The 72089-nt window shown below is 29.5% G+C and overlaps 1 protein-coding gene across 1 annotated transcript; it reads right to left on the reverse strand.

Moving 5' to 3' along the window:
• Positions 1 to 12733: 12733 nt before the first annotated feature.
• LOC117170036 lies at positions 12734 to 53666 on the reverse strand. The gene is made up of 3 exons (XM_033356554.1): positions 53466 to 53666; positions 18168 to 18231; positions 12734 to 13477 (listed from the first exon to the last, which is right to left on the reverse strand). Exons 1-3 carry the CDS (start codon positions 53664 to 53666, stop codon positions 12903 to 12905), a joined length of 840 nt encoding a protein of 279 aa, XP_033212445.1. The 3' UTR covers positions 12734 to 12902.
• Positions 53667 to 72089: the final 18423 nt, after the last annotated feature.

Raw genomic sequence — 72089 nt, forward strand, 5'->3', positions numbered from 1 at the left:
TTAAATATATACTAGGTAGAAAGTTAAACCACTTGATTACAGTAAATTTCCGGAAGTGATTGTAGAATCTATTGGAACGTGGAAGAATTCTTTCACAGGCGAAGAAATTTAATCCATCTTAAATTGTTTGAAACAAACGATTATTTAAACAATAAAAATGTAGTTTACTACGGGACATTTTTTCAGCGTGAAGTATACTCCGTAAGAAGGAATTTCGTAACTCAAGTATTGAATTTCGATAAATAGTTCGTGAGTAATCCATTTTTGAAAAAAATGATCAAGAACTTTGATTGTTAATAACTTTTAAAAAAATGTGTGCAAAAATATTTCAGGGGAGTAATTTTGATATGAAGCCGAATCGAAAACTTTATAAATTGATTGAAAATGGAACTATCGATTTAAAAGTTGCACACTTGAGATATTTTGACCCTCATGTGTTTTTAAACAAGTTTAAAATCACCCGAGCAGAAATTTTGGTGGAGCGCCAGTCGAGCCCCGATCGGGAAAAATGTAGGCCTGATAGGATAATCTGTCTAGCGCTAGACCGTAAATAACACGCCCTACCCAAAAGGGCCCAGATCTGGCCATCCAAAATGGGGCCCGATCTGACTTAGGTATGGCCACTTTAATGTTTAATGTGAAAATTTAGAGGTATTACACACACACCCACAGAAATGAATTCTAATTGAAAATATTTTTTTAATCTCACTGATATTCTTTTGGAATGATTTTTGCTTGACTAATGCACGTGTAGTGAGATTTAAAAAGTTAGGTTATGTTCGAGAAAATATAAAAACCAAGTTAATCTGTAATGTTACTAATTAATAAATTCATACATTTAGTATAAGGTAATCTCTATTATCACAATATCAGCAACAAAATATAAAATTCGAAAAGAATTCTAAAAACTTGACATAATCTTGTCTAACCTAACCCGACCCGACGTGGTTATAACTCGAGTCACACCATGTGCCCCCTTACGGCCAAATGTGGGAAATCCGATCGGGCCCAGATCGGAACTCGGGAATTACTTGGGCAATTTATGCACGGGCATTGAACATTAATTGTTCCAAAGATTTTTTACAAATAAATGTAACTTTTGACTAGGTATTTAAATACGAAAAATATGTTTTTATGTTTCTAATTGGTTATTATGATTTAGTTATTAATTGATTGTATACAAAAGAAAAATATTTTATATTTTAGAGAAGGGATTTTTTCATGTAGAAAATATAACGATTTTTTAATAACTACAATTGTTTTTTGTTTGTTTCAAATTGGACCGTAAGGACGAAATAAGGTAATAAGTAAACTTTTCTTTAAATTTTGAAATGTTTATTATTTATTATTATTTTCTTGCCTAATGTTAATGTTAAATATTTTTAATGTAAGCATTAATATAAATAGAATATTTTTCTAATTAGTAATCGGAACCGATAGACATTTTTTTACGTGTTACAACATATTAAATTTTTTCGGGTTTTTTGGTAAAGTACAACCACCTTTTTTATTCCCAATTTTTTTAACTTTTGTGTAATGTTTTTGTTTCCAGGTGCTGTAGAATATTTTACAATTTTCTAAATAACATTAAATGCACTATTTTATAAACATTTAGAATTTCTGACAAAGATGAAATGAAGAATTTCTTTTCTTAGAAACAAACAGAACAATTTTTTTGCGATAGTTCTATTTATGGTGTTTGAAATTCAATAATACACGAACCATATTTTGAAATTCATTTTATAATTTTTTAAATATTCATACTTTTGACATAGTACTGTTCTGAATAACACATATATTTCACATAATTTTAAAGCATTACCATGAAAAAATGTTAAAAAATATTTGTTTAGAAATTTTGATTCATCAATTATTATAAAAAATTTGGCAGTTTTACCTGAAAAACTGGAATTTTTTTAACAGCTAAGACGACCTAGAGCTTACAATATTAACCCGATGTTTATGAAATTTTGAACAAAAATCCATTAGCTAAATATCCCGAAAAATTATTAATGAAAAAAACGCTTTATAGTTATATTTCCTATTTAAATATCAATTCTTCTAGTCATTAATTAATTAAAATATTCTGTTGCTATTATTATATAGTTATTATTTACGAGTTATTAAAATTATTCGAAAAATAATGAACATTACTCCTAATTTTGTAAAACAGATTACCAAGGTTAAAGATGAAATTATATGTTGATCAAAAATGAATTATTATTAAAAATCTGTAGCTTTAAATTTATACCAAATATTACTTTTAATGCTTGAGTGCTTGATCTCTAATTTAAATCAATATCTATTTTTTTAAATTTAAATTTGAAATTATTATTACATTTAATTATAATGTTACAATAGTAACATAATATTTAATTTCAATAATATCAACAAATATTGATATCTTTTCTTGATATGAAACTATAAACTATATATAGCTATAACTATAAAATATTTAATTAATATATATAAATTATAATTATTTGTTTTGCTTCCCACATGTAAGAATATAAAAGAAATGTCTTGCTGCGCCAAATTCAAATAATAACGTTTGAGTAAACAGAATTTGATTTTGTAACATTAGACAATTCCCAAACTTTTGAAATATCGCAATTTCGGAATTAGGAGCGAGAACAATTTCATGATTTCAGCAGTATAAGTATCAATTTTAAATGTTGGCAAATGCTGAGTTTGCAATTTTTAAATTTGAGAATGAATGTGAGTTATTTTTTCAACTCTAAAGAAAGTTGTCTCATCTATTTGTTTTTGTATAAAACAATTTTAGAAGAATGAATTTGAAACTTCCCATTTAGTATTTATTAACAAAAAATGTATTTTAGTCAGCTGTGGTTTACAGTATGTAAATTCAAATTGAAAAATTTCTAATTCAGGATGAAACTACTCAATTTTGATCCCTGTAACTTTTATTTTGGTTGAAAAATTTTAAATTTTAATAGCCACATTCAAAATGCTGTTTCCGGTTGCTCTTCTCTTAATTTTCCTCAATGTGGAAAAAGTGAAGGAATGAATGAATTAAACAGGTCGACAAAAATGTAATCTTTTTTGTAACCAAAGACCGAACGAAAAGACCTAGAGGAATTTTAGTGTCCAAAAACCGAATCCGTTGTCCAAATTTTTGTCCAGTGTAACATGTTCAGCAATTCCTTTGTATAAAAACTGCTAATACCATCGTTTAGTACTCCCTTTATCCTTTCATTTCCATTTTCGATCATCCCAGACCGATTATTTTTTCTGGGATATCAACAATAACTATTTCAGTAAGCGAAAAAATCGAATAAATTATTCATTTGCGATATCTCGGGGAAAAAAGTCGGTTCTGGATGATTGAAAATGGAAAGGAAAGGTAAAGAAGAGTGCTAAACGATAGCGTTATCAGTTTTTATAAAAAATTCTGATTATGTTAGATTGTCTCAAAGATGACTAACAATATTTATTGTTGCACTTTCAGGTTAAGCTATCTCAAAAACCGGACGCATAGGACAAATTTTTATGATGGGTTTGGTTTTAGGATAACAAAATCTTTAGGGCTTACATGGTCCAGTCTTTGGGTACGATTTTCTTCGGCCTGTGTAATGAATAAATAAACAAATGACTGATTATGGTTAATAAAAATTATGCTGTATTGCTAAAAGCTGAGGCAGTTACAGATAAGAAAGTTAATACAGATTAGTGATATGCCTATCATTATATATCCTAAAAAATATTTCCGTAAGAGATTGAAAGTCATCTTAATTTTATTTGCTTCTGAAAAATTCTGACAAATGAATATTGACAAAAGATTGAAGGCTTAAGAATCATAAGCTATTCATTTTTATCATTGTTTTTTAATTGCAAATTAACTTGTAATAGTCTGGTCCAAAATATTATATGTTAGTTTTACGATAAATAAAAAATTAATTAGCATTGAGAAAGTTTCTTTTTATCACACCAATTCGCATCCAAATTAATTATAATCGGATAACAATAATTAGAGTGTAAAGTGGAAAAGTAGAAATTAATTACTTAGTTGAAATAGCGCAATCAAGTTTAATCAAATAATTCATGAATAGACTTTCTTATTTGCCTGCCCATCCATAACATCGAATTTCGCAATGGCTCTGCTTTAGATTGATATGAAAAAATTTGGTAGCATCGATTTTGCTGGCTCTTCTTTCATTAGGGATATTGGAATCAAACTTTTTTTGCTGTTACTTGATATTAAATTCAAGTGATTTGTAAGGTAAAATCCGGGAATAGAGCGTTTATAACAATAATTAAAATATTCTACTTTCATCAACTTTTCTGAATTCAGTAATTTTTTATAAATGGAAAATTTTTATGTTTCTCGACATAAAATGCAGCTATTTTTTAAGAAATGATGTCCAAGTGACAAAGTTAAGTCGAAAGGTTTTGAAATACTTTAAATCATTTCAAATATTTAAGTAGTTTCAAAAGTATCGCAAGTAATTTTAGAAGATTTTATAACATTTTATAGAACTTAAAAAATTTTAATGAATTTCATAAGAAGCTGCAGATTTGAAATGACTTCAATTATTGCAAATTATTTTATTTATCAATAAAATTATGGATAACTGCTCATTAAAGAAACAAAGTAGAATAAATCCACATTTTTCCGAGCCGAGGAAAATTTGATTACTTTAGTAATGAAGAATTTGTTTAAAGCTGTAAATTATAAATATTCTGATACTTTATTTCAGTGTGAATTATACTCTTGTTATTATCTCATGAATGATATATGACTCGAGAATATACGACGTTAACATAATTATGAAATTATTGAATAATTGACGAGAAGGAGGGGAAAAAATCATGTGATTCATTTAGAGCCTGAAATTGTAATACAGCATTTGTAAATTGAAAATTGTGCACAAGGAATTCACTTAAATAATGGAATGGGAAAAATTCAAGGGATTCACAGAATTCAGCGAATTTATCGAATTCAATGCATTCAAAGAATTTCTGGAATTAACGAATTTTATGGATTTTATTGCAATAACAGAATTCACCGAATACGTTGAATTTATCGAATTTAAAGAATTCTCATAATTTATGGAATTCGTAGATTTGACGGAATTTACGTAATTCACCAAATTCGTAGAATTTATGAAATTGAATGAATTTATGAGATTCATGGGATTGATAAAATTCATGGAATTTAATGAAATCATGGGATTCACTGAATTTCCAGAATTCACGAAATTCATTGAATTTATGCAATACACGGGATTTACGAAACTCACATTTCACGGAATTCTTGGGTGATTCATGTAACGGACTGAATTCATGGAATTCGCGTAATTCCCGAAATTAACGGAATTAATTAAATTTACAGAATTCACCGAATTGATGAAATTCTCGGAATCCGCAGGTTTGATGAAATTCAAGGAGTTCATTGAAGTTCAGAAACTCACGGAATTGACAGTAATCACGGAATTTACTGAATTCATGGAATTCATGGAATTTGCGGAATGCACTCAAGTTATGCAATACACGGAATTTAAGAAACTCACGTGTCATGAAATTCCCAGGGGGATTCATTTAATTTAATCGAATTCATGGAATCCACGGAACTCACGGAATTTCCGAAATTAATGGATTTCATCGAATTCACAGAATTTGCTGAATTGTGGAATTATTGGAATCCGCAGATGTGATGAAATTCGAGGATTTCATTGAATTCCAGAAATTCACGGAATTTACTGTGATCACGGAATTTACTGAATTCACGGAATTCGTGGAATTAAAGGAATTCACGAAATTTATAGAATTCGCGGAATTAATGAAACTAACGGAATTCATGGAATTCATAGAATTCATGGAATTATGGATTTTGGAATGAAGTTGTAGAATTAGAGATCTGAGCTAATTGAGTTACTTTGAGACCGGTAACAATAATAAAAATATTACCGAGAATGTAACCGCAAAATAAATTCTCTGAGAATTTATGCGAATTTATCATTTATTTTAATTAATAGAAAATTGCATTTTTTCGTTGACTTGCAACGATTTTTAGACGTTGAAAACATACTTTAGGTATATAATAATCAGCCGATCCAACATTTTATTAACAATGCATATTATAGGTTACGTCAGCGCTGAAACTGCTAAACCTGTAACAATTTTTAGTGGATATACGCAAAATATATAATCCTAAAATGTGTATTAAAAATCGTATCTTCTTAAAATGTTTACATAATGTGCATCACCTTTTAAGCATCTGATTAAAAGAAAAACATTTTGTTAAAATTTAGATATTAAATCAATTATTGAGTGTAAAGCTACGATTAAAATTACATTTTCCTAATAAATTTAAGGAAGAAATATCCTATGCCTTATAGGTATAAAGCTGAATATTTAAAAAAGAAGTAGCAATTATTATTTATTAATTTTATTCTATAATGCGCATGCGCATGCGTCGCACTCGACATCTAATTGGTTGCTATTCGCGCGCAGCTTACAATGATAAAAAATATTACTTTTTTCGTTTAATATAAATAATAGAATTTCAACTTATAAAAATGTTCATAAGATCAAAATTAATGAATTCTAATAAATTCTTGTAAAAATTTTTTTGTCTATATCGCTTCTTAGCAAATTAAAGAAATATTAAAAAGATTCTAATAAATGATACCTTATTTTTTTCAAGAAAAGATAATCTACAACTAACTTTTGAATTTATAAAGGATTGAAGAAATTTATAGAAAATTGAATTTGTTTACCAAAAAATGTTAATAAGTCGTAAATTATAGATCATTTTTCGATAATTTTTGTTCTTCAAGAGCAAACTAAAATTTGTTTGGAAACATTTGAAAATCGGAAGTTTCAGGAAATCGTTTTACCAAAAAATTTAGCTTTTATTTATTAGGATGATTTTTTTTAATTTGCTGAGAAGTTTTATAGACAACCGAATTTTTCGCAAGAAGAAAACTAGCCCCAACGGGATTTCCCAAATGTGCCCGATTTGGCCTGGTCTGGCCCCGCCCGGGGCCAGATCAAAATTCCTGCACGGAAAGGCTCATGTAAAATTTTCCTTAGCTCTGTTTCGTTTTTTTCTTTGTTAAAAGACACATTTCTTTGTTCTTTAGACATATTAATGCTAAACAAATTGTTTAAAAGCACCAGCCTTAGGCATAGATAACGCATGAGATAAGAATTTTAGAATAAATTATATGCTGTTAAATATTACCTGAGTAATAATTAGTTAGTGCTGATTAAATTCTTTATTAGTGCAGCAATCTATTCTGTTTCAGTTACATAAAATGAGAATCTTTTCTATTCTGGCCCTATCATTGTCAGTTATACTTAATTCTATTGGTAAATACAAAAATATAATAATATATCTATATTTTCACAAACATCAGTAAGTTTTCAGCAAATAAATTTTTTTCGCTCTAACGGTTTATCATAATATACTTAAAATTTTTATGAAATTTAAAATCCTTTAAATTCTTAAAATATTTCGAAATACTCAGAAATATTTGTGAGCTGTTTCTGAAGGTTTTTGTATTCTTTTGAAATCAATGGAATGTTTGAAATCTTGGCGACATTTTTTGAAATCTACAAAATTTTGAAATCGTTTTAAGTGATTGAAATGTTTAAAAATCTAATCTAAACCTTTTGATATCTCTAAAATCTTTGACATCTTCGTTAAATTGCTGTGAAATCTTTGAAGTATGGTGTGCACGCCTTTTAAAAATCTTTGAGATTCGTGAAATTTGACAAAATAATTGAATTTTGAACCAAAAAAGACTAATCAAAATATAAAAGTGGACTTTTCAATTGAAAATGATAAATTTTCAAGCATAAAATATGAGTGTTCCAGAAAAAGATAAATTTTCAATCGAAAAGTAGGATCTTCAGGCTAAATAGAAAATTGTTTAACAAAACAATTTTATTTTTAGTAATAGGTGCCTTTTTAAGAAACTCGTTGAATTTTTTTGAAAATAATTAAATTTTTCACCAAATAGAAGAATTTAAGACCCAAATACATACATTCTAAATTAAAAATATAGTACGAGAATTTTTTAATTGAAAGATCAGTTCTTCATGATAAGTACCGAACTTTCTGTCCCACATAGAAGAATTTTCGATAAAATATTTGAATGGTCAACAAAAAAAGATTATTTCTAAACCAAAATATAAGGAGAGAGAGGAAGATATTTTTGACTAAATGGATGAAGTTAAAAAAATATTAAATTTTCGAATAAAAGGAGCCTTTTCATTATATTTACTGATAATTAGCTTGATTGTTGTGGATGAAAAAGTAACACAACCAGTAAAAGACACAAGATTCATGAGGAGTTCTTAATGGAATACTAGTCATTATCTTCTAGTCTTCCAAAAAAACTCATGTCAGGGCTGTTAAAGAAAGAAAATAAAAACAAAAACTAACTAATCCAGAAGCGAGATTGATAATTTACATAAAAGCGGAACTGCTAATAGATATTAAGAATAAGATAAACGATCGCGGCTAAAGTGTGTGGTATTGCGGTTGTCGGAAGAATGTTTGGTGATGCATGGTTTAAACAAACTTCAAGGAGCCACCAAAAATATAAAAAAGAACATGAAGGAAGGTTGCAAATCACAGGAGTACACGTTGCTGCTCATCACATTTTCCCAAACCCCTTTCCCCAAAAACTGTTAGAAAGTATTTGGTTAGCTCCTAATTCCTATCTGAAACTTTTGCCAGAGTCGTGAATTTGTGTTTGAACTTACAGAACGTCGAATATTTCAAATTTTATTAATAGCGTAATTTCGAAATTCGGACAAGTTTTCCGCAATTTTTATACTGCCTTGCCTCATGCTATTTGGAAAACTGTACCCTATTTTCTTTGTTGCAGAATTAGGTTTTGGGTCAGCTCCCTGTAGACCACATATTGATCTCAATCGTTCTCCTGAAAAGTCTCCTTCTCCTAAAAGGATCAGGCCCAGGCCTACTTCTGTCAGCGATTCTTCTTCTACTAGGTTGATAGTTCCACCTACCAGACTTCCTTCTTCTCACAACAGACTTGGTTATGGACTTGAAGTCCGGGAATCTCTTCGTCTTATCTCCCGCGAGAATCCGCGTCGAACATTCGAATTTCGAAAATACACTTTTCCACGGAACACAACAATTAAAGTTAAACTAGGACATAATATTAATACCTATGTGCCTATGCCTGTTCAAGAACAAATTGTTATATCAACCTCTGATGGCGACGTCTTTGCAATAATGGAGAGTACTTATGTTCTTGAGGGAATGTATATGTATTATAATAGAAATTTTAGACGGGCTAAAATAAATATGGAAACTGGCACGGTGACCGTCTTGACCAGAGAAGAAATCGATGATACTCCAGTAGGTCTCGGACGCCCACTCTTACGATATTTCCGAATTATCCGAATAAAAAACAATCCTTAGAAATATAACTCGAACTTGTGTTCCTATAAGAGTTAAATATTCAAATTAGCAAATTATTTCAATCAAAATATCTTGAATGATTCTTCATTATTTTATTTCCAAAACGTGACCTTGAAAGTGAAAGACACCAGTGTATGTAATCACTGAAGTTTTTTGAGTTTTGCAGAGGGCGGTTTAATATATTTTCAAGTAATTAATATTCGATAATTAATTTACGGTTGATTTTATAATAATTGAGAAAAACTGTAGACTAATCATGTAATTCGTAAGACTCCTTTCGGATCAGAAGCAATGCCGACACAAATTTTGGTAATGTGGATGTGCAAGTAAATTAGGGATTCTATAAACGAATTGATTAAATAAACCTAATTAACCTAACACAAATGACGAATTAATATCGAACACTTTTCATTTCCGAAATTTTGCTAATTTATATATTTTTGGCTAAAAAAACCTTGTGTTTTGTTTCAGCAGGCTTGATATGTATCGGCACCGCTCCTGATGGAGTATTAATTCTAAAAGGAAAATTCTTATTAGCGACTATAATTAAAATTGAAATTTTAGGCGTTTTCGTATTACAAAATGAAGACGTGTGATCACAAAAGCGAAAGGAGAATTTTTATAGGTTCTCCATTTTAATTTTATTTGCTTTTCCTGCAGACTATTCTAGATCTTAAACATAAATTTGTTTAACCTTACTAATTTTAATCCGTTTTCAAATTACAAATGTTCAGGATTATTTTTAGCTTACATCTGTTTTTATTATGTAAATTAAAAAGTGTGCATTATTTATATTTGCAACAATAAAAAACTCATTGCATGCGTTCTCGTATTCATTCTCGTATTTTTTCGGTTAAAAAATCCAATCAAATTTAAACTTTTGAAAATGTTAATTGCAAATTATTAATTCATTAAGTTGTGAATTGTGAATTAATTTGATAAACAAATTGACATTCATTAAGAAAGGGTATGGACAAACCTTTTGAGTTCCCGCATTTAACACGGTTTGAAAGAAAAATAATTTTCTCTAATTTCTTAAAAATCGCTTGATTTTCATTCCATTATTTTACCTTTTTAAATTTATTACAAAATAATAACGTGATTATCATGCAGACTATTTGCTAAGTTGATTTTCTTATAAACATTAACTTAATAATGTCATAATTTTTTTCTTTCAACCACCCCCGTGCATGAAGTCTAGCAATGGTGATCTTAGAAAAAAAATTCACAAACACAAACAAAAAATCGACTTTTTCTGCACTCTTTGCACTAACATAAAACTTTAAATAAAAAATTCAGTAATCAGGCCACATAAATCTCTTTAAAATTTAATTCTAAATTTTAAAAAAAAATCCAAAATCGGGTAAGAATTTTCAGCAGGGTTAGCTGAAGAGTTTTCCAGTAGAAGCGATTGCAGAAACGGTCGAACTTTGACACGCAGAGAGTTGGGACAGTCACCCGAGAATACATCCCCACCACTCTCGTTGCATCTTTTCGCTCCGAGTTCAACGAATCAAAGGAGAGCTTTTGAGTCATACTGACCAAGAACAAAAAATGTGTAGAAAGTGGTGGGACTGGACTTCTCGCTCCGTGATTCCTCACTTTGCTGCTTTATAACAATTTTGAATTTGCAGATAAAAATGTTATTCTTCATTTGTTTGAAAGAATAATTTTATTTGCTAATAATGATCATTTTGATTTTTTGAATTTAAACTAATCCCTTTAAAAGATGCATATGAAGTCCAATGCAATTTTGGAATATTCTATTGCGCATTTGAAAACTGTGATTTTAAATTATAATAGTTTCAAAAAAGATGCACACAATTGTTAGGTATGTTTTGAATTCCATGTAGTATCACATAACATTTAAAGTAATTAAATCGATTTTTATATCATAAAAGGATGAGATTTCTTTACAAATTTGATCAACTTTTCACCGATCAAAATTAAAATTCCTATAATTCCAATCTGCAATTAAAGTTTTGAATGCACAGTTTTAAAACAGTTTTATTTATTAGGCCATTGGAAATCTAACTATTTTTTTAATATGTTCAAAAATTATAGATTTAATGCTTTGGCGATGATTCATTTTGTTAAAAAGAAATACTTCAGGTTTCAATCGCAATTTTAGTATTATATTATATAAAATAATTCAAAAGATTTTATTTAAAATAGTATAAATTATGAAAAACAATTCTTCGGGGCAAATGCAACAATAACTAGATATGGTAGGGTGAGTTGTGGCTTAACGATGGTTCCAAACCTGACGCGGTACATTTCCGAAACACTTAAATTATCCCCTAAGTAGGTCATCTTAAGTCGAGCCTTTTCCTCATCAAAAGTTAAAGTCGTCTTCCTATATTTTGAGCCAAGGCTGAACAGAAAGAATGGCAACTGTATCGACCTGCAAGAATGGGGTTTTGCAGAAATATAAAAGCCTACAAAACCTTAAATGTTGTTTTCAATTTTTTAATTCAACATTAGATCACAAACAATATTATGTTTCACTTTAGAGTTTTGCTAAATCTCTCCGCAACGCGAGCGCTTCTAGAAAATCGATTTTGTAGATCATACAGTCGAACCTCGGATACTATCACTCATCGGGATCCGGCGTATCAGACACTGCAAGCGCGCGTTTTCTGATCCTGCAGCCAATCGGCGTCAAGTTACAGTAATGTATCGATAAGATGTCATGCAGGTCTTAAGTGTCCACGCAACAGCTTACGAAAGTGTCCAAGATGTGACAGTGTCCAAAATTGCAGCTTCCGAGCTTCGACTATACAAATTTGCTGCAGAATTCCGGCTTAGAAAATTGAGCTTATTTTTAAACTCCAAATGAACGTACCTCAGAAAATTCTGTGAAAAAGAATGTTTTCGCAAGTTATCATGCTATCAGGCTAAAGAGAGAAAGACACGTTCGTAAAAGAGATTTTTTTTGCCTGAGGGGTTTTGGAATTTGACTAAATCTAAACCAATTATGATAGAATACAACAATTCGAGGTGCGAGGTGGAAAATTTGTCAGTAATAAGTCACTCAAGTCAAGTTAATTAGGTTTATTCAAATATTTTGCGACTAGACTCCTGCATCCGCCTGCGCATCTACATGACCAAATTTTAAATTAACAATGTTTCAGATCTGAATTTAGATTCGAATGCAAATTGAATCAACCAGGTCGTGAAAAAACGATTAGGAGGAGTCTTATATACTTATTATTACACCTAATTCATTATGATGAATTATAGCTAAGCACAATGCGCTTTTTTTAAATTATTTGCAACTGTAAAACTGATGACATAATTGGTCATGTACATACAATCCCAAAGAATGGTTTAAACCGCATCATACTAAACAAAAAGGTAGTTGTTTTACAAACACGCTATCAAACGGTCCTGATTTTCAAGTAATCTAACGCAGAACCTTTCCAGATATAATCTAAATCTTTCTTTTATAAGAAACTAAATCTTATAATCACATTGCGGTTTACACCTGATTGGAACGGCTTATTCGGAAAAATCTTAACATTGGGCGGTGAGGACCTATTGGAACATCATTGATTTCTTCTGGAGTCAATGTAGTAACCTGGCTGGTTACGATGTTTATTTTTGCCCGTCTGAAACTTGCATTACTATATATATAAATTCCGTCAAGAAGATAAGTGCCCGACAAAATTGCAAAAACGTCACCAGCGGATGTGGTTATAACAATTTGTTCTTGGTTTTCCAAAGGTTCAAAGATACCAACTGCTACTTTAAATTTAAGTCGTGTATCGGCTGGAAAAGTGTATTTACGAAATTCGAATATCCGGTTCTTATTATTGCGGTGAATGAGCCGAAGAAACTTCATGTGTTCAAGATCATATCCACGTTTGCTGTTGGAAGAAGGAAGCCTGTTAGGTGGAACTATCAGCCTAGTAAGAGGAGGCTTGGCGCCAGGAGGAGACCTTGTCCTTGACCTAACAGAAGAAGGGGAATGTTCAGGAGAATCAGGAGTTCCGGAACAAAGAACACCAGGAATGGGTTCGCCATTAGGTAAGCACTCAAAATTGGAACTAAATTCTGCAAAAAGAAAACAGAAAATGAAATTTTGTTAATGATTTCAGGAAAATAATTATCAGAATCAGTCGCGCTATTTACGTAATTTCAAACTGTGACCTTCGAAAAAATCAAAGATACTTTCATAAGTCTTTAAAAAGTTTGAGACAAGAATTAGAGGCCATTCATGAATTATACACTAAATATAAGTTTATACCCTGACCAAATATTTTCAACAAATTGGCTGTATAAAAAATCTATCTGTTCAAACTTATTGTGCATCCATGAACGAATAACTGAGGAGAGTCAGAATCAGATGTCTTTCTGAACAAGTAGCTATCACTATCTAAAAATTGAGCGCAGCTTTTCGGAGGTGAAGTTGGTTAAAATTAATCACTATATCATGTTCAGGTTATCAAATTTAATTTCTTGAATCTGCAGGATTAACAAAAATACAATTTATTTTTGTACTTCCATAAAAAATATTTGTATTATTGAAAACTGACATTCAAATAATTTGTTCGGAATACAATTTTTGTAATTTAATTTTTTTCTGTAATTATCTCCCCCGCTGCAACTGGAACAATTATTTACGCAACCAATATAGGAGTAAAAAAATAATTTAATAATTGTGATCATATATACAATGAAACATCAAAATTACTATTTAGGTTGAGAAAAATCTCATCTCTCAAGCTAAAGTGTTCCTAAATTTAGGCCAAAGGCACTTCTGTTGGGTTTTGCGCTTTGAGCTTGATTTTCAAAAAACATTTTTAAATGTGCATATATTTATATTCCGTGCTACGTGACAATATGAAGCAGAACCAATTTCTTCAAACTTTCTTCTCTATTTAGCATCGTTATACTAAAAATATGATTTTGGATAGCATTTTCTATGGATATATCGTAACCGCTAATCAAGGAATGCTAGTTGACGAACTCATTCTTTTTTTAAAAAACAAAAAAATTAACCAAAGCTAGATTAGTGGAGATATGTTAAATACACTTGTTTATTTTCGTAAACAACTGTGCAGACTTAATAATTGTCCGACTTATCACCAGACATTCTTCGTATAAGCGCAGTACCACACACTTCGGTCACTTCTAAAAATACTTCTAAAAATACAATCCCGCAATATAGCCAATGTATCTCCTCTATCTTTTTTACATATTAGCACCTTCCAAGTTGCCCTATTTATGCATGTGTTCATCCTATTCTGAAAATCTATTTTGAGTCCCGATTTCTGCATTTTATCCTTTTTGATTCGCCTTTGTCTTTTTGGTTTTTTTTCTACCCTATCCTTAAACTAGTATCATTTTTTAGACTATAGGATAATGATCAGTAGTACATTCGAAACCTCTAGTAAGCATAACATCTTTAATTAGCTCTCTTAGTCTTTGATCCGCAACAAAAAGTCAATTATTCTGTCAATCAATCCGTCTCCGTTTCAAATTATTTTCAGATCCCCGGAACTACCTAGAACCATTTCGTAAGCAAGTACGTATAGTATCACTTAAAGTTTTCGAGAATGCGCCTTCTAGCATTCTTATTTTGCTATCAACTGGGGCGTCGCACTCTATGATAAATAATCTTCTGATTTCCGTTTTCATTATATCACACAACGATTTAGGAGCTACAATTATACGTTTTTTGACACGCTGTCATGCTCATATCCGTAACACAGGACCACAAAATGAAATCGAAAACGCCTCCGACACAAAAAAAATGGTCTTTATCCACGGGGTCTCTGTGACCACTAGAGGTCATATACAGGTCATATATATGCTGTCATTAACCAAATAAATTCACAAATAACGTGTTCCATCACTGGCGAAAGGTCTATCAACAAATTTTTTTTATTTGGAGTAGTATTATCTCTCTTGAGAAACCATCAATAATCCGCCATCATACTTATGTCCCAATAAACTTGGTATCTTATTTCGATATCCTTGAAGTCTTGGTTAAATCTCTCGCCCTTTCCTTACTGAAGCCCCCCAAATTTTTCCGGGAAATAATCAATACTGGTGTGAAGAAAATAGATCTTCAAATTCATTAGACATTCCATTTTTCTTGAATTTTTAACATTATATTTAAGATTGCAGGAGAATTGCGCAAGAAGTTCAGCAGTTTCTGCAATTGGATGCGAATCTAAGTGCAAATGTCAAATTATCAAAATAAAAATAAATAAAAATATCAAATTACCATGAGGAAATACATTTCAGGAAATTTAGATTCATCGATATTACCTTAATATTCTAAAGGTATCCTTTTGACCTTCATCTGACCTCTAGAGGTCTTTCGAGCCTTTGGGTGAATATATATCCGTACCTAGAATTTCTCGCACTTTTATAATCTGAGGTCAAAGATATGATATCTCTCGGATTAACGAAGTTGACCTACAAATGACCTTGATACTGACGTATAGGGGTCATAGGGGCTACAGAATCGCTATGAGCACACCAGGAAACGTATTTTGTATGAATCATTACTTCGAAATGAGCAAACCATGAAAACTACTAGGTTTAGAATTTCTAAAGAATGTTTTTGACCTTCATATGACCTCTAGAGGTCACTGGAACCAATAGGTAAAAATATATCCAAACGTAAAACTTCCCGCTTTTTCAGAATCTTAGCTCAAAAAGATAATATCAGACAGACTCGGTGAGGTCTTAAGGTGGTGGGTCTATTTATAAAAGATCAGTCCCGCCAAACTTTGGTCAGTAGAAAGAAAGTGTTTTAAAAGTTTTAGTAATTTTCTATAAGTTTTCTTATATTTAAAAAATTTGTACATCTCACAATTGCCAAAGGTTTTTATAAATTTATATGAATTAAAAAACTTTCCACAGCCTTTCGTCAATTGCAACCAATCTTCAAAAACCTTTCGAAACGTTTTATGAGTCTTTTTTGACATAACCTCAAAAAACGAACTTTTCTGTATTTGATAGAAAAATATGACTTCATTAGCTCTTTTGAGCTGCTAAATTTAATAAATAGAGTAGATCCGTAGTATTACTTGAGAATCATAAACGTAACCTCAAAACGAAATTCACCTTAGTGGCCCCTTGCAGGACTGAGTTAAATTTTTTACTTCCAGATATCGACTTTCATATGTACGTCAGATAAATAATTACCAATTTTTTATTATTGTACGATCTAAATCGAAATTTATTTTGATACTTATTTTTCTAAAGCATGAAGGTCGATGTCTGAAGGTCGAAAAATTCAACTTTGTCCTACAAAAGGCCAATAAGGCAACTTTCATTTGAGATTGTGTTAAGCGTTCTCATTTAAAATTACTGACTTACTCTAGCTTTTTAATACAGCAGCTGAAAATCGCTAATGAAGTAATATTTTTCTATCAAGTACTGAAAACACGGTTTTTGAGGTTATTTCGATAACCAATCGAGAAGGGTGCGAGTTTGAACTTAGAATAGGTTTTAGCGCCTAGAAATACATTGAACAAACATTTATCTTGTTTAAAGTTTTCGACCGAAACTCATTAACTCATTAAACAAACTCATTAATATGTACAAAAATTTGAAAATGCTTTAACTTTTCGAATATTTATTCAAAATAACTTGCTAACGAACTTAACCTTAATTCTTATGGACTAAATGAGTTAGCTAAAGGCCAATCCAATCTATTCTTCCAGAATGTATCATGCTAAAAATCTAAAAATAAAAATTAAATTAAAGAACAGGCTAACGAAAGAACAGACAGCCATATTCAGAAAACTGGTTTTTCGGAATCAGGGGGCTCAAAATGTGGTCCTTTGACAAAAACAGAGAAGTTAAATTTTACACAAATCTAATATCTTCTCTGATGAGAATGTAATAAATTTCATAGAGGTAAATAAAATAGCATGGTTTTATTTGAAAATAATAAATATAACAGGTGGAAAAAAATCTACACACGAGTGCAGAATTGTCTGTTTAAAATAAACTTCAGAAAAATAATAAATGATTAGAAATGTATACTACTATCTGCAATAAAAAAGCTAGAATAAATAGTCCCCTGTGCTTACTTATAACTTTTATCTCATTTTTATGGCCCAGTTTTCAAATTGAACAATACACTTGAATCTAAAGTACTATAAAATATCATTAATAATCATTAGGCAAAATAAATATTAAAATAGGAACATAGATTTTCTTGTTTTTGCTTCTTGATAAAATATTCTTAAAGTACGTAAACCAAAAAAATAGTTTCTTTTATTCAAACAAATTTTTTCGGATTTAAAATAAATAACGATTGGTTTTTAGTAAAAGAAAAATTTCTTTGGTTTAAATAAATTTCTCTGGCTAATAATCAAAACTACAAAATTTGCATTCGGAAATTGTATAAGAATTTTCGGCCTTTTCTGGGCTCTATTGCTGATTTTCGGGCTCCACTACTTTTTATACCTTTTTGGGTTTTTTATGTGCTCTTGAAAGAAGCAACAACCAATCTTAGGATTTTCCCGATTTAAAAATATTTCAAAGGCTTTCAAGGTATTTAGGTTATTTAAAAGTATTTTATAGAATTTCACAAGATTTTAAATCGTTCAGAAAATTAATTAGATTAAAAAAAAAATTCAAAAATTTCAAATGATTTCAAAGGACTTTTTAATATTTTCACAAATTTAAATTAGGATATTGTCGGTAAAATTTTGATTTACGAAAACGTCAAAAAGTTTTTAGGAATATGGATATATTATTTTATTGTTATATTTACCAATATAATTGATGATAATTGCCAGTGATAGAACTAGAGTGGAAACGATCATCATTTCACCGAGCTAAGGAAAAACTAATTATCGTATTAGTAAAGAACGCAATCTCAAAACTTATCTACGCATCGAGATTGTCCTTGTGACATATTTGTATTTCATAAATCTGTCCAAGAAAGAAAAAATTTCTGGTTACATCATTATGAATGTATTAGGTAATTTATAAAAAAACCTGTGCAAGAATAAAAGTTAAAAAATACAAGTTTATCGGTTGAAATCAGTGAAAATAAAAAAATTACTGATTTATTAGTTAAAATTTTTCAAACTGATTAAATTAATTGAATTTTTACTTATTCAGATTCAAAGAGAACTGAACTTTCTTCTTCATTCTTATTTTCTCATCTTAATTTATAATTTTCATCCAAAAAAAGATAAATTCGCAACCAAAAATAAAATAAATCAATTTTAAGGTAAAATTTGTTTTAATGAAGGAACTAAAATGTTTACAAAACTGGTTTTAAAATAAAAAATTTATTTGCGAAGAAAAGAAATGGCCACATAATAAGATTCCTAATCCAGAGGAATTATCCTTATCCAAAAATGAAAAGAAATTAATATTAAAATAATTAAAGTTCTTTAAAACTTCTAGAACTTTCGAATATCTTTTAACACCTTAGCAGGCTTTCCTTGAAAATAAAAAAATTTGCCTAGCAATTGCAATATTTTCAGTTAAGATTTTTTTAGAATTGAATGAAAATGTTGACAAAACTTATTTTTAAATAAAAATTTCATTTACAACCAAAAAGTATGAGCACAAAATAGGATAAAAACAAATAAATATTCAAATGATTTAAGATCTTTAAAATTCCTAATATTTTCAAATATGTTTACATTTTTTTGTCTTTTCTTAAAAATTAACTCTTTCAAATAAAAAAATAATTTGAAATTTATTCAAGAATTTTAAGAAAAAATTTTTATACAAAAAGAAAAATGTAAAAATTCCTAAAACCTTATGCTTTTATTAAAATAATTAAAAATTTTCAATTTGTTCACTTTGGGCTTGTCCGGAATCCATAGCTGTAAAAATTGTTATTTCAATTTTTTGTTATTTTTTTATTTCAATCTCATTCTTTCTAAATTCGTAAGAAGTTATTCTTTTATTGGATATAATGATAACATTAAAGAATTTTAAAAAGAATACAGTAGTTTTACGAGTTTTAAATTATTTAAAAAATACTTGGAAATTCGTCACTAATTGTTTAAAAGTAATCCATGTTCAAAAAATCCGGAAAATACCGCCTTTAGCGTGAATTTGATAGAAAACAGCTATTTTTCATTTTTGGGATATTTTCCGAGCTTTTTAAATTCAATTTTATGTAGTAACCAAATTCATTTCAATTTAATAACATTTATTTTGGTATGTCAAGACTGTTCTAAATATCTAGTTTTTAAGGGGCGGGGCGAGAGACAGTTGCGAATTTCGATTCGGGATGCCTCAAATGGGCCGCAGTGCGCGAGTACTCAGTCGAGTATATTGTGCAATATTAAATATTTACTTTTCAGACCAATCTGACTGTTTATGTTTTGAGTATATCGATTTACAGTCTATTTTACTATTTGAATTTTACAATTTTGTAGACAAAAATCCTTCCAACTTTGATGTTAAACATTTTTTAAATAATTAGTTTAAATTTTATCTTTTTCAATTATGATATCATTGAGTTTAAAATACTCAATTCGAAAACCTTTCACTTAAAAAATTTTAGATTTTAGATTTTCAATTTTCAACGTACATTTTAATTGAAAGAATTTTGAAATGCTAATTAAAAGACCTGAACAATTAAAAATCAGAAGCTTTTAAAATCAAAGATTTTTAATAAAAATCATTTTTGCTTGATCAACTCTAATTATAAATTAATGATTTTTTAAATTGAATTGTACTTTAAGTTTGAAAAAGTAAATAATAATTGATTGTAGAAGACGAGTTGGTATCATTTCGAAATTTTAGGAATGTCCCAATATTAACGTTAAAAATTAAACTGCTTCAATTGAAAATTCTTATTGGTTAAACAAATGTAAACGCCCTATTGAAACTTTATGATCTATTTTTAATTAAAAACTTACGTCAAAATAATATGTTTATAATTAAAGGCTTTTTTTAAATTTCCAATATAATTTCAGTCTATAATATTCTATTTTTGATTTGTGCAATTTGAAAATTTTTTATTAAGAAGAAGAACAGTTACTTAATATTTAGAAATATCTGACTGTTTATTTAAAATCAGTGATTATTAATTAAATATTTAAAATTAAACACAAAACTAAATTTTGAATGTTACAATTTTAATTGTACTATTCACCCAAATATAATTTGTAAGTCAAATTGTTGTATTTTGATGTATAAATAAGAATTGAACACCTGTTATCCTCAAAAAAAATTCAAGGAAGTTGAAGAGATATTCAGAAGATTTGAAAGAGATTCAAAAGTACTTTCAAATTTGAAATGTTTTCCAAAAATTTAAACGAAGTATCTACATGTACCGAAAAAATCCGACAATTCGTACAAAAATGTTAAGAGAATATTTAAAAAGATTTATAAAGATTTACAAAATTGTCAAAAATTAATGTCGAAGGTTTAAAAAAAAAATTGTTTAATTTGGCAGAATTAAAAAAAAAATAATCTGAAAAAATGTAAAACAACATGTAGATGTTTCAACATTTTTGATAAGGAACAAAATTCTGACTTAAAACTGGTATTTATTCAGAAGAATTCTAATTTGTCTTGGAACAGAAAATTAAAAAATTTAAATAAATTCCGAGCTGGAACCGTGTATTTTTCAAAAGAATTAATGCTAGTTCTGAATTCATATGGGATATTGAAAAACAAAACTTAAAATGAATTGGAACAGGGAATTTCACTAAGAAAATCTAATCCTTAGTTGAAAAGGAGAATTTTTGAAAAGAATTAAAATTCTTGATTCAAACAGGGATTTTTTTCAAAAGAATTTTATTTCTGAGTAAAAGTTAATTTTCTGAAAGAATTAAAAATTCTAGATTTGAACTGAAAATGTTTAATTTTTAACAAATTCTGTGCTGGAATTGGAATTTATTCATGAGAATGACAATTCTTAATGGAAAATTGAATCAAACAATATTGATATTCTATATTGAAACGAGGGATTTAAAAAAATTTCAATTATGAATTGGAACAGCGAATTTTATTTAAAAAATTATAATTCTTACAATTAACTGAAATAAAGAATTTTCAAAAAGAATAAAAATTTTGGATTTGAACAGGGAAATTTCAACTTTTACATAATTTTTACCTGGAATTAGAATTCAAAAATGTTTAAACTAATATCATTTTGACAAAATTGTACTTCATGATTGATTCTGCAGTTTAGAGCATTCTAAATGATAACATGGATTTATATTTTTGGTACTGAATCTGAATCTCGAAAATTCAGCAACTCACGGCATTCAACGAATTCATTGAATTCGTTGAATTCATGGAATTGAAGGAATTCGTGGAATTCAAGGAATTCATGGAATTCGTAGAATTCAAGTAATCCACAGAATTCATGGAATCCACAGAATTCATGGAATCCACAGGACTCATGGAATTTTCGGAATTCATGTAATTCGCGAAATTCATCGTAAATTCTTTTGATTCTGTAAATTTCATGAATTCATGGAATTCCGTAAATAAAATCAATTCTGCATATTACGTGAATACCCGAAATTCAGTATTTTACGTGATTTAAGTGAATTCCTTAAATTTCATGATTTCTCTCAATCGAATGGATTGCTTAAACTCGATCAATTCGCTGCATTTCATCAATTTTGTAGATTCCTTGAATTGCTTTAATTCGGAGAATTCCGATAATACCATGAATTCAGTAAATACCATATTAAATTTTTTTATGAATTCCGCAAATTCGGTTAATTCCATGAATTCCGAAAAACTTACGAATTTCGCAAATATTGTGAATTCCGGGTGTTACATGAATTCCGCAAATTCCATCAATTCTGTATGTTGCTATAATGTCAAGAATTCCACGAATTCCTGGAATTCCGTCAATTCCTCGAGTCAGTTTCCTCCATCAGAATATTAATTTAATGATAAAATGAACAATTATGCAAAAAAATGGATTTTTATATCAAAGAGTGACCGCTTAATGCATTTGTTAACCAGTATTGTTTATAACAATGGTAAATATTTTGATTTCCATTTATGTCATGGAATTTTCATTTCTGAAGGCAAACCTAATGATTGCGCAGAAAAATAAATGCTACAAAACAGGCAGTACAAATATTAAAAATTATGGTTTTTGGCATTTTGCAACTTGAATAACAAACAAACAGAGCCTTTTCAGCAAAATCGGCTTCGACGGACCTCTTCAGAATTTAATTGGCTTTAATTTAAAAAAAAGAGGGAATCGTATGAAAATTGTAGGCTCTGGATTATTTTGAACCACAACTTTTGGTGATATACAAAGTTTCCTAATTTTTTTTTTTTACCAAAATCTTCGTAATTAAACAAGCTATCGTAATTAGTCAAGTAAAGCATTGAAATCCATTGAGAAGTTAGAATGAATTTTATTTGTTTATAAAAATTGTTGCTAATTTAATCAATATGTATTCAACAATGGTAAAAGGATTTTTATTTTATAGAATGAACATAGTTAACGAAACATGCAAAAAATTATGGCGAGAGTTTGTACTGATCGGGAGAAAAAAATTAGTTAGAAGAACCATGCTAAAAAAGTTAATTAACAATAACGACTCAAAAAATAAAAATTTTGCAAAAATGTTTTACAGGCATTTTATCTATGTACAAATCTAGCTTATCACGCACTCTCGATGAAGAAGAAAAAACCATAAAAAGTGGCCCAATTGACACATTTTGACACATAAATTTCGGGAATTCCTTTAATTCCCTGAATTCCTTGAAGTCGTGTGCTTCATGAATTCGGTGAAATCCATAAATTTTTCGAATTGCGTGCATTTCGCGAATTCTGTGGCAACGTAAGTTTCATGAATTCCGTATATTTCTTTAATTCGTTAACTTCCATGGATTTCGTGAATTCCGAGAATTCCATGAATTCCATGTATTTTTCGAATTCCATGAATTCTCCGAAATCCGAGAATTCTTCGAATTCAAGAGTTTCACATGGAATTCTTTCATTTGCACTTCAGTTTTTATAACTTTGAATGGAATAATTTTTAGACGTAGCGTTGGATTTTTTACATTTAAGTGACTGTGAAAAATTTTTGGGAACTGAAAAAACTGGACATTTTTTTCTCTGATAAAAACGGCTTCCCTGAATCAGTAAAACGTTTACTGATGAGAAAACTGATTACAACGGGTTTTCAACATCAATCTTACAAATTTATAATTTTAACTTTCTTCTTAATTTAAATAATCCATAAATATTCAGTTTGTTCTTAAGCTTTGTATGAAATTTGTGGAGATACTTTTTTAAAAAGAGAAAATTCTCGAGAATATTGATATAATCCTTCAGAAGAGTCTGATTCTCTTTTTATAAAATAAATCCCTCGTGGCATTCAGCGACATTTATTTGACAAATGGACAACCGCGACTTGGAGTGGTTCAGTATTTCAAGGTAGACATCCTTCAGCGGGTCAAATCCTTTCGTATATTTTTCCACTCAGCTTCGCCTCATCCCTCGGTCGTCGAATGGAAATCCCCATGTGGACGCGGTGAAACTCGTTTTTTGTCAAAAGAAAAACATCCTATAAAGAATTCGTGGTGGCTAGGAGACTCGAGTCTTTTGCAAGAGGATGATCCTGCTTTTATTTAACTTTGACTTTTGTGGTGAATGCATCAACTCTCAATTTCACAGACTCGTAAACAAAATTGTGAACTTTCGGGTCACTTGAATTCACCATCGATCATTTTATTGACTTTGGCTCCATTGCATTATTTCATGGTTAGATAAGCGGACGATTCTTTGATATTATATCTCTTCTAGTTTTCATCCATCAACTTCAGCCTTAGCTTTCCAATAAGGAAAGTTGGAATTTTTGTAGACTTAGGTAGGGGATAAAAGTTTATTCATGACAAACTCATGCATCCTCAAAATATCGAAACGTTGCATATAATTTTGATTATCAATTTCAGACCAAAATTTTCCACTTTTTTTTAACGAAAAATGTAAATGATCATCCAAAAATAAAATTGAAGACTTTCCAACCAAACATAATTAATTCTCAATGAGAAATATTTTAATTTTTTAATCAAGGAGATAAAATGTCGAATAAAATAATTAATCCTTAATTGGATGTGTTGTCTTTTCATTCTGAAAAGAAATTTTCACCAAAAAACAAATTTTCAACAAAATAGTGAAACCTTTGACCGAAGATGAATTTTTAATGAAATAAATCAATTTTAATCCAAATAGTGAATGTTTAAACTGAAAATGACAATTTTTTGTTTAAATAGTTGAATTAAAAAAAAAGATAAATGTGCAACTAGAAATGGAATAGATACATTTTCAGTTATTTTTTTTCGAACAAACGAACGAAAATGTTTACACAACTAATTATTAAATGAAAAGTTTATTTAGAAACAAAAAAGAATGACCACATGATACTATTCTTAATCAAAACTAATTATTTCAATCAAAAAATAAAAATAAATGAATATTCAAATAATGTAAGCTCTTACAAGCTCTAAAAAATTTTAATCTAACTTTCAAACTCGTATTAGGCTACCCTAAAAGATTAAAAAAATTCTTTAAAAATTGGCACATTTTCAGTTAACATTTTCTTTACAAACGAAGCAAATGTTTACAAAACTAGTTTTTAAATTAAAATTTCATTTTTAACGTAAAAGATTGATTAAAAAGAATGACATTAAAATTGAAAAAAAATTGGTACGAAAAATGGAATGGATAAATTTTCAGTTAAATTGTTTTTTTTTAAACACAAAAAAAAGAAACAAAAGTAATTCTCAAATAAAAAGTTTATTTACAACCAAAAATAATAGCCACATAATACGATTCTTATTAAAAAAAATTATTCTCATTCAATAATGAAAATAAATGGATAAGAATATGATTTAAGCACATTATTGCTCCTTAAATTTTCGAACATCTCTTAAAATCTTGTTAGGCCTTCCTTAATGATTTAAAAAATTTATTTAAGAATTGGTAAATTTACAGTTAAATTTTTTTTGAACGAATAGAAATGTTTACAAAACTAGTTTTTAAATAAAAAGTTCATTTTAAAACTAAAAGAATAACCAGAAAGAATGGCAGTTGAATTTTCAACAACAAAAAGGGACCAATTTTATGAAGAAATGAAATAGATCGATTTTCAGTTAGAAGTTTTTGTGACAAATGAATGAAAATGCTTACGAAAATAATTTTTAAATCAAAAGTTAATTCAAAATCTGAAATTATGACGACCTAAAACGGTTCTTAATAAAAAATATTTATGCTCATCCAAAAATAAAAATAATTGAATAATCGAGTTCTTTCAGCTTTTCGTTTTTTTTAATGCGTGAATTTTCTTTTAAAATTTTTTTTAGAAATGAACGAAAATGTTAGTAGAACTAAAGTTGAAATAGAAGGTTCATTTACAAACAAAAATAATGATCACAGAATACGATTCTTATTAAAAAATAATCATGCTCATCCAAAAATAACAATAAATGTTTTTATCTCCAAAAAAACTTTGAAAGAATTTACAGAACCTTTCTGAATCATTCTCAATGTGCATAATTTTGATTAAAAAAATTTGGCTGGAAATTTAAACTTAAAAAAAATTCTGAATTTTGTTGTTGGATTTTTTGGTGTGATAAAACTCAATTACTACCTAAGTTTTTTTTACCTTAGAATAATCACCCTAAGTAGTTTTCGTTTCACATATTTGCCAATTATTTGAACCATTTTCATTGGTTTAAACGTTTTCTTTTCCATAAAATCGTAGGAAGTTATTATTTTCTAGAAATAATAAAACAATTAAGGAACGTTGAGAGCAATATATTTTAAAGGGTATTTTTATTTTTAAAAAAATTATTATTGCTTGAATAATATAGGGTATACGTGCCATTAGTTTTAGAAAATAATAATTTTTTACGATTTACAGAAAAAAAATTGTTAAAAAAATTGCTAAATGTGCGTTAGAAAAAAATATTATTCTCAAAATCCATTAATTATGTCATTAATTCTATAAAATAATACCTTTTCTCGCCTTGCAAGGGAAAATAATTGTTTAAACAAATAAAAATTGCATAAATAATAACCAAATATCCTTCAAAAATATATTGCTGTCAACATTCTTTAACTGTGCCATTATTTCCAGAAAATATGCACTTTTTACGTTTTTAGGGAGAAAAAATTGTTTAAAACAATAAAAATGAAAAACCTTTGTATAATTTATCCCAAATAATAATGACTTTTCACGATTTGCAGAGGAAAAAAAAATGTTTTCAGGAATTTAAAATGATTGAAAACATACTTGGAAATTCGTCACTTGTCGCTTTAAAATAATTCATGTTAAAAAAAAACTCCAAAGAAACTTTAAATTGTCACCTTTAAAATTGTTTTAAATGCGTTGAAAATTTCGTAAAAATTCATTGAAGAATTGAATTGTATAAAATTCTTAGAAATGCTTTTAAATTAGTTACAATTTTTTTTATAAATAACATAAAATTTTGAAACTAGTTTTTGTTTTCAGTTTCAAATTTTTAAGAATGTCTTGAAACCTAAAAAAAAGTTGCAAGAAGGAAAACATTAAATTATCACCTTCAGAATCCTTTCAAATTCTTTGAATTTTTTTTTAATATTCTAAAGAGTTTAATTTTATAAAATTCTATGAAATATTTTCAGATTATTGAAATAGATTAAAAATTACTTAGAAATTAAAATAAATCACCCGCAATATTAAAAATAGTCGGTATTTTAACTTTGAAATTTTTTAGAATGCCCTAAATCCTAAAAAATTCTGAAAAGGAAAATTTTCAAATATCTCATGTGAAATCCTTTTGAATTTGTTGCAAATTTTATAAAAATACCCCAGCGAGTTCAATTTTACTAAATTCTTTGAAATAATTTCAAATTATTAAATTATATTGAAAATTAGTTAAAATTTATTATAGATGGCCTAAAATATTGCAAAAGGTCGTTATTTTAACTTTGAAATCTTTAGTGATCCGTTGAAAATTTAATCAAAATACTCCAAAGAGTTTAATTTTATTTAAAAAAATTTAAATGCTTTTACGTTATTAAAATAGATTAAAAACTAGTTACAATTCATTATTAATAACCTAAAATTTGGAAAAAAAGTCGTTATTTTAAATGTCAAATCTTTAAGAATGTCCTGAATCCTTAAAAAATTAGATTATCTGATTTAAAATCCCTTTAACCCATTAAACTTTTTATTTAAATACTTTAAAAATTTAAATTTTATAAAATTTTTTGAAATGCTTTCAAATTTAAAAAAAAAATGATAAATTATTAAGGATTTATTATGAAGAACCCAAAATACTGAAAAAGAGTCGCCATTTTTAAATTGAAATCTTTAAGAATGCCCTGATTCCTAAGAAAATTCTAAAAATGAAAATTTTCAATTCTGTCATTTAAAATACTTTAAAGAGTTGAATTTAACAAAATTCTACGAAATACTTTTAAATTATTGAAATAGATTGAAAATTCATTAAAATTTATCTTAAATAACATAAATTTTTAAAAAAAGTCGTTATTTTAACTTTGCAATCTTTGTATTTTCTCCTTTAAAACCATTTTAAATACGTTGAAATTTTCTAAAAATATCTCAAAGGGTTCAATGTTATCAATTTCTTCAAAATACATTTAGGCTATAAAAATGTACTAAAAATTATTTTTAATTTTGTTGTTACCTTTCCCCTTTGACTTTTTTTTTGTTTAATAGTCTTATGATTGTGCAGTAATTTAAAGGGAATAGATGAGACCATTGTTTCTTATTATTTTTAACAAAATTAAAATAAAGCAATAGTAAAAAAATCTTCAGTGACGAAATATATTTTAATTTTTTTAAGGAATCTGTATTATCATTAGCCAATAACAGAAATAATTAACGTCTCTTCGGACTAGATGGAGCTACGAATTAAAAAAAATTTAATTTAAATTTTTCCTACAAAAAGATCTTCTCCATCTTCTGCTCCATTTAGTCCAAAAAGCCTTAAAAGCACCCGACCGGCAATCGGACGTTCTGTGGTTCGATTCCCAGCGGAGCGGAGATCTTTTAGAAAAAAAAAATTTAATAAAAAATATATTGTAAAAATCATCATGTTTTTAACGTTCAAAGCTTCTTTAATAAAAATCATTTTCTTCTTGCACAATACATGACTGATAATATTATTTAAATTCTCAGAATCGCAGCAAATTTTTTTCCTAATGTCAAATATTTTCCGAAGTACAGGGGGTATAATTTTTGTTTGCTTTCCAGATACAATTTTAGAACTAAAATATTAAATACTTATCATATATTATATTACTACGAATTATAATTATCAGCAAATTAAATAAAATGATTAAACTTGAATCGATTATTTCATAATAAGAGGATCTTTTCCCATCTAAAAAATTGGTGTTATTTTTTTTATGAAGGATAGCGGGTCCAGATGCGATAAAACACAGCTAGAGTTGCAGCGTCGGGATTAAGAACGATTAATCAAGGAGGAAAAGTAAGTTCGAGTCTCTTAGATGAAGAAGCCTAATTTATTATCACTCAGCCGGATGCAGGAGAATCTGGTCGTGCTGTCGTCTGGGTAATTCGCACCAGAAGGTTTTTTTATAGGTTTCTTAAGAAAAAGAGTGCCGACTGAATGGTTTTTCGTCCTTTTGTTTTTCCCTCAAAAATTTGTTCGCGGTCAGACATTCTTAAGATGCTATTTTTCCTTCAGTGAATTACTTGTGGCAGATCGAAGGAGACGGTTGCGTTGACAAATGGACAAGATTATGCGACACGAGCAAAAACTGTGTCCATTTTCAAATCTTCTTTCGCTTTATCCATTTTTCTATTTTTCTGGATTTCTTATTTTCACTTCGAGAATCGTATATATCTCAGTAAACTGAGAAAAATGTTTGTTTGAATCCAAAAAATCATTGAACTAATATGGGTTTAAACCACATTAAATATATATTTTTTAAATTGAAATTAGATTTTGTTCAAGTAGAGCAAATCTTTTTTTTTCACTTAACCTCAAAATTAGGAATTCTTTAAAAAATTATTCATAAGCTCGGTAATATATTAATAGCTAATTATAATTATCGTTATAATTGTAAAATCCAGAACAATTATTCAATCCAAAGGTTTAATACTGGTTAATTTCTAATAGTGCTTCTCAGTTCAGACTTAACAATCAGAAATATGAATAATTAAAAATAACCAGAATTTTTAGAATCACACAAAACTTTACAAATAATCAATTATTTTCCAAGTTTATTCGTTTATTAGATTTTAATATTATATAAATACAGTGAAACCCTTTAATAGCCCTCCCTTCTATAGGCCTTCCGAGAATTGACGCCGACAGGTACGTAAGTGTAACAGGAGCTACGCGGGGTGCACGGGGTCAGCGGTTGTCACTTAGGCGAGCACTCATGCGTGAAGAAATAAAAACGAAGCGGGCTATAATGAGTTAGTTTCCACCCACTATCCGCCGCAAGATCGGCGCTATAAAAGAGATTAACTATATATTTTCTTGGATCTTTAAAAGAATTTAAAAAGATTCTTTAAGATTTCATTTATAGCAAATCCAGTTTTCAACAAACATTTAAATTTTCAACCATATAATTAAATATTTAAACATAAAGCGCGAAGATTATATTATACTTAAAAAACATTGGGACACATTAAACAAGATGAACTTACAATAAAATATTTGGAACCTTAACTCGAAAAGATTAATTTATAAACAGTTGTATCTTCAATCCAAAAGGTGAAATTTTTACAGAAAGAAAAAATATTTTCCGCACAACAGTTCGTTTTTTTAAATGTAAATACGAATTTTGTAACAAATGAGTTAATTTTCAAGAAAAAAGATTAACTTTTCATGAAAGCATTATTTGAGTTTTTAGCAAAGAGTAATTGATGAATACAACAAAAATTATCAACATAAAATAAAAAAATTTAATAAGTTTCTTAAATTTAATTGAGCTTTAAGTCTCCTCTAATATAATTTTTTGATAATTTCAGAGAAAATTTTAATAGATTTTTAAATATTTGAAATACGTTGAAAAAAGATTCAGAAAATTCGTAATGCAATTTTTTTCTTTCAAAAGATTTTAATAAATTTTAGGAAAAGTCAGAGTAAGTTTAAGGGAGATTTATGACTTTGAGTATTTTAGGAAAAATTAAACAATTTGATAGTGAATAAAAGGAAATATATAAGTATAAATTAATTTTATAATCCTCTTAACCTTTCTGATAATTCAAGAATTTCCAAATATATTTGTTAATATTGCAAAATATTATCAAATATTTTAAAGTGTTTATATTGTTTTAATTTTTCAAACTTTGATATTATTTTAAACGTTTCTGCAAACGAATAGGCCTGACAAATATCTTTTAAAATGATTAGATTAAATTTTGTTAAATCCTGAAAAATTTACAATTATCTTCAAATATTATTATATCTTTTTCTACAATTCCGGGAACCTTGTCAAATGATTCAAAAACTTTTTTTAACATTAACTTTTGTAAATAAATTATTCTTAAAAATCTTTTCTAGAATGTAGGTAATTTTTTGTGTTCTCTTAAAATACTATGTAATTCCTCAAAAAAAAACTCTTTCTTCAAAATCCTCCTGTTCACAAATTTTTAAGAATTTGAAAATGTTTGCAAACTTTCAAATATTTCGAGGATAAATTAAAAAATGTAATATTCTAGCTAGATTATAGTTTGGTTAACATTTTTTTCGTAAATAATTGAAAAACCTTAATTGCATAAATATTTTTTTTCTTCTTTTTTTTGTAAAAATGCAACATTTTGGTTGAAATGTAAATATTATTTTTAAAATATATGTAGTTTTTTTAATTTGTCCTTATTGGAAGAAAAGTAATCTTCTCGATTAAAAATTCAAATAATTCTTTAGAAAATTTAATTTTTCATTAAAAGCTTGCTTCTTTTCAAATATTTAAGATTTTAGTTGAAAATTTTTCTAATTTTTTAAAAATGTATCCCTATGAATCAGAACATGTCTTCTTTATTAACAAATTTGTAAAGATTTGATCTTTTTTTAATAATTTCACGTTTTTTTGATTGGAAATTAAAATTTCCTCTGTTATAAATAAAGCTATATGTTTAAAAGAAAAATGATAAATATTTGAAAGAAAATCAAATGCATATTATCTGAAGATATAAAGAAACTTAAAATATAAATTAATATTAGAAATTTGTGTCCTGTATTAAAATCTATTTTCTCATTTTCTTATTTTATTTTTAATTTGGTTCAAACAGTTCTTTCTTGATTGATTCAAAAATCTGTATATCTTTTTTTTTCTGTATATTGCTATTTTGTTAAAAATGTAATTATTTTGTTCAAAATTCGGTTTTTTGTCAAATTCACCATTTCTGGCAGAAAATTAATTCTTTGAGTTAAAAATTCAACTGTTTGATTAGAAATTGAAGTAATAGATTGAAAATTCATTTTTTAAATAAAGAATTATAATTTCAGTTAAAAATACTCCTCTTTAGTTGAAAATGTATAGTAACTATTTTGTTTAAATTTCGCATTTTTTCTCAAAAATTCATCTATTTAGTTAAAAACTTAACCACTTCTTTAGAAATTAATTTTTCTGTTAAAAACAAATATTTATTAAAGTAAAAATTAAACTTTTTTTGTGGAAAATTAAACTCAATTGGAAAATATTGTATCTCACTTAGATGATCTCAGCAGCTTTTGTATTTAAAATTAAAATATTTTTTTGTTAAAAGTTCAACTAAGTGGTTCAAAATTAAGTTTATTAATACGATTTCGACTCGACATTTTTAACTTCGTCAAAATCCGTTTTGAATTTTCTGAAAAATCTCAGGAAAATCATAGGTATATAACTTGAGAAAGGGATAAACGCGTAAAGTTAAAAAATTAATATTATACCAGATTTTTATTTTGTATTAGAAATTATTTACGCCTAAAATTGTAATTTTTTATACTTTTTTTCTTACTTTACTAAGAAATCTTTATTCACTGAAAATTTGTCTCTTTTTGTAGAAAATTCTGCTTTTTGGTTTAATAATTCAATGATCGGAAAACATAAGGGGTTAATCCTCGTTCATAAAAAAACAGCATAATGGAAAAACTATTTATTAAGTATTTCTTAAGTGTAGCCTTTGCAGCAACTTTCTTATTTTAATTAAAATTGCGAGATTAAATTTTTTTATTTTGTTAAAAATGCACGACACGCTGGATAGATTGCAAATACAAAAAACAAAAAAGTTAATACTGACAATTTCGTTGGTTCCCTTATGGTTCCCGATCAGTCTATTAATTTCTCTTGGTAGAAATGGTATATGTTTTGTAAAAAATTCAATTTTTTTTATTTTAAAACCAACTATTTTGTTAAAAATTAATTTTCTTTCTGTTAATTTATACTCTGGTGGAAAATTAACAACCTTGTTTGAAAATTCAACCGCTAAATTTATAGTTAAACTCCTTTGTTAAAACTGAATTTTTTCGGATGCAGATTTATCATTTTAGTTGAAAATTCTCCTCTTTAGTTGAAAATTTAACTATTTCGTTAAAAATTCGTCTTTGTATAGAAATTGAATTTTCTTGCTAGGAAATATTTCTATTCGGTTAAAAATGCAACTACTTGGCGGAAAATGTATTTTGGTGTTAGAAATTTATATATATACGGGTTACAAAATTAAATTTAAAAAAAATATATTTATTTATTTACAAAAAATAATTTTTAAATAATATTTTTAAAGTTTTGGAACCATTTTACATGATTTCCAAAATTTCAGAAAGAGAATTTATAATATTTGAATATAATAGTACATTTTTTAGGATTTCAAAAACATTTAAGAAAAAATTGCGAATCATTCTAAAAGATATTTATCAGGATTATTAGTTTTAAGAAAGTTTTAAAATAATGTCAAAATTTGACAGATTTAACCCAATTTAAACAGATTCTAATTTTTCGAAGGTATGGAAACTTTTCTATCAAGAATCGAAAAATGTTTTTAGAAAATAAACACATTTTGTGAGGATTCCTTAAAAAATAAAAAAGAATATTTCAAAATATTTTAAAATATATTTGGAAGTTCAAGATGTTTCAGAAAGATTAAGAACATTATAACATTCATTTACATGTATTTAATTATATTTTCTTGTATTCATTCTGATATTTTTACATTGTTTTTCAACTGTTCAGTAATAAATGTCCTTTAAATTTACTTGGAATTTTCCTTAAATTTAGTACAATCCTTTGAAAAAAAATTCTATTATAAATTTTCCAGATCCTTTCACAACGTATTTAAAATATTTAAAATCTATTAAAATTTTCTCTGGAATTACTGAAAAATTATATCAGAAGAGACATAGGGATTAATAGAATGAAAAAAACTGATTTAAAATTTTTATTTTACATTAATAATATTTTGTGCAAAACAATGACTTTTTGTTAAAAATTCAACTAATGCTTTACTGAAAACTTTATTTCTTTAGTTGACAATTAATTCATTTGTTAAAAAATTCTTGTTTAAATTTAAAAAATCGAACTGCTGTGCGAAAAATTATTTTCCTTCTGTGAAAATTTCACCGTTTTGATTGAAGATGCAACTGGCTGAAAATCATTCTTTTTTAGTTTAGGATCCAACTATTTTGTTGTAAATTCGTCTTGTTTTAAGTGATTAACTTTTTTTATAATCTTATATTGAAATCGTTCTGGGTAAAAATATCAATAATGTACTAAATTTGTCCTTAACTCTTCGCCCTTTTTGTTTCAATATTTAATTATAATCAATTTATTTTTTTCAAGGATCCAAGAAAAATTATATATATAAATAATCTTAAAAACTAATAAACAAATAATCTTATAAAATAATTAATTATTTACCATGTTTCTATCGTGTTCAAAATTGTTTTCCTGAAATCGAAAAACTACATCTAAACGATTAATGATGCTAGTAAGTTAAAAATGAAAATTTCGTATTTCCAGCTTCTCTAGTTCACTTAAAAAAATTTTTATTTGAATAAAACAACAAAATTTTATTTGAATTCATACAATTGAAAGAAACTAATTTTTTTGCTTTAATTGCAAAAAAACTTATTTAAATATAATTAATAGCAAATATTTACCTTATTGATTGAAAAAGTTATTTCTTCAGTATAACTTAATTCATTAAAACAAAAAATATACTTTATTTAAACAATGCATCTGTTAAAAATCAATTTATATGAATTAATGAAAATATCTATTTGATTCAAACAAAACAAGAAATGTGGAAAAAATTTAATCTTTTTTGAATGATTTAAACTAGTTTTTATTTTAAAGTGAATTTTGTTTTTGTTAGCTAGTTAAATAAAAAAATAATTTATTAAGTTATTATTCTACATTTATTGGAACCTTACAAATTAATTTCCAATTTATGTAAGCACAAAACCTATATTCATTTCCTGTGAAGGAAATAAATTCAAAATAAAATTCAATGTAAATTTGAATAGTATTATTATCTAATTTAATGAAGAAGATAATGAAGATGTCTTTGCCACAATGAAAGCTTTAATCGTGTTTTCTAACTGAAAACGTTCCGTCATTTAGCAAGTGCTTGCTACAGAAACAACGGAATCTGACACTCGTAACAAATCGACACAGAATTCCCTTCGGTTGAAAGCACTATTTAGGGATATTAATAGTGCTTTGTTCATTTGTTCCTTCATCCATCTCAGGATGAGTTTCCAGATGCAAACAAGAATTTTAGAATTTTCTGTAGGAGTTTTCAGAGACAAGTGCCTGAAGCTTACTGGAACTAAAAATTTCCAAAAATTAAAATTTTATTGGTTGATAAATTTTAATATAAAATATGTAATCTATTTATGTCCTGACATTAAATGAGCGGCTGACAATACAAAGTGGAGATATCTCGTTGGTGAGTAAGAAGCAGCTATAGAAAAGTGCCTAAAAAAATGGATATAATTTCACGGCTATAAAAAGCAGCAATAGAATATTGGCTGTAAAAAGGGTTGCTTGGGCCGTAAGAAAGGGGAACAGAAAACCTTGGCAGTAAATAGTGAACAAATGTCGCGTGTCGGTGAATCGGCTCTGTTACACGCTGCAAAGACAAGCCTCGTTCAAAGCCGAAAATGCACGAGGACGAACCCGACCTCGCCCGACTATACGATTCGCTTTCAGTGGCTAACTTGCTGTCAGAAGTTCTTCGGTAAACTGAATTTCCACTGAATTTTGCATGGTGTCCAGGCCGTCAAGAGAATAAAAGAAAGTTCATGGCAATAACGTTCAGAAATTTTAAACGATTACAAAATAATTAAAACTTGTAAAGATTTTCGAAGAATTTTGTAAGGTTTGACGAAAATTTAAAAAAAAAGTAGGTTCCTTGGAATAATTTAGAAGATTTTTAGAAATGAATAAATTTTAAAATGTAAAAAATGTACTTCAGGAGCTGTAAACGAATCTCGAAAGAGCATGGTCAAATTTGCTTTCAATGCTTGCGAAAATTTAGAAGATAATAAGGCAATTTTTTAACATTTCAGAAAATTTATTGAATATTTCTTCATTTGTCACAAATTTCGTAAACATTCCTGAGCATCTTTGAAAAGAACTGGAATTCAACCTAATGTTTGGTAATATTCTGTAAAATAAAACAATTTATATAATTATATTTATATAAAATGAAAAAAAAAAACTGATAATACTTATTTACTTGTTTTGCATTCTCAGAATTTAATTTCAACTCGAAATAAAGTGTTTCAAACTTTCAACAAATAAATATTTATTCGAAATTTCCATCGTATGTCATTATTAACATGATTTATTTTTTAGGGTAGTGAAAAATGTTTTAAATTTGGAAATTGCAAGTTCTACTTAGGTTAAGTAACTTCAATATTTGTATGACTACAAAAATATTTAAAAAGCCTTTATTGTTAAATAAGTGGTTCAAGTGCAAAATTGGGTTTGAAAATATAAAATGATCATGTGTTATTCTAATTTAAACTGAGATAAGTTTTGGGCAACAGATTTTTTAACTTAAAACAAATGATAATCTAGCCGAATCCAAATAATTAATTTTTTCTTAATTAAAAGTGAGTCCCTTATTCGACAGGAATTGTTATTATAATTTTGAATTTTGTATTTTTACTTGCAGTCTAAAATAGTGCAAAAATATATACGATTTTTAAACATACAGATTGAATTTCAAACACTTTAAAATTTTTTAAGTTTTAGAAACTTCCTAGAAACACTAAGACTTCTTTTTTAATTTGAGACAATTTAATTGAGTTTCTTCAACCAAGAGAAAAAATTTAGAAATTCAATTTTCAATGCTTGAGTGCTCCTAATTTACATTAGAAGAATATTGCAGGCTTTTAATAATTTCAACTGAAAGCTTGCATAAAGCAATTTTCTTATTTTAATTTTTGTCACAGGGAATATTTGAGCAATTTTCATTTAATATTCAAACACCTTTAAATTTAAATAGAGAATAAAAATTCTCACCTAAAAATGGGAACGTTGGAGGGTAACAATTTTTTAATTAGATATCTTAAAAATTAGAAACTTTAATTTAAAGTCTAAATAACTGAGAAAAAAAACAGTTTGCATTTGTAATATAATATCATAATTAAAAATTTCAAAGTTAAACGTTCGAAATTATTATTTGAATACTGACACATATTAAAAATGTAACTTCTTCTCTAAATAATAAAGTCAAGTTTGAATGCTGCGAAATTAAAAAATACAAAAAAAAATTGAACACTGAAAATTTTCAAACCAGCTTCCTAATTTTTCAAGTATACGTAATAATTTCACGACGATCCTCATTTAAGGAAAAAATTATACCATGCGTTTTTAATAATTTTTTTTTTCATTTTTAACAATTAAAAATCTCATTTCCCTCGCATTATATGCAAAATATTTATAATATCACTGAAAATTAAAACGTTCTGTTAAAATTTTAATTTTCTTGTTTTTTGAAATGAAACTGTTCTTCTTTGATATATAATAGATCATTTTTAGTAGAAAATAAGAACTATGAAATTTTGCAATAATAATTCACCTTTTCTGCTTTATTAATCCAATCCTTTGAGGAAATTTGAACTAGGTGCTTTGTTAAGTACAGGTAAAAAAGACATCATTTTCGTATAAAAACTCAACTTTTATCCAAAAAATCGCCTTTTTTTAACAATTAATCCGTTGTGGTTGATCGTTCAACCATTTATTTTAAATAAAAGTATTTTTGTTTCAAATATCAGCTATCACAATTTTATTAAAAATCTATCATTTTTATTGAATTCCACTATCTTCGATTTACAATTAGATTCGGTTTTTTCTTCTCTAAATATTAATTATTGTATTTGTTGTTGAAAATTCGTTTCTTTTAAATAAAAATTAATTTTTTGCATCAAAATTTAACGATTTCATTATTAGTTGCATTTTGATCGTTTTTATTTGAAAATTCAACAGATTTATTAAACATTTATGTATTTGGTTTTAAATGCCATTTATTTGCTACAAATTAATCTTCTTCATTCCAAATTCAACAACCTCGATGAAGTTTTCTTCTGTTGACAATTTAACTATCTTGTTTATTTAGAAATTAAATAAAATTTAAACTATAATATTTTCTGTTCAAAATTGATCTTTTTTATTGGAAATGTAAGAAGTTGGTTGACAGATGAGCTTCGAAAAAGCAGCCTATTTGTTAAAAATTTTATTAGTTTGTCAAAAGTATAATTTTCTTTTAATTCAACTTTTTTCTTAATAATTCGTATTTCTGGACCTTTTTTGACAAAAAAATGCATGCCTTTTGGTAATTAAATTTCTTGGTTGTAAATAGATATTGCTTGGTTAAAAATTCAACTGCTTTCTAAAAAATAGAGTTTAACATTAATTTGTTTTGTTTTTTTTTTATTCAAGATTCAGCTTTTCGGGTGTAATATAGTATTTTCCGGTGTAGTAGTACAACATTTTTACACAATTTTAACTTGTTGGATTAAGAAATCACCTTTTTGGTTTGAACTGAAAATATAAAATAAAAAATAGAAAATAAAAACAGAAATTAAGACTATCAATCAAGTTCAGTCTTTAAGTAACAGAAAATAATTGACGTCATTTCAGAGAACATGGAAAATAAATTTATTGAAATTTTAAAATTAATTTTGTTATGAAAAAAGATCTACTCTTTTAAATCTACTGGGAATCGATCGATAGTGTTGATTTTTATTTTCCCGAATTTCAGAACGATATCTACCTAAATGTATGGTAACGATCTGTGATGATAAAAACGATTCCTTTAAATTCTAGTCAGAATAATTTCAAGGAATCTGAACGTAATTTAATAATTCATGTTATTTTGACGACCTGAATAATAATAAATTGACTTTTTATGTTAGATATTGCTAATGAATGGGCAAACAATTTTGTGCAGAAACGAGAAAAAACTTGCCACGGTCGGGATTTGAACTCAGAACACCGCTATTCAGGAGTGGAGCGTTCATTCTAAATCTATTCAAATTAGAATTATAAACTAATATTTTAGAGGCTACAAAGATGAAGACCTACGTGATTTTTTTGATATAGGAGGAACAAGGAATTTTCTGCTGGAGCAACGATGGGGTAATTGGCTAATGGTTTACTCGTCAGTTGTGGCGTTCCCGGTTCAAATCCGGGCCAAAGAAAATTTTTTTTTGGTACTACAGAAAATTATTTCAACAGTAAACGGCAATATCTGAACATAAATGAAATTATGAATTACCCTGGCAGCAAAATAAAATAAATACTCTAAATTATATACACATTCGGTGAATTTATTCGAACTAGAATTAATCATTATCATGTAAAAAAGATTACTAAGACACGAAATACTGTCTGCTGAAACTCCTGTGGCATGATTGGTGAACATTCAACCCGGGAATAGTGGCGTTCCTGGTTCAAATCCGGGGCAAGGCAGATTTTTTCTCCTTTTTCCAGAATATTATTTTAACAATGGTCGACAAAATATCATCAATTATTAAATTTTTGTTCAAACATTATCTTTCATCGGTGTCAAATTATAATCATTTTTATTTTTAACTATTTTCTTCAAAAAGAATATGTCTCGAATTGAAACCTTGAGCGTTTGATATTATACTAAATATAGTACTTGAATATTAACTTGATACGAATGAAAGAGGGGGTGCTTTTATTTGTTAGAAATGTATTTTAGTTTTTTTCAGCTAGTTAGTTTTATCTTTTAATTAAATAAATTCAATTGATAAAAACCGCATTGTGTCATTGACATTGTGACTCTGATTACGCAAAAATAAAAAACTTCCCGGCAGTGGATTTTTCTTTCTTTAGAAAACTAATTCAAAGTCGTACCTAATTAATTGTAAGCGCCAAAATAAAAATGAAACCTGAGTTTTAATAGCCTTTAAACTACGACTAAGAGCGACTCGATAATTTAATTCGCTACGTTGAACGGCAATGAAACACAGACGAAAGTGCTGTTCGCTCTTCTGAAATAATTACTTATTTTCGTTTAATCACAATGTGTGAGGCCTTAATTTCCCGTGAAAACTTCCAGATAAGAGTGCACATAAAAGGGTAAAAGGAAAAACAGAGAGACCTTCCACGTGCATTTTTAATACGTTTAGATCAACAAGTTTATTCGCCGTAGCGAATCGCCTTCAAGTACAAAAAAACTCTTATTTGGAATAATAGTAATAATCAATTTTACACTTTTTTAAAATGTTTGAACAATTCTCAACCGATTGCAAATACTTTTGGCAGCTGAATAAATAATCATTAAAAAGTTGAAGCTTCATTTTATTTTTAAGCTTCAGGATCTGTAAGATTTAAATATATATAATACAGGCAATCATATTTATTCTAGGCATTATATATCATCCCTAGGCATTATATTTATTGCCTGACCACTTCAGACAAAGTATGTAATTCATTAATAATTATATTCATTTTCTAGGCATTCTCTATAATATCTAGGTATTATATTTAATGCCCGGCACAAGATAGTTAAAGTATATAATAATGCTTTCAAATTAAATTAAAAAACAAACAAATCGCTATTTATAAAAACATGGCCTACTAAAATAATGATTTAAATGAAACCGAACATTGTTTTTAACGCATCAACATTTATTGGTTCCAAAATATATTTTGCAGAAGCATTTAAAAAAAACCTTGTCCTGTAAAAAATCATAAATAGTATCATCGATTTTTAATTTAGAATTTTTAACAGGTTTGAGGTTTTTTTTAAATAAAAGCTTATTAAATTTTGAAATGATTTAATAGACGTGATTATAAAAAATTATTTTCACGATTTATTATTTAATAAAAAAGTTTACTTTTTAAATTCCAGAAGTGATATTTTTAAAAGAAATTTTAAACTAATTATATAATTATATGTAAAAAATCTATTTTTACGAGTTTTTGCTGATATTTTTTTTTTCAACAATTTTCTCTTTATATAGAGTCGGAAAAACACGAGTTTTCCGAATTTTTAACTTGTTATTACATTTTCATGCAGAGCAAACGAATTATGAATTGAATTAAAAAAAAATGGTTTGAGCAATTTATAATTATTAGTCATAATATTTTCTTAGAATAATGCTAGAAAGTTACAGTTTATTCTATAATTTCCTTCTTCTTATTCCCTTTTTGATTAGTGTGAGGTAATATTGGATGCAATTTAACGAACAGATTTGTTTAAACAAATTATTATCGTTTATAACTATTTTATTTACTTTTCAGATTTACATTAATTACTGTCTCACTCTAAGTTTAAAGTGGACCACAAGTTAAAAATTTAAGAAATAGCAGCAAATATCTAGCATTACCATAGAAAAAAAATTAATAAACAATAATAATTAATTTGAACGATCAGATTTGTTATTTTGCATCCATTATTACCTCAAACTGATTAAGAAAAGTAGACGATATGTTGAATATTTCAGAAAAAACCGCAACTTTCTAGCATTATTCATAAACAATATTATTAAAAATAATACTAGGATTTATAAAAAATTATTATTTTAATTAACTTGATTTAAATATTACCTCACTCTGATTAAAGTGTTGAAAGGAAGTTGAAAAATTAGGAAAATTCAACTTGCGAATTCTATTCTGAGAGAAAATTCCTTAAAGAAATGAGAAATGTTTAAATAATTTATGTAAACATTCAATGACCAATAGCAAGCATTATTTTATGGGATTTTCTGGGATCCTATAAAACAGACGTCTGAGGATGATATTTAAAAACTCAGTTTTAATTCGTATTCAAGCAAATTAAAAATAGACGAAAAAAAATTCAAATGCTTTTTTAATTATTCCTCTAAAACTGAACGAGATCCTTTTTTATATTTAAAGGGCTTATAGGGCACATTGTAAACTTTCTTTTACAAAATTCTAAATAGAATCAGAAGTGGAATTGAAAAAAACGAATATAAGAATTTGTTTTTAAGAAAATCTAAAAATTTATAAAAGTTTATGCTTAATAAATACTTTTTTTTTAAATTTGTTTTATTATGAGTAATAAAAACATACATCTTCATGTCTTTAAAATCACAAAAATAATGAAAGTTTAGAAGAGAGCAGAAATTTTTCAAATGAAAAAATGATTCCTTTTTAGGAAAAAACGTTGTTGCTTTATATTTTTTCCTGCGGTTGCAAATTTATTTTTTAACTAAAAATGTAACTCTTCCAGTTAAAGGTTTATCATTTTAGCAAAAAATGTAACTCTAGGTAAAAATTGAACATTTGCGTTGTTCTTTACGACTTCATATTTTGGTACAAAATTTATTTATACGCTTAGAATAATTTTTTTTGATAAAAAATTCATTTTTTCCAGTAACTGTTTTTAATTCGAAATTAAAATCTTTCTTGGTTCAAGATTAAAAAATTAGGTAGTTTGCCAAGAATTTATCTTTCTTTGTTAAAATTAATTTTTTTAATTGACAGTTTAACTATTTTGTTCACAATTCGTGTTTTTCAGTTCTTTGGTAAATAATTTAAAGTTTTTATCGATAATTCATATTTTCATTTGACAATGTAAATAATTTTTAGTTCAGAAATTTTTTAGTTCAAGAGTTCAGATTTTTTTGAAATTTTATTTATTTTATTCAAAATTAAAAAGTTTTTATAAAAGGACTATAATGACTGAAATTTTAACTTTTTTGTTGAAAGTTTGTATTTTTTCGTCGAATATATAACCATAACAACTATATTTGTAGAAAATTTATGTATTGGTTATAAATAATCTCCTCTTTTAATAATTTATATTTGATATTTTCTCTGTTGAATGTTTTTAATTTGAAACGAAAATGTTTTCGAATTAAAATAACAACTATTAAATTTTCTTTTGAGGATTCACCTTTTATGATCAAAATCCTTTTTGTATGTAATATCATTTATTACATTTTTATATTGTACTAATTTATAATTCATAAAGTATTATAATTGTCCGAAATTTGATATCACAGTTTTTCAAAAGAACATTATTTTGTTCAAAATTGAAAATGGTGTTTTAAGTAATTAAATTAACTGAAAATGTAACACTTTTGTTGAAATATTGTATTTTTTGGTCAGCAATATAACCACAATAACTATATTTGTAGAAAATTTAAACATTTGTTTATAAATTACCTTCTCTCTTAACAATTCATTTTTGATTTTCTTCTGTTGACTGATCTTAATTTAAAATTAAAATATTTAATATGTAAACCATCAACTATTACATTTTTCGTTAATAATTCACCCTTAAGTTTGAAAATCAAATGTTGGTAGTTGATTATTATTGTAAATAATTATATACATTATAATAATTTTTAGTTGAAAATTCATGTATTTGTTTTCAATTCGGTTTTTGGTAAAAAATAATCTTGTTTTTCGTAATATCATCATTTACAGTCTTCATCAAATTTTCCTTTTTTGGTTGAAGTTTGAACTATTTTATTAAAAATTTACATTGTTGATTGCAGATACATCATTGTTGTTTAAAATCGATCTTTTTTCTAGGATAATTAAACGAGTTTGTGAACATTTCTTTCATCCTTTGATTTTAAAGTAATTTAATTTTTCTATTTGGTTTTTGAACTCCTTTAATAAAAATTGTTTGTTGTTGCTAATATTATTATTTTGTCAAAAGATTCTATTATTTGGTTAAACATTTAAATATTTTGTTCCAAATTTAAGAATTTTGTTAAAAAATAATTTTATGGAGCTTCGAAAGCTTAATTTTCAATTATTTTCTTCTATTGGAACATAGTTTACTTTCTAAGATTTACTATAAAAAAATCTTCAATCTCAAAACTTTGATTATAAAAATTCTCAAAGTTGCATAATTTCGCAGACTAAAACCCAAAAGTTTTCAATCCTATCTTCAATTTAAAAAAATATTAAACGCTTGTCTTAAGAATTAGGGAATTCTTAATCCCAAAACTTGATTAATTTATATATTTTTAAATTAAAACATTTTATTCAAAGTTCTACAACTTTAAAACGTTACTATAAAATATTCTGGAATTTTAAAAGCATTGAATTAAATTTTTTCCAATTTTAAAGATTTATTTCAACATTTATTTGCAAGCTGTTATAATTTTATACTTTTTTTTAAAAATGTATGGAGTTCAACTTTGAAGATTTAGTATTGAAAATTCTTTAATTGGGAAAGATTTGAATTCGGGATTCTTGAACATTTAATATATCAACTATACAATGGTGAACATTTAAAAGTTTTGAATGTTTTTTTGGAAAACAATTTTTTTCAATTTTTCAGATGAAGGAAGAGAGGGGTAAAAAATAAAAAAAAATGTGTTATGTAATCTATGTATCGCCCAATATATGAAAAGAAAAATGCTTTACTTTGTTGGCCTATTTCTAGACTTCAGCTTCAAAGTTCACGTTTCCTCACCCAGTCTCTCAAACCTCACTGCTCTTGTAATTCTCCTGCAATTTTCCTTTGATCCATTTTACTGTGCTACTGCCTCTACTACTAAGTATGAGTCGAGAATAATCTTAGACATAAAGGGCACTTTCCTTAATACCCTTATTTAAGTACTCTTCCATCCCTGAATTCAAATTAGAATACTTTAAGGTGATTCCTTTTTTTTTAGATCGGCGCTTATCGCCCCGTAATAAAAAAAGGGTTTAATTCAATGTACAAAAGTTGAAAAAGCATTTTTCTTTCAGATCAAAATACAGTATAGAATAGTATATTAATTTTTAAAGGAAGTTCTGATATGTTGGATTCCAAGCCGGACTCAAGCTGTTTTAAAATAAACCAGTGAAATTGTCGCTGATTGAATCAGTATTTTAAATAATTAATATCGAAACGGTGAGTTTTCATCTTTGACTGGAGGAACCAGTAAGTGGCTTAACTAAACTAGCATTACTAAAAATGCGGGTTAAGCAAAATATTACGGGAAATGAGTTTTCATGAAAATTAGTATATAGGCGTTTTTGGGGTCGCTGATTACGAATCTAAACTCAGGTTTAAAAAATTCAAAATGGCGGGTCCAATAAACGGCTAACATTTGGCATATTTTTATATTTTTTCTGAAAATTGGTATACGGGGGTTTTTGGAATTACTGATCACGAATCAGAACTCAGATTTAGAAAATTCAAAATGGTGGATCCAATATGGCGACTTAAATCTGTAATATTTTTGGATTGTTTTTTAGAATTGGCATGCAGGGGTTTTTTGTAGTCGCTAATCACGAATTCGAACTCAGATTATTAAAATTTAAAATAGCGGATCCAACATGGCGGTTAAAATTTGGAATATTTCTAAATTGTTCTTTGAAAGTTGGCACAGGCAGGGGGTTGTTGATCTTGAATCTGTACTAAAAATGACAAAAATGCTTGTACACTAATTTGAAAAAAAAATCCAGAAAACTTTATTATTTTTACCGCCATATTGGATCCCTTATCTTGGATTTTCAAAGTCTGATTTCAGATTCGTGATCCGCGACCCCGAGAACCTCTGTATACCAATTTTCAGAAAACAATTCAAAAATATTCCAAGTTTTGGGCGTTATCTTGGATCCACCATTTTAAATTTCCAAAATCTGAGTTCATATTCGTGATCACTGACCCCAAAAACCCCTGCATACCAATTTTCAGATTAAATCCCAAAATATTCCCAATTTCGTCAGCCATATTGGATCCGCCATTATGAATTTTCAAAATCTGAGTCCAAATACGTATTTAGCGACCTCAAAAACCCTTAAGTACCCATTTTCATAATGATATAATGGAAAGTTTTTTCAATAATGAATTTTTTTAACAAAAAAGGCTTTCTTCACCTTTGTTTATAAGTATTAACAAATTATTTTAAAAATTTAGACCCTGCGCACAAAAATTTCAATTTTCTGTCATCCTGCGACCATGAAATTTGAAAAAAAAAACCTGTGTAAAATCCAATAAAAACTACTCTGAAATCGCAAAAATCAGAATATACAGTGAAACCTCGCATATCCAAGCCCGCGTTATCCGAGTTCGCGATTGTTCGAGGTTAAAACATAAATAGTTGATCCGTCTTATCCGAGATTTAGCGCAAGAGCAGTCCGTATTATCCGAGCCTTATGCATTATTCATACATATGCAATATAGAATTTTATAAGATTTTTTAAAACCTGTAATTGTTCAAATTGAATATTCAATTAATCATACTTTCAGTTTGTTATACTAAGACTATCTTATCATTTAAAATGCTGTTTTGTCTGAGTTTTCCGATTATTGACGTTGGGGTCGGTTTGCAGTAGATAATTCAAGCGAAATTCTACTGCAAAAAGAATTAATTAATTATTAGGTCAATAATATTTTTTTATTAAATTAAATTAAATTTAAATTTAAGATGAAAGAATTTATAAAACTTCACAACTAAAATATTACCTAAAGAATGACATTTTAAATTTTAAAACTACGTACCTTCAAGATATTATGTAATTTTCACATATTTAAACGGGTGAAACAACTTACTTCTTTTCAATTGACCTGACCCTAAACAGCACACAAAAAAAAATCTTTTTCTAGGTCCGAAGGTCAGATCATGTTTACTATATTTTTTTTGGGGGTCGCTGAATCTGAATCTGAGGTACAAAAAACTTCATCACTTCAGGATTCTAATATAACCTCAAAAACCTCATAAAAACTGTTGTTTCAAGTTCTATGGTTAAACCATGTTTATCATACGTTTTTGGGGGTCAGACCATATTTACGAAAATTTTGGGAGTCGCTGAATCTGAATCCAAGGTCCAAAAACCCCCAAAACATCAGAATTCTGATATAATTTCAAAAAACTCAAAAACAGTCTTGTCTCAAGTCCGGGGGTCAGACAATTTTAAGTATGTTTTGGGTCGCTGAATCCGACTCCGAGGTCCAAAATATGTAGAGCGTCAGGATTATGACACAACCTTAGAAAACCTGGCAACCGTTTTTTTCGAGCCTGAGGGTGTGACCATGTTTATTTTATTTTTTGGGGGGGTCGCTGAATCGGAATCCGAGGTCCAAAAACCCCCAAAACATCAGGATTCTGATATAACTTCAAAAAACTCAAAAACATTTTTGTCTCAAGTCCGGGGGTCAGACAATTTTAAGTATGTTTTGGGTCGCTGAATCCGACTCCGAGGTCCAAAATATGCAGAGCGTCAGGATTATGACACAACCTTAGAAAACCTGGCAACCGTTTTTTTCGAGTCTGAGGGTGTGACCATGTTTATTTATTTTTTTGGCTCGCTGAATCGGAATCCAAGATTCGAAAAACCTAGCATCAAGGTTTTCACAAAAATTTCAAAATATCTTGTAATCTGAGCTATTTAACGCTTCAACGTTTTGACTTAAGCCGTATATTAATTAAAAAATCATTTTATCCAGGGACCGTAACCAGGGCTGCATTCAGGGGCGTGCTGAAGTTTTTCAGACTAGGGATTCGGATCCAGCAACCTAAAAGCGTATAGTAAACATGGTCTGACCTCCAGATCTAGAAAAAGATTTTTCTTTGGTGTGACTGTGTTATTGCCTAGAATTAACTAAAAGTTGAAATAATGATCCCTATGAGCTTTATAATTGTGACGACTTGATGAATATATATTTTTATATTGTTTAATAACTAATATATTTTCCTCCCTGTGAATTGGAAACATAAAGGTCATGAATCTGAATTAATTGAATAAAAACATTGTTAAATTACGTGTGTGATCACTTGCGTAATATGTATGGAAAGTTTTCCAGAGCATTAATACATAAGATTCTTATCGATATTCTTCACAAGCTTCATTTGTTACAAAATGAAGACCGCGAATGGCATTCTGATTTTTATCATACTGGCTTCCTCAAATCTGTTTGGTAAATATCAAATTTTTAATTTTAAGTGCAAAATACTGCCGTATTGTGAAAAAATGGAACGACCTGTAATAAATGTGCAGTATGCCAAATTTTTGCATTATTGCAGGAAGTGAGGTCCTCTATTTTCTAAGGAAACTTATTGATAAAATTAAAAAAATTAAATTCTTTGAAAATTGATATGTTTGTATGAAAAAGATAGATGTAGATAAACAGTTTTTTTATCCATAGAATTTAGCCTAAAAAGATTTAATATTCATTGCAAATTAAACGGTTCTGATATCGACTTTTAAAACTATGAATAAAAGTCTTTTACAAATAATGTTATCTAATGGTAAACGTCAGCTATTGCTTTAAAATGCCATATTATAGGACAATAAAATTATTTTTTGTGGTAGAATATTGTTAAAAAGTGTTTCTAATTTTTTAATTGTTAAGGGGTTTTGTCAGAAATATAAATACAATTTTCTATTATTGGACAAAAGCCATGTTTCTCACAATCAGATATAATCACTAATGTTTTTTGATTAACTGACACATTATCGTTTTGATAAAATACTATTGGAAGAAAATGCTATCTCAGAAAAATCTGCAAAACTTGGTTAAAATGTAATTATTGAGGAAAATAGGAAAACATTCCAAGCTACTTACGTAGTTCGATGACATCCATTTTACCTAATTCTTTCCTACATTGGGCACACACAAGATCATTTAAGTTTAAAAAATCCAATTTTTTAATATGTTTTTGAGATACAAGATGGAACATGTCCAAAGCCTTAAATTTTGGTCCGAGAAAATTTAAAAAAAATTAAGTTTCATTAAATTCTAAAGAGCTTGAATCTCCGAAATTTTTCCTCCTCAATTTGTTTATTATTAATTTTTTTACTTAAAGTATAGAAAAACTGGAATTTTGTACATAACCATTTTTTACGCTTTGAAAAAGGATAAGGTAAACTTTATGTTGTCCTAAATAATTGTTTAAGGACTCATAGGATACAAATAATTTGTTTATTATTTAATTTAATTTTTAAATTCAATTAGCAAATAGTCTTATTATCTGTAAACAAAATTTGTGTTAGCTGAAAGTGCTTCATATTAATGTAGAAATGACATTTAATTTCAAAACTAATTGAAATGTTTATAATAACCATTGTTATAAACAATTCTTGTGACCGTTTTGTATAGAAAACAAAATTTTGCACTGGAAATGTTCTAGGCTGTTGGGCGAATGACTGCTAGCGACAACAATATTTCAGAAGTTAATAAGAAACATTGTTATAAATAATTCTCGTGACAAAATATTCAAATTTTAGTTTTTACCCAATTTTGATTTTCTTTAATTTGCTCGAATGGCTACAGATATTATTAAAAAATGTATCTTTAATAATATTTAGTGAAATATAACAATTTCCATTTTTATAAATAATCTAGATAAAAAAATTCCAAGTGTTGGTAGTTTCACTTAGAAAAAGTCGGGTTGAAAATCGAAATAGATAGGAAATTAATGATAAGACTGCATAATATAAAATTCAAATTTAATGAAACCTTAAGTACAAATATTTTATCACATGATTTGTTCATAACAGTGGTTGTTGTTAACTTTTCTAATAATAAAGCATTTAATCCTTTAAGGAATACCTAAAGTCGTTCTGGCGATTGAAGGAAATTATCATTTAAAAAATCTAAAATTGTAATATTTTGCTTCAAGAATTGTTCATAAAAATGGTTAATATAAACATTTCAATCAGTTTTGTAATTAAATCTCATTCTCAAATTAATATTTGGCACATTTAGCAAAAAATAATTTTTTTACCGATAATAAGACTATTTGATAATTTGTTCATAAAATTTGCTTAAAAAGATAAATAAAATAATCAACAAAATATTTGTATTCTATGAGTTCCTAAACATGTATTTCAGACAATATAATTTTTCTCGGGTCAGTTATTAAAGGGTAAAAAAATTTTATTAATGAAATTTCAGTCTTTCTATAATTTGCTTAGAAAACTATTAATAAACAAATAGAGAAGACAAAATTTCTAGGTGGGAAGGTCTTTAGAATGTAATTAACTTTAATTTAAAAAATTTTTAAATCGGACAAAATTAAAGACCTTGAACATTTGTGAACGATAAAAGTGCATTTACTCCCACTGTGCGGCTGCCGCGCACGTGGTCGCATATAATTATTTTTATTTTACAAAATATTCAACCGTCAACTTTAAATTATACAAAGTATATTCTAGATACTACAATAAAAAAAGCACAAAAAATAATATAATTTGGAGATGCCCATTTTAAAAAAACACTAATTGTTTAAAAAATGCTTGCAAACAGATTCTTAAAAAAATAAAATTCTAATAATCAAATAGGGACTTTAAAGTAAACTATATATCAATATTTCTTCTTATGGTGCATTTTAAAAATAACCGATTTTTTTGGGTCGCCGGTTAAAAAAATCGTTATTTCAGAAATTCTATATATCAGAGTAAAATAGGAAAATAAGTGTCATTTTTTTTCAAGAATAAGGGCCAAGATTTTATTTTTTTAAAAATTAGTTGTAAATCTGACATGGAATGTCTCTTTATCAAATAAAATTTTGGAAGATTCTTTTTTATAAAATAAGTAATATACTAAGAAGGTTTAAATTTGCTCTAAAGCAAAAAAAACATTTATATCTGTGAACAATTCAAAACCTGGATCCGAAATTACGTTATCAGGATTGTAATTGGACCATATTTTGATTATTGATAACTTCAAAAGAGAATTAAAAAAAATGAAATTTGCAAGATATATTTACAAGATTAATTAAATTTATTACATAATTAAGCAATTAATTTCCTACATATGCTATTTTTTATGTAATTAGCTGCCGGGCATAAAGAAGATGCAGTTCATCCTATGCCAATTAGACTTGATGTTCGCCCTTGGTGCGGTGTCATACCTTCAATTTTTTTCCAAACAGAAGCCTTGTGGACTGCAGCAGTTCGTAAGGAAATGGGTCGAGACTATATCATTGCAATAGTTGTAAATGGAGAGTTGCGTCCAATATTGAATGTAAGCACTAGAATTCATAATAAAACTGGGCGAGTTAAAGTACGCATAGATGGAGATATTGCCAACGTGTTTGTAATAATATCCGAAGATGATCCTCTCAACAATCTGTTTTACCGACCTCCTGGATCGACGGAAATCACTCGCAGCGTCCTGGTAACCAGATAACTGAATTTATTCGTATACATACGAAGATGGGGTGAAAAGTTTTTGGTCTGACCTGGATATGGCGCCATCATGTCTAATTTTTAGCTCTTATTCTATAATCCCATATCTCACCAGCTTCTGTATAAATTTTCGAGTCGATTGCTCTATTAGTACACATTTAAAAGCCTACTGAATAACGCACCTCGATTGTTTGTGAAAAAATGGAAAAATCAGAAAACCATGTGGTCATTAAATACTTCTATTTAAAAGACCTAACATCACTTCAAATTAAAGAAGAAATGGATTCCGCGCTGAAAGACTCTTCTCTATCATATTCGACGGTTAAACAGTGGGTTTCGGAATTTAAGAAAGGTCTCACAAGCACTTTTGACGAACCACGTCCAGGACGCCTCGCTGAGGTCGTAACTCCCGAAATGATCGAAATCTTTATAAAATGGTGATATATGACCTAAGATTGAATGTAAGTGAGATAGGTGATGCTACTAGGATGCCAACTGAGCGTGTACGCAATATTTTACATGAACATTTGAACCTGGAGAAGCACTCTGCTATGTAGCTGCCGCGTTTGCTGACATTCGAACAAAAACTGACCCGGAAAACTTATTCCTTGCGGTAGCGAAAATCAACGAATTAGAGTTGGAATTGTTCCCCTATTCACCAGATTCAGACAAACGATGAAGTCATTGATGCTGCCTTAGACTTAAGGGATATTATGTTGAAAAATAACGTAACAAAAAAAAAGAAAAAACTTTTTTTTCCTTATGAGGCCGGAAACTTTTGACCATACCTTCGTAGGCAGTAAGGGCGATAGGTTGGTTCTATCCTGACTTGCAAGGATGGGCTTAAAGAAGATTATTTGTTTTCTTAAACCTTCTCATTATTGATGATAATTTGTCATAGTTCCCCTGGAAACAGAGTTGTGTTCTAACGTTTAATATTGGTTTCTTCCAAAATAAAATTTTATACTGTGTAATTAAAATAGTATAGAATTAAAAAAAAAAATAGCGATTATATTTTTAAAATAATAATCACTTAGACTCGTCTGGTGATACTTCATAAGTTTTTTATTTAAAAAATTTACTTTGGTGGCTGGCATTATGTGTTACATCTTAATGATTTTATCTTATCCCATTTTTAAATATTTTATATATAATTTAATAAAGTACATGATTAATTGCAGTATATTTATCTCTCATTCGAAATCCTTACAATTCTCTACCCGCTCAACTTAGTATTTACAATTTCGAAGGTTTTTTAAATATACCTCAGAGTTTATGAAGGCACGCTTCAGTAAATTTCTTTGATGGGAAATGTTTGCTTGATTTTTGGAATAAAAAATGCAAATTTGTGAATTTTTGAACAAATAATTTTATAATTTTGTGAATATTCTTAGAAATTGGAGACTCAATTGAATAATGTTTTACAAAAATTCAATTTGATTTCTGGAACAATGTTCGAAGAGTTGCCGTACAGAACTAGATGACCAAAAAAATCGAAATTTTTCCGGAGGGCGAAATAACATTCTATAAAATAAAAATAAAAATTCAAAGATACAAACAGAAAAAAATCTGAGAAAAAATTTAAGTGAAATTTAGTGCTCGCAAGTGCGTACGTATAATTGTCCAGTATAAGATTCAATGTACTCATGCAATGACGCAACACGTGCGGATCGAAAGAATCGACTGGAGGTTGATTGGCCGATGATTGGCTGATTTATTTTGTAGGTTGTTCGCTGCTGACTTGCGTCTATTTGAAAATCAACTGCCCCTTAAAATTACTATAATATAATTTCACTTTTACAGCATTAGGCACCTTAATTCTTTCTTGAGCGAAATCCATTCGAATTGTTGTCTAAGCAGGTTTATTTTCTTTTCAAAATTTTTTCTTTGCCAGTGCGCGTCGGCAGCAAAGTACCCTCAACCGATTATAACTAGATTTCAAAATTCAAAGTTTTTCCTGTTCGTACTTTCTAAAAACAGATCAGAAGCACGCATCAGGTAAGCAGGACCATACAAACGGTTACTGGCTTCCTTCTTCAAATTGTGTAAAACATTACGATTCGAGCAGCTGATGTCTCCACTTAGTCTGAGAGTCAGCTGGCAATCATTTAAATTCCTGCACATGTTCCTGTACACTAAACTGCACACGAACCTGTACCGGTTATCTGACGGTTCCTGTACAGGGATTTAGCGAAGGAAACAGTACATGATCCTGAAAAGGTATCTGCATGCGAGTTAACCTTTAAATTATCCGATACAGGTTCATTTAGAGAGCCAATTGAGGTGTGGGTTCATGTACAGAAACATGTTCCGGATCCTATACATGAACCAGCGTGGGAACTAATCTACCAGGGTTAGATAGTGATTTGGCTCTCTCGATGATAATTTGAACCTTTAAAGGAATAAAAGGAAGACAACCTTATAGCTGTAAGAGACATGAGTACAGGAACCCATACATGATTATTCAGTGGCTTCTTTGTCGGTGCAAGTTCGTTTGCAGGATCATCCACCGTTAGATTAGCCGAATTCCTGCACAGGAACCGTTGAGATTACCTCTACAGGTTCCTCTACAGGACAGCTCACAAGAACATGTACAGGTTGCTGTGGAGTACCTGTACATGCAGTTTTAGCTGGGTGGGATGCAGCAAAATGAGGCGATGCAACTAATTTCATTTTATGGGATAATCCAGCGGGTCTAAGTTCTGTTCTCTGGGTCAGCTCAGAGATGGGAAATCTTGATATGTTATGTGGCATGCTTGAATTGAAAAAATCTTTGCCCTACTTGTTAGGAAGGCAGAATCGAAAGCTCAAAGGCATTTCGACATGAGCTAAAAAATATCAATGCAGCATTAGTAGCTCTTTCTAATCTTAGAAATTACGATTCAGATGTTCGTTATAAGGTTTTTATACTTTAAAATGTAATAAAGGCTTTTAAATTCACGGTAAGAATGATTGAATTGTATGATATCTTGTTTCAAGTGAATATTGCCAGCAAAGCAATTTAAAAACAGTCTGCTGATTTTTCTGTGAATTATGAGTTATTGGAATTGTGTCAGGCTTATCTGCATCACTATATCAAGACCCACCAACGCATAGAATTTTTGGTTTAGAAACAATTTTCAGGACACTTTCTCTATTACATATTATTTATATTTATTTTAAAGTTATTGCACTTTTTTATTAAAAATAATTGTAGGACCTTCTGTAATTTAAAAAAAATAAAAAATTGTTTGAAATAGTTTAAAATCCTCACAATCTGTTGTACAGGAATTGTGTTAAAAGTTCTGAAATTCTTAAAATCTTTTAAAATTCATACGAGTTAATTGTAATACATATGTTTAAAATATTTCTTAAATATTTTGTCTTCGTGTAAGATCATAGAAATATAAAAGCTTTGTGAAATCTTTCAAAGTTTTTGAAATCTTTGATCTCTGGTGTACTTTATCCTTTCTGAAATCCTTTAAATTCTTATATTCTTTTTAAATATTTATGTTAAAAATCTTAAAAATATGTTTAAAATCTTTCTGAAATCTTTTATATTTTTTTTAAATCACTCAAATATTGGAAATCTTTGGGAAATCCTTTAAAATCTCTAAAAAATTAGAAATTGTTTCATATTTTTGAAACGTCATGAAATGTGGCTTACTATAACTTTTCAAAATCTTTTATATCCTTTAAAGCTTTAAAAATCTTTTTAAATTATTTTAAATCTTTGAAATATTTTTAACTTGTTGAAATTTGAAAATATCTTTAGTCTTCTAAACCACATCTGTTTATTGTACTAGACTGAAAATTTTTAATTTCTCTTTTCATTGCAACAAAAGGACTTTTTGAAAAGCGCAAAAAAGATAATAAAAATTCAAGTTTTTATAAAAAATTCAAGGAGGTTTCGAACTTTATTATATCAATCAACAGAAAAGCTTTATTCTAAGCTAATAATTTTATTATTCTCAACAAATTATATAATAAGCTGTCTGGTTGCTTCATTTAATGATAACAACTAGAATTATTCACATAATTTTTTGTATAAAATTAGTCGCAGAATGTTTTATTTACGAAAATTATTTTCGCTACACCATGTTTTGCAGTTGTTTACACAACTTGTTAGTAAAATTTGAAATTGTTCAGTTACTTTGAAACTATAACCAAATTTTTTATATAATTTGTTATAAAAAATAAAATGTTTGGTTTACATAAAATAACGCTATCAGGATAAAATATCATAAAGGTAATCCCAGAAACTTTAAGTCAAAAAAATCATTTTCGTCCGTAAACTATAATGGGATCAGCATGATTAGGGTTGAGTTGAATGAAAAACATATTTTTTTCAATTGCATGGAGACGCAGATCTTCAGTGAGTATGCGCTATAAAGAACTTCTTAAAATTTTCAGTTCATGTCCATGACGCAACGCCGAATCGATGTTCCTATATTTTCGGCAAGACTTTTGCGCACTGCTTCGATATTATTAATTGAATGCCTTTGTATCGGATTTTTTTTTTTTTAATATTGTTTAACAATGAAAACGCGTTGTGACTGATGTTAAAGATAATTAGCCAGGAAAGGACCAATCTATCGCCACTACCACAGATGCATACACTTCAATTCAGTTATCCGGTTATCAGGAGACGCCGAGTGATTTCTGTCAGTCCCACAGGTCGGTAGAAAAGATCGTTTAGAGGATCACCTTGCGGTATTATTACAGGCACGTTGGCAATATTGCCGTCTATGCGTACTTTAACTCTCCCTGTATTTCTCGCAATTCTAGAGCTTACAGTCCAGATTGGACGCAACTCTTCATTTACAATTATTCCAATGATATAGTCTTGACCCATTTCCTTACGTATTACTGCAGTACACGGGGCTTCTCTTTGGAACAAAATCATAGGTACGATACCATTCCAAGGGCGAACATCGAGTATAATTGGCATAGGATGAACTGAATCTTCTTTATGCCCTGCAGCTAATTCTGTAAAAAGAAATCGTGTGTAGGAAATTATTTGCTATGCTTATTAATCAAGGACTAGAAAGAATAAATAAAAATAAATCCTTAAAAGACACATTTCTTAACTAATTTTGAATAGAAAATATATCGTTGGCAGGGGTAACTAAGAATAAAAAATCAAGGGTTCTTCAGATCGCGGCTTAGCCAAAAATTAGGAAAGGTACTCATTTTTTTTGCAATATATACCTGATCTTATAAGTCTTGCGAATATATCCTTTAAATTTCATTTTCAAACAATTCTCCTTCAAAGTTATTAATATTCAAAAATACATTCCAATGAAACTCTTTGTAGGATAATTATGTGGGGCAGCACGGAAGTCAACTCAATAGGTACCGATCTCGTGGAATACCTAATCTCCACTGATTTATATATTTCTAATACGGGGAATGCCCTGACGTTTCGTAATTCGGTCAGGGAGGAAGTAATTAACATCACTCTCTGTGCCGGTAGTTCGAGTTTGAATGCATTGTATCAACGAGCCCTAAGTTGACCAAAAGTCCAAGAAGAGCGGACTGGAATCAGTTCTGCACGGAAGTAAGAAGTTCATTCTCAGAGGTTCCCAGGTCAATTAGAGACGTGGATACCCTGGAGATGGTGGCCGAGATTTTTACGGAAGCTATCAAATGTAATTATGAAAGTAATTATCTACCTTCAAGGGTCTGAAAGGCTGCGAAAACACACTGATGGAATGAGAAAGTCGAAGAGCTTCGCAAGGAAACCTGATAGAGGTTCAGACATGCTAGTACTGTCAAAACGGAAGAATTATGGACCTCATTTACGACAATGAGGCATAAATATATAAGTGCAATACGTGAGGCAAAGCGTGACAGCTGGAACAACTTTTGCACAGACATCAAGAAAGGAGCCGGTACGACTGGACTAGATAAGCTGCTTTCTCGAAATCCGGATGCTGTTTTCTGCACACTCGAATTGCCCGGCGGGAAGCAATCAAAGCCGCCTGTGGCCCAACTGTGCTTGAAATGGCGGCTGGCCAACGAGATTGTTACCCCAGCCAAAGTCAAATAAGCACTGAAGTCCTTCAGTCCTTACAAGTCTCCTGGTCGAGATTGCATGTATCCAGTCTTCTTACAGAGTACTAGTGAGATAATCATAGGGCCGATTGTGAATCTTGCTCTGGCTAGTGTGACGTTGGGGTATGTTCTAACACCATATGGGGGTGATAGCGTAGTTTTCTTTCCAAAAGCAGGCAGGATCGGTTCTTCAAATAAGGATTTCCTGGCCATAAGCCTCACTAGAATTTATAAGTGGGGAACCACGAGTACAATGAAACTAGCAAAGCAACCATTCGATATCAAATGACAAGCCAAATATCTCAGCGTTATTCTGGATAAGAAGCTGTCATGGAATAAGCACCTGCAAAACAAGTGCAAGAAGCCAGAATCGTTTCTTTGGCTCTGTGGAAAAGCCATTGATAAAAACTGAGGCTTGAAACCGGAAACACTTATGTAAATCTACACAGCGATCCTGCGATCTAGGCTAACCTATGCGGCGGTGGTCTGATGGAGCAGGGTCGAACTGTTTACTGTGAAGTTTTTACTGGAAAGAATCAGGGGACTCATTCTGAGAGGTATAACTAGTTAACATCCACAATAGCTCTGGGGCACTAATAGATTTGAAGCCCCTTCATCTCATCATCAAGGCTGTACCTACGAATGCGGCTTCGAGATTAAATCTGGTAAACGATAGCAGTATTTCAACAGTAGTGCAGATACCAATCGACATATCGAGGAGGCCGACACGGAGCTATGCTCAGGCACAAAATGTCCACTCTACGCTACCTCTTCGTCAAGAATCATCGAGTTAGCCTATCCACGAAAAAAGAATGGCTTAACGGTGAGGCACACCTGTCTAGTGATGAAGACAACTGGTTTATATATCGCTCGAGGAACAAGGAGCACGGAGGAGCCGATGTATATCGTTGAACGAATGGAATGGGGCTTACAATTGCGACGAGGTCCTACGTCATAGTTCAACAATCTGAGATTATGGCCATGCTCCAGTGGGCCTATGAGGAAAAAGAGTATGACAGTAAAAAAAAACGTATCTGCTTAGACAGCCGGGCTACTATAATGGCCCTGAATAGAACAACAAGCCCGCTGATACTAGTTCAGGAGTGCTTTAAGGCACTGAATTAGCTAGCGACAGAAATAAGGTATCGGACTGGTTTGCAAAACTATTAGCAAAGAAAATTTTACTAGACAAATCTCTGGTTTCACAAATATAAGATAGGGCTTGAAGAAAGTCCCCTTTGTCCTATGTGCGGAAAGGATAATGACACACTTACCGATATCCTTTGTCACTGCCCTGCAGTAACATAATTGGCACAATTAGAGGGAAACTGAGTGACTGTTTCGATAATATTCAAGGAGTTAGACAAGGATGCGTTATATCTTCATGGTTATTTATATTATTTATGGACAAGTGTTTAAGAATGGCTCTCTTCGACGAAGAGGGTGTGGATCTCGAAACAGTAAGGGTACGAGGATTAGCGTTCGCAGATGATAAGGTTGTTATGGCAGAGTCTATCGAAGACCTACAAAGAATGTTGAATAAACTAGATGCAACCATGAAGAGCATGGGCCTCAAAATTGACGCAAATAAAACAAAAACCACGGTGTTCGAAGGAAAGAGTGAGAAAACGCTATGCAATATTTATTAAATGATGAGAGAATTGAACAAGTTGATAAGTTCGTATACCTTGGTAGCTTACGGTAGCGAGACATGGACTTATCAAGAAAAAGATAAAAGTAAAATTAACGCAATTGACATAGATTCATGCGCATAATAAGCGGGAAATCCTTAATGGACAAAGTAAGTAACGAGATAATTCTAAAAGAATGTGGTGCAGAAGAGACGCTAGTAGACACATGGGAAAGAAATCGGTTAAGACGGTTCGGACATGTTGAGAGAATGCCAAATGAACGACTAACGAAACAAGTGTATCAAGGTAAAGTAAATGGCAACGTGCCCAGAGGTAGACCGCGGAAAGAATGGTTAGAATGTGTGAATGAGACCCTACTTAGAAGAGACCCTACTTAGAAGACATAAGCTATTAATGGACCCAAGTGGGGAACCTTACATAACGACTTCGTGAGGTTCGTCGCTTGGCGTGATTGCTAGAGAGATTGATCAGCAACCTGGGTCGGAGCAGTTGTGCGGCACGAACGTGTTATTTACTTAAATAGCACGAGAATTCTGGATCAATCTGAAAAATCTCTATCCCTTCCACACACTACTCCTTTCCCCTACCGAGTGAGTCACGCCTACCTCGAAAGGGAAATGGCTTAATGGTGTAATAATAATAATAATAACAATCTAATATATTCACCAAGAAGATTGGGAAAAAATAGTATGAGAAAGCTCAATATTTCCTTCAAGGTCTTCATTTTCTAACAGACGTAGCTTGGGAAGAATATCGATAAGGACCTAATGAAAGAATACTCTGCAAAAATTGCCAGTGTATATTGTACAAGTAATCTCATGCATAAATCAAAAATATTTGTATTTAATTAATTCAGATTTCTGAAATAATTGTGTCATATTTACAGGAACCAACATATCTTAGTTATTACGCAATGGAAAGATTACTATTCGCTGAAAGGCATGATAGCATTTTAATTTTCTTTAACAAGGAACCCTAAAAAAATCATAAATAATATCGAGAAGGTAATATAAAATTTCGAATCAGAGGCTGATTTATATAAAAATTTCTTCAAAAAATTATGAGGAAGATGTTTTCACATCGATTTAGAAACCAATACTGACAACAAAAATTCTTCTGTGTCCATAATTTTTTTTTTTACTTTTTTTAACTTATTCATATTTTTATGCATTTTTCCTGAATTTTGTTCGCTCCCGTTTCACTGAATTCAGTGGAATAAGTTCCTCGATTTGAAATGTTTTCTTCAATTCATTCAGTGTCATTGAATTCTGTTAAATTATCTTGAAATCCTCTTAGTTCACGTTAATTTGACTAAATACGTTAAAATTAAACTGGATTTATCGTAAATTTCATAAAATTTTTAAATTAAAATTTACATCAGTGTTTTCATCGTGGTGTTCCTTCCGTCTCTCACCGGGTGTTGTGGGTTTTGGGGGCTCCTGTTCATACTCACCACCGGGGTGCTGTCCGGATCCTTTTCTGGCACACCACCCCTCCTTCTTTGATTCCGACCTTTCAGTCGGGTTCCTCTTTCTTTCAAATCAATTCGTTTTCCTACTATCTCACTTAACTAAGGTGAATCAATGTATAAGTTGCACTTTAACGATCTATAAAAAAATAAAAAATTATGCTGTCTGTCTAGAAAAAGCGACGTCGGCGCCAGGTTGCGCTGATCGGCCTAAACGCGGTGAATCGCCTGTACATTTCGTTTCTCGTAGCCGACTTGATCGGTCGTCGCCAGGCGCTCCTGTGGCCATCCATCCAGGCCAGGGTACGTCGGCTTCCGGTGTTCTTGACTGACCTATCCGCAACAATTTACCTGAACCTCCTCCCTTAGAGACCGACTTACTCGGTGGCGAACGGACGCTGCTCTGGCTACTATACGAGGCCAGGATACGTCCACGTCAGGCGCTTCTGACTGGTCTTCCCGCAGGAACCGTACGTACCCCTCGAAGGTTATCGCTGACCGAAACCCCGTACCTAAGAAATCAAGACCAGCGCATTCTTCCCTTCGCACCTGAACTGAACTGACCGCGGGAAGGGAGCTGCGGCCCTCGACTACTGTCGTATGATTGCAGAGAACAACTCAGGGGTCACGCACCAAAGTACACTCTGGATAGCACTTCGTCACCGTCCAGTAGAAAGAATCTCTTTAATCTATAAGAACCAATACACACTTCAGTCACACGACTCAATAATCTCAACCAAAGCACAATACAGCTACAGTTGGAATTGCCAACGGCAAACGCACACCCACATAATTTTAAAGCCTGTCCTAAATCCGAAAACACTGGCGAGACTGGATGATCCGGCGGGACAACATGCAGGTAGAATAAAGCGGCACGTTACAATGCAATAATGTACAAGACTAGTTAAAATATATTTTTCTTGCATTTCAGGTTTTTCAAATTAAAAAATATCTGTTCAGACTCATTTTTATTTAATATACGTAATCTATCATTTAATTTTTGTGTAGAATAAAATCTATGATTTCTTAAATTGGAACACATGAATATGCCGCAGTTCATTCCCTGCCAGTTCAACTTAGTGTTCACTATTTCGAAGGTTATTTATCTTTACCTTCGAATTTATAATGACAGGCTTTTGTAAAGCTTTAATGGCAGGCTTTGCTAAATTTCTTGAATGCAAAATGTTGGGTTGATTTTCTGGCCTGCAAAATATGAATTTTTGAATTTTAAGCAAATAATTCCATTATTTTGAGAACATTTTTTATCAAATTATGATTTTATTTCTCCTTCAACATCAATAAAAGTCAATACTTTAATGATTATTTTAACGAAATTAGTCAAATAAATCAATAGTGTGGTTACGTAAGGAAATTTTATGCAAAGGCTCTTTAGTGATTATTTTCATAAATCGGTAACATCATAAAGTCATTCGCAGAATGTTTTTCAAACACTAAATAAAAGTTATTTGTATTAAAATAAAAATATCACCGTTTTTTTATATAATCTCTCATAAAAAATAAAGTTCATGATTTAGAATAAATCTTTCAGGCTAAAAAAATTATAAACTCATTTCCAGCACTTTTAAGTAAAAAAATTGTTTTCTTCCTCAAACCATAATGTGATCAGATAGAATAGTGATATTTTCTAGCATTTGAAATGTCATTAAAAATCTTTGACAATACATATAAAGGATAATTAATAGTGTAGTTTTTATTTTTATTCAGAATGCTTGAACACGTACAGTATTATAAATATATTCAAGAATCAAACATAATAAAAATATACCGAAACATAATTAAATGATATATACTAAAATATTGTGTACTGATTATTAAAATAATTATTGAGGATAGGGCCACCCTATGACTAATACTATCCATATATATATATATATGCTTGAATTCAAATCTCCAGTTACCAGGACACGATAAGTGATCTCTTTCGGTCCAGGAGGTTGGAAGAAAAAATTGTTCAGAGAATCATCTTTCGGTATTAATACAGGCATTAATTAATATTAATACAATACAGAGGTATGACACCACGCCAAGGACGCATATCAAATATAATTGGCATAGGAATAGAAAAAATAATTAAAAAATAATCCAGAAAAACACATTTCCAAACGTTTTTGTATACAAAATATATCGTTAACAGGGGTACTTATGCATCAAAAATCGCGGCTTAGACAAAAGTCAGGAGAGGTAATCAGTTTATTTGGCATCCTGCAAATTTTATTCTTAAAATAATTCTCCCGCGAAATAATTAATAACCAACATATAATCCAATTACACTTATGATTCGGTAATTAGGAATAAAAGTTTTATCTTGTTTATAGAAGTATGTAAAAAAATTGTGTTTGCTTCACATCAAATCATAACATTTTTTAGATGTTACTTTTGATAGGAAAAAGAATTTTGAACTATTTTTTTTATACATGATATATTTTTCATTTGGTAACATTGTTCACAACATCCTTTGTAAAAGACGTTTATTCCTAGTTATGAGAGTTAACGTTAGAGCCGTTTAATTTTCGATGAATATCATATTCTTCAAGGCTAAATTCTGTGGTAATGACCACTATTCTTCCACTACTCTCTTCCTGATACAAGCATATCAATTTTCAAAGAGTTCTATTTTTTAGATTTTATCAATGATTTTCCCTAGGAAACATAGCACCTCAATTTTTTCAATAAATACAAAATGTGTCACTTAAAAATTTAGCTCAGAAGACACAATTTTGTCTTAGTACGGCAGTTGCCATTTTCCAAACTTTTGTAATGGTTGGTATTATTGCGCAAGTCTTGCTCTTGCCCATCTCCCATGCTAAGGGCACGCTCAACACACATAAATATTATTAATAAAATGTGAATGTCAAAGAAAATTAGCCTGCGTGAAAACTAAAAATTTTAGGTTTGTTAATGGCCGACAAGTCTCTAAATCGTAAGTATATTACCAGGGGGCATTAAATCGTTCGCGACATCGTTTAAAACGTCATCTTCAAGAACTTTAAGATCATTTAAACTGTGTCAACAGTAAAATTATTACCAATGGTGAGTCGATGGGACGGTTCGAGTGCACCGTATTGTGCACCAGGTAGTTTAGCACGTATTCTACGAGAAAGGGGGAGGGTCCGTAAGGCCGGTTTTTGGCCTAATTTATTTTTGAACCAACAAATCTGAAAAAATCATGGTACTCGTAGTATCTTATAAGTATCCCGATTCGATTGCACGCTAAACGGCGTTCAGCGTTTTCTCTCGATTTGACCTTTTCATGACCTTGAACCTGACGCGATAAAGGTCAGCGGACACCAGGTTCATAATCAGCGACACCAAAAACCTATAACATATTTTTTTTTAATTTTTTTACCGTTTTTTCTCGATTTGACCTTCAAATGACCTTCAAATGACCTTGAACCTGAAGCGATAGAGTTCAACGGATGCCAGATTCGTAATTAGCGACTCCAAAAACCTATAACGTATTTTTTTGGATTTTTTTACCGTTTTCTCTCGATTTGACCTTCCAATGACCTGGAACCTGACGCGATAAAAGTCAAAGGACTCCAGATTTCTATTCGGCGACCCCGAAAACCATAGTAAACCCGAGCTAACCTCAGAATACATGTTTAAGAGTGGCAAATCTTTCGAAAATACAGTTGGTGGGTAGTGATGTTTCCTATGTTTGTAGGGGGGGGTGGGGGTGGCTGGGGGTGGAGGGTAGTCCCTTTAGCGTGCAATCGACTCGGGATACTTATAAGATACTACCATGATTTTTTCAGATTTTTTGGTCCAAAAATAAATTAGGCCAAAAACCGGCCTTACCGACCCTCCCCCTTTAAAAGAATTTAAATTGTGCCATCTCTCAAAATATAATAACGGTGACTCGATGACCCTGCGCACCTGATCGTGAATAACGAAAACAATTCGAAATGTTGAGTCGACTAACCGGGGACACCGGATTGCACATTAGGTAGTTTAGGACGTATTCTAGGAGAACTTTCAAAGAATTTGCATTGTGCTCTCAATATAAATTCCAATGGCGAGCAGACGACCCGGTCGCCCAAATAGTGAGTCAATCATTTAGTGGTACCGTATCGCGCGTCAAGTACATTAGCACATTTTTTACGAGAATTTAAAAAAAAAAGAATTTTTCGAATGGCTAAAAAAACTTAAAATGGCGAGTCGACGACTCGGATGCACACATCGCGGGATGACAACGATCAGTAGTTTTGGCTGTTGGCACAACGTAAGTTGTTAGAAAGTTTTTGTATAATACGTTCTAAAATACCTGATGCATGATCAAGAGCACTCGAATCTTCGACTCACAAGTATCAGTTATTTTCGTTGTTGGCAAAATGTAAATTTTAAAAAAGTTCTTGTAGAATACATGCTAAGTTACCCAGTGACCAATTCGGTGCACCTGGATTGCCGACCCTCCATTGGTAGTTTAATGGGTGTTGCAAAAATTTCAATTTTGAAGAAGTTCTTGTAGAATACGCGTTAAACTAGCTAATTCACGATCCTGTGAATCTGGATCGTCGACTTACCATTTATCATTTTTTTGGTTAGTGAAATTTAAATTTGAAGAAAGTTCTCGTAGATAAAGTTTTAAATGACCTAGTCCATGATCTGGTGCACCCTGGCCGTCGACTCACCATTGGTAGTTATTTTAGGTGTTAGAAAAAGTTTAGATGTGAAAACGTTCTTGTTGAATACATACCAAGCTACCTGGTGCCCAACCCGATCCTCATGGATCAGCGGCTCACTATTGGAAGTTATTTTGGCTGATGGTACAATTTAAATTTTAAAAAGGTTCTTGTAGAATACGTACTAAGCAAACTGGTGCGCCATCCGATGCAAATGGATCATCGACTCACCATTGATAGATATGTGGGGTTTTTGAAAATTTTAAATTTTGAAAAAGTTCTTGTAGAATACGCGTCAAACTACCAGGTGCAACATACGGTGCACACAGTTCGTCGACTCACAATTGTGAGTAATTTTGGCTGTTGTAACAATTTATATTTTTTTAAAGTTCTTGTAGAATACGTGCAAAGCTACCTAGTGAACGTCCTGTTCCACATGGATCATCAGCTTACTATTGAAAGTCATTTTGGCTGATGGAACTATTTAAATTTTTAAAAAGTTCTGGGATAGTACGTGCTTAGCCACCTGGTGCGCGACCCGGCCCACACGAATCACCGACTTACAATCGGAAGTTATTTTGGCTAATGAAACAACGCTAGAGAGTACAATTTAAATTTTTAAAAAGTTTTGATAGAATAAATTTTAAACTACCAGGTGCGCGATCTAGTGCATCCGGATTGGCGGCTCACAATTGTCACTTTTTTTTCTCAGAACCATATAAATAATTAAAAGGTTCTCGTAAAATACGTGCAAAACTACCTGGTGCACAATCCGGTGGATCCGTATCTTCGACTCACCATTGATAGTATTTCTGTGTATTCGAAAAGTTCCAAATTTTGAAACAGTTCTTGTAAATTCCGTTTCAATCTACCTGGTGCACGATCCTATCTCTTCTGGTCTGCGACTTACGATTTTAGATTGTTTTAGTTACTGACCAAATATCAATTTGAGGAACGTTCTCGTAGATAACGTTTTAAATGACCTAGTGCACGACCCTGGGAACTCTAGCCGTCAACTCACCATTAGTAGTTATTTTGGGTGTCCAAAAAATTCAAATTTTAAGGAAGTTCTTGTGGATTACGTATAAAACTAACTGGTTTGTGATCCTGCGAACCTGGGTCGTCGACTCATTATTTATCTTTTTTTTTTGGATATTCAAAAAATTTCAATTTCATTAAAGTGATTGTTGATGCCATTTTAAATGATGTGGTACACCGGGGTCCTCAACTCACCCTTTGGAAACCAGAACAGTATTCCAAAAATTTTAATTTGGAGGCAATTTTCGTAGATGACGTTTTAAATGACCTGGTGCGCCATTCGATGGACCCGGGTCGTCGACTCACCATTTGGAAATGATTTCGTTACTCACAAAATTAAAATTTTAAAAAAAGATTTGCAGATGACGTTTTAAATGACCTGGTGCGCCTACAGGTGCACCAAGGTCGCCGGCTCACCATTTGGAAATGAATTCGTCAATAAAAAAAATTTTATTTCAAAAAAATTCTCGTAGATGACGTTTCGAACAACACAGGTAATAATATTTATTTAATAGAAATATGACTATAGATCAGAAAAGTGTATTATATACCTATAATTTTTTCTGAATAATCCTGTTTCTGATTAAAAAGGAATTAAAACCAAAAAACGAAAAAATATTTTATTGTAATATTTCATGCGCATTACATACAAAAATTTATTTCAAGGATAGACCTTGAATTCAAGACTATGAAGAACGATAAAGGGCTCTCTTTTCAGTACGCCAACTTATGATTACGTAAACTAATAATAAATTCATTATTTATTCAGTTTTAATCTTAATGTGGCTTTAAAAATTACGAAATACGGTATACATAGGTGAAAGGGTAAAATCATTACGGTTGCTTATATAAAAAACTTGATAAATATCTTTATCCGTAACACTTATTAGCATTGATAATAATATTCCGTACTAAGAATGAGGTTAAGCTTTTACTTGCTGATATCTTGTTATTAAATTATATTTCTGATATAAAAAAGTTATGCTCATACATAAAATAATGTTAGAAATCATTTAACAAATTTACTAACGAAATTTATTACAAAATTAAAAAATTTATAATTGTTTAATTTAGGTGGCTATTTTAGCTACACGTGTGGTTAATATGGCCAAAAAACCTGGCCAATTTTTCTCAAAATTGTCGAATTAGTGCTTAAATGGTTTATACATGACTTTTAACGTTTCACATGTTAAAATATATAAAGAATGACCTGTAAAATAATTTCTGGTACCTAACATTTAATATTAAATGTACTCTTCTTTTCAATTCTAAACTGGCCGCTGTAGACCCATTTGCCCTAATGAATTCGGCTAATGATAGTGAAACTTATATTTTACTTAAAATTAAAGATATATTTACTAAGAAGATTGGGGAAAACCAATATGACAAAACTCAGAATTTCCTTCACTGCCGTCATTTTCGAACAGAAGAAGTTTTTGTGAAGAATATCGACAATTATAAAAAGAAGTAATACTATGGAGAACTTTCCAAGGCATGTTACACAAATGATATCATAAGCAATTAAGAAATGCATGTATATAATTGATTCAGAATTATGACATTATTTTGTCAAATACACAGAGAACGAAATATCTTAGTTATTAGTTATTAGGCAATGTTTGAAGCTTTTTTTAGCTTATGAAATATTCTGCTGCATTTTCCCTGAATTTTTGTTCGCTTCCATGTGGCTGAATTAAATGTTCAAATTAAACTGGAAATTTTATAAATTTCGCAGAATTTTTTCAACAAAAATTAACTAGGAATTCCATATAACTGCCGCTTACAGCCTTATCTTTATAAGATTTACTCAAAAGGAACTGAAGATTTGCTTTCTCTAAAGAAGCGCCCCCGTTCATAGTAAAAAAATCTGCCGGCTACGCGGTCACATTGTCATTTCGCACTACGCGCGCGGCTTGCTAATTTGACCGCGCCTGAGGCGTGCGACTGTTGGCTCTCGCGCTTCGCGTTCGATCATGTATTTACCTCGCGCTGCGCGCTGGGTATTAATATTTTTGCAAATTCTTGGACAAACCTTTTAAAATTAAGACTCAAAACATCCACAACAGTGATCTTGTGATTGTGAATTCTCTTTTGTTAAAGCTCTTTCGGCTTTAACAAAGACGTTCTCATCACGTATCACGTGCTTCGCACTCGATTTTGTTCAAAATGTCAACTTTTCTACATTATGCTCTACACTTTTATATAAAATATAATACGTTTTTTATGTAACTCTGCTGGAATTGCTTATTCAGATATTGCAAAATAAGGCCTAATACAGGGACCTAAATAGGGCCCTATACACGACCCTATGTCCGCTTTCGTCTTTTTTGTCCTTTTTCCAAAAATTCAGTTTTTTATTTTTATTCTGATTTTTTTACGATTGAAAGAAAATCTACTCGTCCTATAGAAAAATGCTTAATAACAAATTTTTGCATCTTTTTAGACAAACAACTGTTGTCCGTTAATTTTAGTTCCTACTTGTGTCGTTTTTTCAACAAAAAATTTGACATTTTTATTTTGAATGTTATTTTTTACGATTAAAGAAAAAACTACGTATCCTATGAAAAATTATAGTTTTTTTTTTGATAAACAAGTTTTGTCTCATTTTTTTCGCAGCTTGTGTCGTTAGTCCAAAAAAATGTTGATCTTTTTTTCAATGTTGTTTTTTAAGACTAAAAACAAAAACTACGCGTCTTATCGAAAAGTGATTCATTATAAATTTGTAGTTCTTTCCAGGGTGCGCAATTTTAGCTCATTCATTTTTTTCGTATCTTACAAAGTTTAACCAAAAAATGGAATTTTTGGATTTTTCAGTATTTTTCTCACGATCAAATCAGGAATTTGCAACTTTTCGACCAAATTAAACAAGTCGTTATCATAATCTTTTAAGGCTTTCAAAAAGAAACGTTTTTCCTCTCCTGGCAGCTACAATCTGAGAGATAAATCAGCCAATTTTGTTTTCTTTTAACTGCCCAGTATTTGATCTTAAAATCCGTTTGTATATTTTGTCTATTTGAGCTACAATTATTATCTATAGCTGATTAAATTTATTGGCAGATTAAGCAAATCTGCAAATGCTACAAGGAATATTGGGTTATGTTTATATGTTCACCTTTCAGCTCTACCCACATCATCATTGTTTTCAGGATTTTTTCAGAATTATCGCACAAGGTGCGATCGAAACATCATTGGATTGATATAGCCCTAATTTTTGGACACCCAGAAGCACCCTAGAGTTTAGAGGAAAACCGGGAATTTTTCAGATTCATTTGTTACTTTTGTGGAAGGCTTTACTAAATTTCCGTAAAAAGTAATATTTTTGGTGTAGTAAAATCAACTATTTTGATGAATACTCGTCTGTTTCAAACAGCTTGTTCGATATTTTAGATTAAAAATTCGCATTTTAATTTGAAAATTTTTCTATTAAATTCCGCGTTCGGAATTAATCTCTTTTTTTAATTCAACTATTTTGTTGAAAATTATTCTATTTTCGACAGAAAAATTCTGTTGAAAATGGAATAATGTTCAACAAAATCATTAAATTTTTAAACAAGTTAAATTTTCATCCCAAAAGTTGAATTGTATACTAAAAAAAGGCATTTTGAATAAAATACATAAACTTTGCAGAAAAGAAATTTTTTTTCCTAGAAGTTTAATTTTCTAGACACAAAATAATTTTTTGAACAATAACAAAAAAAATTCTATAAAATAGTTAAATTTTCAGAAAACAAATTTTTTTAAATAAATTGGTGAATCATCAACAACAACAAAAAAATAGATTTTGAACAAAGTAGTTCCACTTTCAGCCAGAAACGTTGAAAAAAAGCGCTAAAATTCAAGGTTCTTGAAAATTCCTTGCAATTTAAGAAATACCCTTAAATATTCAAAAGAATGTAAAGAATTTTAAATATTTGAACACTGTTTAAGAAGATTTCAACAAATTTTGAATTTATTTTTATAATTCGAAAGAATTAAAAAAAATGTTAACAATTTTAACAGTTATTTATAAAAATTCCAAAGTACTTTAGAAATCTTTTAAATGTTTCAAGGTGTTTCAAATATTTTGAAGGTTTTAAAATAATTTAGAGTATTTTAAAACCTTCCAAGGAATTTTCAATCGATTACGGTAATTTAATATGAGCTTTCGAAAGATTTAATATATTGTAGGATACTTTAATTGATTGCAAGGAATTTTCAAATTATTTAAATAATGTAATATGAGATAGTAAAAGATTTGAAATATTTGAGTTTTTTTTTATTTTCAACGAATTTTCAAGAGCTTTGAGTTCAAGAGATTTTAAACGAATTTAAAGAATTTTAAATATTTGTGGCGATTTAAAAAGATTCAATTGATTACAGTCATTAAATATGAGATTTTAAAGGATTTGAAATATTCAAGGGTATTTTTAAAACTGCAAGAAATTTTCAAGAAATTTGAAGAATTTCCAGAGATTTTAACGGATTTGAAATATTTTAGGCTGTTTTAAAGTATTCCAAGAAATTTTCAATCAATTTCAATAATTTAAGGCAATTTCAAAGAATTTGAACGCTTTTTTCAACTTTTCTGGCTTAAAGTGGAACTACTTTGTTAAAAATCTAGTTTTTTTTGTTGTTGATGATTCACCAATTTAGTTAAAAAAATTTGTTTTCTAAAAATTTCACTATTTTGTAGAATTTTTTTATTGTTTAAAAACTAATTTTGTGTCTGGAAAATTGAACTTGTAGGAAAATAAATTTCTTTTCAGGAAATTTTATGTATTTTATTCAAAATGCCTTTTTATAGTACACAATTCAGTTTTTTGGATGAAAAGTTAACTTGTTGTTTTGAAAAATTTTTCGATTTTATTACACATTATGCCATTTTCAACAGAATGTTTCTGTCGAAAATAGAATAATTTTCATCAAAATAGTTGAATTAGGAAAATAAAGAGATTAATTCTGAACGCGGAATTTAATAGAAAAATTTTCAATTTAAAATGCGAATTTTTAAACTAAAAGATCGGAATAGTTGTTCGAAACAGACGAGTTTTCATCAAAATAGTTGATTTTACTACACCAAAAAGATGACTTTTTACGGAAATTTAGATAAAATCTTCCAGAAAAGTAAAAAATGAATCTGAAAATTTTTTCATTTTCCTCTAAACTCTAGGGTGCTTCTAGATGTTCAAAAATCAGGACTATAATTCCCAGTTTTCCCAATCAGTGGCCACCCGACTTGAAATTGTGCAGTTTTTTAATTTTTTGTCCCTAAAAATGTGTGGCTAATTTTCTTTTTTTTTTTTATTCAAATATATAGGAGTTGATAATCCAATGATTTTTCGATTGCACCTGGTGTGATAATTCTAAAAATCCTAAATCTAAAAGCAAATATCAGTAATAATTAATATAATTATAATTTTAAAAGAATATGGTGCGGAAGAGATGGTAGTAGACACATGGGAAAGAAATCGGTTAAGTTGGTTCCGACATGTTGAGAGAATGCAAAATAAACGACTAACGAAACAAGTGTATCAAGGAAAAGTAAATGGCAGCGTGCCCAGAGGTAGACCGCGGAAGGAATGATTGGAATGTGTGAATAAGACCCTAGTTAGAAAAGACAAAAGAAGTCACAGAAACACGAGAGCCTGCATGAAAAAATGCATGGACATAAAAGAAGCTAGAGAAGTATGCCAGGACAGTAAAGTATGGCGGCAAATAGTTAATAAAAACAGTGTCAGCAGAGTGAATGATGCCTGAAACAAAAGACCTTGACCACTAATGGACCCAAGTGGGAAACCTTATATAACGACTTCGTAAGGTTCTTCGCTTGGGGTGATTGCTAGAGAGATTGATCAGCATCCTGGGTTGGAGCAGTGTTGCGGAACAAACGCGTTATTTACTTAAATACCCCGAAAGGGAAATGGCTTAATGGTGTAATAATAAACTTACATACGAATAATTTGCCCCTGAAAATGTATCCTCCAATCATGAAATGTAGATTTAAGAAAATTCACGGAATATATCATGTATGAGGACATTATTTCTCGGATTTGGATTTTTTTATCATAATTTTTTGGTTTTCATTCACAAAGACTTCAGCTCAACAGTAAACTTTGATTTTTATTTTTGAATGGTGATTTTGATTTTACAGAGTATTAATTCGCTCTCCTAAAAATTTCGTTTTTGTTGGTTATCTAGCCAACTTGAAAATGAATTTCTTTATTTTTCTAAGGTTGAGTCAGCGATTTCTAAAAATAATAAAAAAACGTCTGCTTTTAAAATTCCCTTACAGAATACCGAACATGATCTAAACATTTTCCTTTGAAGAAATTAATTTTTAAGTAAAATTGTTTTGTTTCTT

The sequence above is a fragment of the Belonocnema kinseyi genome, chromosome 3 (assembly GCF_010883055.1).
Source record: "Belonocnema kinseyi isolate 2016_QV_RU_SX_M_011 chromosome 3, B_treatae_v1, whole genome shotgun sequence".
NCBI lineage: Eukaryota > Metazoa > Arthropoda > Insecta > Hymenoptera > Cynipidae > Belonocnema > Belonocnema kinseyi.

What these genes read in the sequence shown, in the direction of transcription:
- LOC117170036 (XM_033356554.1), bottom strand. Translation starts at nt 53,666, where the DNA reads ATGCCACATAACATATCAAGATTTCCCATCTCTGAGCTGACCCAGAGA. An exon ending in CTGTAGAGGAACCTGTAGAG is followed by an intron (nt 18,232 to 53,465) that starts GTAATCTCAACG and finishes GTTTTTCCTTAG; the next exon opens with CTCGGTGAAATGATGATCGT. An exon ending in AATTATCATCAATTATATTG is followed by an intron (nt 13,478 to 18,167) that starts GTAAATATAACA and finishes TTCTTTTTGCAG; the next exon opens with AATTTAGTTCCAATTTTGAG.